Source organism: Haliotis rufescens, unplaced genomic scaffold (assembly GCF_023055435.1).
Source record: "Haliotis rufescens isolate VD_foot unplaced genomic scaffold, xgHalRufe1.0.p SCAF_4, whole genome shotgun sequence".
NCBI classification, from domain to species: Eukaryota; Metazoa; Mollusca; class Gastropoda; order Lepetellida; family Haliotidae; genus Haliotis; species Haliotis rufescens.
In genome coordinates, this window is record NW_025964112.1 from 50951578 (window position 1) to 51023666 (window position 72089).

The window sequence follows — 72089 nt, forward strand, 5'->3', positions numbered from 1 at the left end:
AAAATATCCTTTCACAAAGACATAATTTCCTAAATATGATAGGCTCTGCTTGCAAAGACATATACCACGGATTGAAACCGTTTAAAAAGAACAATTATATTAATACTAAAGACTAAGAAGTATCTCCTTTGAGAAAAGACTCTTATAACAAACAGTCATCTGTTCCTGTCTCATACTTTAAACTTTAGAATATTGATTGTCTTCAACAAATTGTTCAAAGAAAATCAGACCTTAAACAAAACCTTGAGATGAGCTGAGGCGGGGCAGGGTGAGGTGAGGTGAGATAATGGGATTTGATGTCACATTCAAGATTATTGCGCGCATCTATGTGTGTGTGACTGCCTGTACCAGTACGGTCAAATGCCGGTTTTATAGTGCTGGCATACTGAGATATCAAGCAGCAGGTGACTCCACTCAGACACAGTATACTGGCTCTGAGGCGACCAGTCCTTGTTTTAGCCCCTCAATACAAGCAAGAACAACACGTTCTTTGACCCGATGACCAAGAACAACCCACAGATGCCAAATGGTACTCAAGACCAGGGTAGCAGATGGATTTTTACAGCCCGCGGCATATCCATGGAGACGTGTGACGACCGGTCACGACTGCCCTCAAGATTTGTTCAAGGTAATGGATACCTGAGTCCCTACCATCAAGGCGGATGACGTCACCACTGTTAAACGTGACACACCATCACAGATACCCCACGATATATGCTATGCTGTTTGATGGTGCATGGCATTTAAACCCGCCGCCATACGAGACTGAATTGCCCTGAAGGAACCTTGACTTATTGCTGAACATGATATGACGACACTGACGTACATCTTGGACGCCATACACACTTATACACACGTTTATGCGCATTGGTCATTTTGATTCCTACCACTTGCGGACGACTTTTTTGAGGCCCGATTTTGAGGCGATTACGGACGTTGTACGCCAGGGTGTGTCCTTGCTTTGAACTGTAAAGCGTTCTAGTAAAGCAATGAGCCTTATGCCACAATCATTACAAGGGGTTGTTTTAGGCTTCAGTCCACGACCACGTCTCATCAAAACGTACCCTGTTTGCCTATAGAGGTTCTACAATCGTGACACCACACTGACCATTTCTGTGCTTAACTCAAGTATTGTCTTGCCGTGTTTCCGCAACGAAGACACGCGACGTTTGACGGTGCACATGTACATTGTCTCCATGTTCACGTGCACCACATCGTGGACACATGATTTCTACGTTCATGTTCATGTCATCGCCGCGATTGGTCGCACTAATCTCAGTGGTATGTTTGCAACCGGCCATTGAAGGTTGAGATGTTCCCATATTAATGGCTTCCTGAAAAATGCGTTCCCTTATTATTTTACATCCGCGTATGAGTATGAGTTCAAATTGGTTCTTATGTATCCACAGATAGATATCTGATTGATCAAAACTGTTTAACATGGCAATTTCCCCATAGTGAATATGGGCACTGTCGGATGTGGCAAAGTGAGTGAGTGAGTGAGTGAGTGAGTATGGTTTTACGCCGCTTTTAGCAATATTCCAGCAATATCACGGCGGGGGGACACCAGAAATGGGCTTCACACATTGTACCCATGTCGGGAATCGAACCCGGGTCTTCGGCGTGACGAGCGAACGCTTCAGCCACTAGGCTACCCGACCGCCCCTGTGGCAAAGAGTGAGTACATTTAGTTTAACGCCACACTGAATGGTATTGCTGTTACATCACGCCGTGTCAACTTGATGTGGCAGGGAAGCCCGAAATCTTAGGTGCTTACCACTTTGGTGAAATCCGCGAGTAAGGATATGGTGCTGACAAACCCTCATATATAATCAGGACGAACCTAGGATTCGAACCCACGATCACAGGGTTCATACACGCCTACGAACCACATCTCCCCACGGCGTGCTTCCATAGATAGACATCTGCATTGATTAACGCTGTTCACCAAACAAAAAGTGTAATTGATCATTTACTTTAATTTAGCATTTAGGACAATACTAAAAAAGAAAAATCAATCTGACAACAATCACAGGAAGGACTGACACGTGTACTTTGCGCAGTCAGAATCTGTAGCAAAAAAATGAATCAGCAGGAGTCCATTACAAGCAGCCAGAGTTACATGTACAATGCACCCAATATGCATCCAAACTTTCTTGTGATGGGATTCCTGCAAAATACGACAGTTCCCACCGGGAGTAATGATGGGAGTTTGCGTGTGTTACTGTAATTGTATATTGTAAGTTTCGTTTGTGTAATTCCTGGTTGACACACATTCAAGCACCCAGCAGCTTGTGGAGGTGGCATCCTTGTACTATGATTAACTGCCTTTGTATTGTTCTCGTTCCTTTGGGACTTCGCTAATGGCTCCGTCATTGTGTACCGGTAGAGATGATTTATCGTATAAACCATGAGAGATGATTATGAAAATATCTGGTATTAAATAATTCGCTGTAACTGCATTCAGGTCAGGTCTGTGACAATACTGGGATTTTTCCCTGGTCGATTCTGTATGAAGAGTCTTTACTGAGTCAAGATGCTCGACTCCTACGGTCAAATATTGTTAGGGATTGTGTGTATTCAGCTGATAGCAGTCGCATTGGACAAACGAGGCCGTGCGGCGGCTTTTGTTAGCCCTGCACTATAGTACGGAGCTTTCTTCGGGCTATAATTCTTCGTTATATACATATGCCTGCCACAACATTATGTGAAATACCGATTTAACATCGTTGAGTACTTTCGATCGGTGAAAAAACGAACGTGATCTTGCGCAATTACTACATGCAGCAATCTTGTTTTTTAATCCAAAATATACATTATGATTGTTTCAAAAGTAAAAGGGTACATATGATATGTTTATCTCCCCTAAGCCTGCCTCGCAGGATAAACATAGGAAGTTTACTCATTTTATTACATTTTCCCCTATGCAATTTTAATGTGAAGTGCTGTACACAAAACATATCTTAATCTGTGTTTCTTTCCACCGAATGAGTAAGAGTGAGTATGCTTAAACGCTGCTTTGAAAAGTTTTTCAGTCATATCATGGCATGACAGCTTTATGCGAAAGACCAAAATGTCTTTGAATTTATCACTTTGGTGCAACCATCTAGCACAGATATGGTGCAGACACACCAAGGATCGCAATACTAGAGAAACTGTCATTCTAATTCATGATATTTCAAGCAGTCACAATGTTTAGTTAAACCTCACTCGAGACGAATTTACTGTAGCTCAATGAAATTTGGTATGTGTATATTAAATATAATTATTATGAATCGGGAATTCAAACCGACTGTTTGTACCAATTTATGATTCAGGGACACAACTGTGCACAGAGAATAGTGACGTCTTACACAAACTTGGCCACAATGAATCAGTGACTGAGGGGCCCGTGAAGATTCCTGGATAGAACAGGTCTCCAGCAACCAATGCTTGCCGTAAAAGGCGACTATGCTTGTCGTAAGAGGGGACTAACGGGATCGGGTGGTCAGGCTCGCTGACTTGGTTGATGCATGTCATCGATCCCAATTGCGTGGGTCGATGCTCATGTTGTCAATCACTGGATTGTCAGGTCCAGACTCGATTACTTACAGACCGCCGTCATATAGCTGGAATATTGCTGAGTGCGGCGTAAAACCACAAACAAACAAACAGTGAATGAGGTTGCGTAAACGTCGCTTTGAACAGTGTTTCAGATGTCATGGCGTGTCAGTTTGATGTGGCAGCAAAGCCCGAAGTGAGTCTTATGCCCCCTTTCACTACGATCACGAATATCCCGAATCACCCCGAATCGGATACTTTCGAAATTCGCGATGATTCGGCCAATAATGCAAACTTTCGTGGCTAATCGGGTTGAAAAATATGAAGAATGCCAGGAATGGATTAAGAAACATGTACGAATTACAATATTCATGTACGGATTATGCACGAATTGTAAGAATCACCTACGACTAAGTTACGAATATGCCGAATGTTGTTCTTACTTAATTCTTACATGATTCGCAGTTGACTCGGGACATTCGTGGCTGTTTCTACTACTATTCCACACAGACCACGAATCACACGAATTGATAAATTTTAGGATTCGTAGTTGAATCGTAATCAGTTCGTGAAATTCTTAACTGATTCGCATATATTCGTAGTTAGTTCTTACAATTCTTGAGCTATCGGGAATTCGTGGCAAAAGTTTTGAGCTGTTCAAAGTTTTGGCCACGAAATCCCAATTCAAAAATATCGTAGTTAATTCGTAACGAATTCGTAATGCATTCTTAGGCATCGTAACTGAATCGTTATCGATTCGTAGGCATTCGTAGGTATTCTTAACTCGGTACTCTTAACTCGGGGATTCGTGAATTCGTGGCTTTACGATGAATCGGATACGAATCTAATCACGAAACCCACGAATACACGCCGAAGCAGGTACGAAGCTCACGATCCAATCATGAATCAGCTACGATTATATACGGGTATATAGGGAAATTAACATTGATTTAAGGTCATTAGCTGCTGACGATTGTGCCATTATAACACGAAATTCACGATTCAGCAAGATGCCATCCATTTTGAAGCTGATGTCCAAGCAAGGGTGGGGGCCTTTTTATAGCTATCTTGAGGGAAACCCCCCAAATCGTAAAGAAAAGTCACGAAAACATTTTTATTCGTACCTGATTCGTACATGCATTCGGCGTATTCTTAACTGATTTGTAACTGATTCGTAACTTTCGTGCAGTATTCGTAATAGCTTCTTGTAAATCGTAGTGATTTCTTGACAATATTCATGCGAATCCAGCCGAATACCACGAATATTCGTAACTCTATCGTACCTGTATCGTAACTAGATCGTAGAGCGTCATGAATTGAACCAGAATATTTGCTAAATTCCACGAATCCTCACGAATCCTAACATTTTCAAATCGTGGCGATTCGTGGGATTCGTGCTCTCGTGTGGAATAGTAGCATTCGCAATGTTTTCGGGTTGAGGACACGAAATTTTGGGAGCCACGAATCGCTAAGTATAGCCAGTAATGCAAAAGAATCGATTACTATACAGCCACGAAATTGCAATTCGGGGACCCTACCAAGAAAAAATTTGACAAACAAAATCTTTCTTGCCGATTCGACGAACTCCCGCGAACTGTGCGAATATTTGGGAATCAAAAAGGTTCATTTAAGAACTTCAAGAAATGATTGAGATTTATCTACGAACATGAAAAAATTCCTATTCGGGGTGATTCGGTATATTCGTTGTCGTAGTGAAATGGGGGCATTAGACCCATACCACTTGGTGGGGATCACGATCAAGAAACGTATGGTGCTAACAAACCTAGAAACATCTTGGCAGAGCGAAATATAGATAGAGATAGGTTACTGTCACACCTAAATGACGCACAGCGAATCCCTATGCTTTCTGTGCAATCCATGTACAATTTGGGGGTAGGACATTGAGGCAAGTAGGAGGCATCCCAATGGGCACCATTTGTGTTCCCCTTTTTGAGGATCTATTTTTATGCATTTGAATCGGAATTTCTGTTCGGATTGCCAAAGTCAAAAGAATGTAATTTGGCCAAGAAGTTTATCTTAAGCTTCAAGTATATCGATGATCATGATATCGTTAGATAACCATCAAATAACAAATTCCCTTCCACTGATTTACCCACCTGAACTACAAATAAAGGAGACCAGTGAGGCCGCCTCATCTGTTTCATATTTAGATCTATGCATAAAGATTCAGAGTGACAAAACACTCTCCACAAGACTGTATGACAATAGGGATGACTTCAACGTTCCAATAGTCAACTTTCCCTTCATGTAAAGCAACATTCCAGTAGCTCCAGCCTTTGCTGTTTACAACTTTTAAGGTACAATCGAGCAAGCTCTTTCTTCCAAGATTTACGACTCTTGCGTTGTTTAACCAAGGTTACAACATTCAAGGCCTCAATAAATCATGGTGGACATGTGGAGGAAATGTCCAAATTTGAGGCATCAGTGACAACAATGATGTCCGATACAATTCCTTCCGATGCAGATTTCCTTCACCTTCTCGCGAAAAACCTACTATCATCACTATTTGATAGCGATTCCTTAACACATGCTCATGATATATTCGGAATCGTCCGATGCAATTCCCTTTTTAACTTTGACCACATGTTTCCCCGTTTTCTCAGGTAGACAATTGACTTTCCTTTGCATGTAACGGGTACCACCAGCTGCTGAAAAAAGTCTAATGAAACAGTCAAGTATCGTATCAATGACACAAATGTACTTTTAAAATTTTATAAATGTAACAAGAATATCAAAGAGGAAGAAACGTTAAATAACAATCAGATATAAATCGTTAGAAACGTCCGACAGTGTTAAATGGTCACTGTTTGTCAAGAATGCTAAAGATGATAATTATATACATGTATATCAATACTAGTTTGGGCTACTGAAGAGTTCAATGCGGTGGACTTTAATCAAATTCAAATACTCTCTCACGCATGAAATGGACTTAAAGACCTTTGATTTACACGCATTCAAACAGAAGCATGTACTTTAACGTGCTATCCATGCAACGAAGCAATAGACATAGAGCACTGTGAGTGCTGAGCGTTGGGTTGGTCTTGACGTGAGCGAAGTAATCAAATCCCTAGGAGAAGAACGTGTTCTTAAAGGACACGCTGTGCAAGTCTGATGGCCCCAGCAGAGCTCCATATAATCAGTCTTCCGGGCTCAAGCACTCCTATGGCTCCTTTGAGTAGAAGTGGCTCGGAAGAGATGTGGCGTGAGAGATGCTGTTAATTAACACATAATCTTTAGTCAGATTTATGAGAAGCAGAGTTTCGGATATTCTTTGACCTCTTTGGACTAACAACTGTTAATAAGTAAAGGATACTAATCACATTTCGCTTTTGACGCCCCAAAACATCGCACTTCCTTCACTGATACCATTAGGTAATCTTAATTACTTGTAGTCATGAAAGGGATGATTATGATAATAACTGGCACAAAATATTAATCCAAGCTCATTTGCTGTCCATAAATGTTTCTTTCACAAAGCTACATCAAAGCTCAGCACTCTTTAAGAGAGCAACTTAACGAAATCAAATGAATAAAAACGTGGTATTGAATGAAAGTACAAACCATTAACTGGCAACTGTTGAAATACCTGTTTTGTCTGTCAACCATTATTTTGTTGTGGGTTTACCCGTGAAGGTCTTCAGCAACCCATGCTTGCTGTTAAACGCGACTATGCTTGTCGTAAGAGGCGACTAACGGGATCGGGTGGTCAGACTCGCTGACTTGGTTGATGCATGTCATCATATCCCGATTGCGTGGATCGATGCACATGGTGTCAATCACTTGATTGTCTGGTCCAGACTCGGTTATTTACAGATCGCTGTCATATAGCTGGGATATTGCTGAGTGCGGCGTCAAAACATTTGACACCTCCTTCCCTTGTTAGCATTATTGCAAGTGTCCTGCAGTCCTTGAGTTATAAACATTTTGTTTTAGTGAGTGAGAGAGTATGGTTTTACGCCGCTGTTAGCAATATTCCAGCAATATCACGGCGGGAGACACAAGAAATGGGCTTCACACATTGTACCCATGTCGGGAATCGAATCCGGGTCTTCGGCGTGACGAGCGAACGCTTTAACCACCAGGCTACCCGACCGCCCCCATTGTGTTTTAATTGAAAAAGAATTATCCGTGATCAAGCCACCATAGCAGCACATAAAGACGTCGGAGCGCTACTGTTGTCGTGTAACGTTGGTTGGTTGGTGTATATAGTAAACTACGTTTATAACGAACACTCTTATAACTAATTGACAGCTATCACGAACTTGTTTTTTGGTCCGGGCCATTTGCAACAAATATGATGTAGTTATGCTTATAAGGAACTACGGTTATAAAAAAAATAGCGGTCCCTATGCGTTCGTTATATCCGTAGTTTACTTTAATAACACATATTTTGACCACTGAATACGTCTCAGGTGATGTATAAGGAGTGTCTCCGTCCTGTTGGGCTGCAAAAGGTTAGCTGAAACGGCACCGTCGACCCAAGCAACCATGCATTGTACCTTACATATGGTAGTCGCTCACTCAAGGTAAATTCTTAACGGTCCTTGTGACCACCCCATACCCAGTTTAGTGGCGTCAAGGTGGTGAGGTGAGGTGAAATGGGGTTTAACGTCGCGTCCAAGATTATTGCACTTATATAGCGACGTGCATGCACGTGTATATGTGTGTGTGTGTGGCTGCTTGTACTAGTCCGGACTGATGCCGATTTATAATGATAGCACACTGAGATACCATGCCGCAGTTTAACATGAATATCCCACTCAGAATCAGTATACTGACTCCGAGCCGACCAGTCCTTGTTTTAGCCCCTTAATGCCGAGCGCCAGACAGGGTAACAAAAAGTACCATCTTTTAACGTCTTTTGGTATGACGCAGCTGAGGATCGAACCCCGGACCTTCCGCTCTCTGGGCGGATGCTCTACCATTAGACCACGGAGGCGGTCCAGTGGCGTCAAGAGAAAAAAAGAGGTGTGACACGTGGTCCTGTGCACAGCACACAGATCATAAAATCAGGTGAAGTTAAGCAACTTTGGTCGAGGAGAGTTGCGGATTGGTTCACCGCGTTCGGCAGTTTGACCCCTGAGGGCTTCTGTAGCTTTGGTACTGCCCCACACGGAAACACATGCAGCACATGTGGTGCCTCCTTGAATGCCTTCAATGAATGGGTACCCGGCAGGATGGTTATGGCAATGGCTATGTGACTGTTACCCTTCTAGCTCCTCACTGTGAGAGAGCTGATAACGAAAATCGGGTGCATCCTGATCCATTGACCGGGGCAGTAATATAGCGTTTTAGCATGCTTTATGGTTTGGTTTAAACCTATTTATTTTCACAAAAATGTGAAAATGGATCGGTAAACAAGCGAAGCGCTTAGGTTAATACCGCTCCATTACACATAGGACATGATACAATAAATACGCAAATGAAGGTTAGATGTAATAAATGAATTGTACATGCCAAACTAGATGTGTATATATAACAAATATATTTGCAGTTTATATTAAACAATTCATTTAATTGAAAATCTTTTAATGTGAAGTTTTAAATAGAATCTAATGTTTGGATTTTCTATACCTTACACAGATACGAATTTCCGCATAGCACTGTTTGTAAAGAATAACCATGATGGTTATAATACATTTCATTTCGAAGAACATAGCTTTATGGTTTTCATATGGCGCATGATTAATACACACTTTCATTAGAAAAACATAACTTGATCCGTACATTTCATTTACCTCTTAGATTCCACGCTGCTATCGTTCTTAGAATAGATATATGTCAGTAACCTTAAATTATGACACAGATGTGAGCAACCTCTTTGTTATACTTCTTGGTGACATTAATCTGTCAACGTTAGTATTATTAAGTAGGTCAGTAGGTCATTTACCCCCACGTCCAGACAGTTGACCATGGTAAGTATGGCACCATTGCCCCTGACATCTTCGTGTGTATGCCAACGTCCTAATTGTGAACACTTGGCCTGTGTCAATCCCCGATGCCAGTGTGTGGTCATTAGTTACAAGATGACGGTCTTGCCATTGTCATGTGTGTTCGACAACATAGAGTACATTATAATTTAGCAACGCCTGAATAGTGATGACCCTTTGTATCAGTAATGAATGTCAGGATATACATGTGCTGCTCTAAGCTGACAAAATTGTTAACATAACCCTACATTGGTCAGAAAAATCTAGGATCCATCAAAAGGATAAAACAATATCGTTCTATATTTCAACACACCAATATCATGTACATGTACATGTATATGGTGTATTACACAGCTGATATCTGACATAGTATATTTCCGTGTTTGACTGAAGACATCTCGCTAACGTCTTGAATCATCACTATTTGATTGTTTTTCAGTAACACATGCTTATGATATAAGTAGTCGGAATCGTATGATAGACCGCTTTTAGCAGAGACTTCTTATGATTGTGGAAATGGTTTTGTCGCTTTTATTGTAATCTGAAAATCGTTGTGACGTAGGATTTGAAATACGGAAAATATTCCACGCTTGTACATTTCTTGCGAAGTATTATTTTCGTAATCACAGATTTGAAAAAACGTTCTTGACGTAGCGGATACCACGTTGATTCTGTCTTAGGTCTCATCAATAATTATATTTGTATGTGAAGACCATTTCTCCGCATCCTCCTAAGTTGGGTCAGTTCCCTCTCCAGCATATTACGTCATCCATTGTAAGATTACGTCAAAGAAATACAGACTGGCGTCTTCGAGTCCACGTAGAAGAAAAATGATAAGATAATTTGGGATATTTTGTATCATACCTTTCGGTAAACATTACTTGTTTTCACATTTGAAATTGAGATCAAAACAGATATTATCTGATATCTTCTAAATTAAATCATAAGCGGTAGTAATAAAATATAACACCATATAAAGTGTGTTGCGTGTACATTTCAAAGCGCTATTTCGTGATTATTAAAATCAAATAATTGATAATCTCTAAATTTGATGTGTATCAGAAGCACAAATGACTAAGAGAGCGTGGAACCATTCTGTGAGAAGCCAAACTAACACTCGGAAATAGGTGGCAATACAGACTTAGCTCGGGACCACTCAGCTTATAGCGTTACTAACAAAATACCTCGGACAGCAATGGATTTGTGACACTGCATGAATTCACTAAACGCCGTGTAAAGCTAGATCCCGCTGCATATGCATAAAGTTCGAATGACATGACGTCCGTTTATGGAAATTAGATATACATGACTGTACACATTCTGATGTAATGATAAAGTAAGGGGATTGTTTTAAACAGTAATGTAAGGTTCGCGACTGCCGCCAGCTAGTATTATGTCATGTGACAGTGAGGTGCAAGAAACTGGTTCAAATGTGGATTACTGGCTGTACGAGCAGTACGAGCTGTTTGACGACTTGTCTGCAACTATGGGAAGCGTTCCGCAGAAAATGTCGAGCTGATCGCCAAGTGTAAAATGATAATCAATAATGCGATGTACACTGGAGAAACAATGTAGGTTTACATTAGAAACTTGATTTGAGTGTGCATAACGTGCAGGTATAGTAAGTACAATATTAATCAAGTTTAATTGCACATAGAAATTAATAACTACCTTTCAGGACGAGGGATAATGAAGATATAATTCAAATTAAAGCAACTTGTACTACCTACACATAGGATAGTTTCCAATTTTAAGTGTGTGAGCGAGTAAGTTACGTTTGACGCCTCTTTTAACAGTATTCCAATTGGACATATAATTATGTGTGTATATTTGTGTGTGTGTGTGTGTGTGTGTGTGTGTGTGTGTGTGTGTGTGTGTGTGTGTGTGTGTGTGTGTGTGTGTGTGTGTGTGTGTTGCTGATTGTAATAGTCCGGACTAATGCCGAGTTTATACCACACTGAGATACCATACCGCACTTTAACATGAATACCCCACTCAGACACAGTATACTGACTCCGAGCCGACCATGCAGGTCTTGTTTTAGCCCCTTAATGCCGAGCGCCAGGAAGGGTAACAACAAGTACCATAAAGTAGTTTGGAATGACGCAGCCGGGAATCGAACCCCAGACATACCACAGTTCATAATCATAAGATATCACTGGTGTAAGCAGAATCCATTGTTCGGCTCCGACCAAAACAAAGCATGTGTTTATGAATCACTATCAAATACTGTCACCAGGATCCGATGTTTTTTGGTTCAAGTCCCTGCTTGTAATGCCTGATCTGGCACCATCATACTCGTGCTTGTTGGTTTCCCCAATATGGTAACATGCCCGACTTGCGTCAATTCGTAAATTCCTCAGTTGATGATTAACTTTCAACAGTGCGCCAAAATTCAATGTTAAAATATTTTTGCCAATGTTTGTAAGTACATGTTTGTATTGAGATGAAGCATCTCAGGTAAATTGAGTAGTCGCGAGCCTGGTGAACACTGACATACGTTATATGTCGTGTTGTCTGCAGCATGTTTCTACCACAGGGGTTAATTAACCAAGCAGACTTTCTTTCCGGGGAATCAGTCTATAAAGATCACAACTGTCTGTCTGTTGGTTAATAATTCATGAAACAATTGCCCTTTCAGCACCAAGTTTACCACTGCGTGAATAGTGATAGTGCATTAACGTGATGCCAATCGTGTTAACTGATACATTATCAAAGAATAACTTTTTGTTATTTTTTTTGTTAATGTATGGCTCATATATGTGCTTAATATACACTTGTGTTTGCATCAGTTTGTTACCGGTGCCACCTGCTGTGGGGCAGGATACGCTGACCTTTTCGCGAACACCTGCTTGCGGTATCATCACTATTGATAGTGATTCATAAACACATGGTTATGATATAGTCGGAGAGTTTATTTTCTATTTACCTTAAAGTGGATATTGAAAGGGTTTTGTCGCTTTATTATTTATAATTTATTATTATTATTATTATTGTTATTGTTATTGTTATTTTCAGATTAAAATAAAAAATGCAGCAAAGAGGGATTGGGTGATCCTGGCACAGTCAGGCTGGTAAGGCTCATCATCAGCTCAGGGCCCTTGCCCCCCTCTACACGCAGCCCAGACAGCGAATGGGACTTCTCCCAGGAATCGCTGCCTAGTCAAACCCATCCAGAACTTTTCGGAGAATGTGAAGACTCCCCGACACTGCTGTATTCTGCATTGCCCAGATTGTCAGAAGGGCTGTATTCCTGATAGCAGACCCGGGTACTCTCCCAATGTCAGTCAACAGATTGGGAGGTACCAAACCTAAGGCACCGAGAACAATGGGGAGTCGGACAACTTGGTACTTCGGATGCAAGCGTGACATTATGATAGCGAGAACCCCATACTTGCCATGTTTTTCCTCAATCATGTCAATCACATTGGTGTCAAAGGGGACAGAAAATTCAATGATATAAATGATTTCATTGGATTTATCAAAAAGGACAAGATCAAGTTTGTTGGCCTGGATATGTCTGAGGCTGTAAACGGGCATATTCCAAAGGATTTTGTATTTATCATTTTCCATGACGCCCTCTACATATTCTGGGTCGTACCATGGATGGACCTCTGTGTCATAACCACAAGCATGGCGAAGACGGTTATAAAATGATCGAGCCACTCCATCATGTCGCTCAAGATACTGTGTTTGTGCAAAAGCAGGTTATCCACTGACAATGTGTTGGACAGTCTCATTAAATTCATTGCATAATCTACATTTCATATTACATTTTGATTCAAAATCACACATTGACGGTTTCGAGTGGGAAGTGACTGGTCCTGAGCAGCAAACAAAAAGCCTTCTGTTTCACTTTTCAGGCCAGCCGACTTCATCTAAGCGAAGGACTGCACATAAACTCGATACAGTGTTCGTTCAGATAGCCTCTCCTTGAAGAACTTAGTCTGGGCCGATTTTATATGGCACTTCGCTTGGTTGACACTCATTTCTGTACCGTCCAGCAGTACAGAACCATCAACAAAACCACACCATTGGCTAGTTTTAGAAAACTGTGGAATGCCTTGTTTTCATCATGAGTCTTGACATGCTTCACAAGAGGCTCATCAGACAAATAAATGTGTGCAAAAGTGCACAAAATTCTATCATGAAGAGCCCATACGTTAATCAAACCACGTCCCCCCATAATGATTGGTAAATATAAGCGATTGAGGGAAGAGCGAGGGTGGTGGGATCTATTGTATGACATGATTCTTCGTGTGAGGGTGTCAATACCCTGAGTTTCTTGTTTCGTCCATTCAACAACACTAAAAGAATACGAAAGGACGGGCACAGCATAAATATTTGTGGCTTTGATTTCATTGCGAGCGTTCAGCTCTGAACTCCAGACTTTCTTATTCTTCTTCTTCATCATCATCATCATCATCATCATCATCATCATCATCATCATCTTCTTCTTCTTCTTCTTCTTCTTCTTCTTATTATTATTATTATTATAGAGAAGAGTTTAGGTTAACATAATTATGCTCGCGTACGTTGTAATAGTAACGCCCCTGTTCTTCTTCTTCTTCCTCTTCTTCTTCTTATTATCATTATTATTATTATTATAGAGAAGAGTTTAGGTTAACATAATTATGCTCGCGTACGTTGTAATAGTAACGCCCCTGTACTGTCCGATTCACTCATTGGCCGGGGGTTTGAATACCCGATTCTCCCCGATTATAAACCATGGTTTGCTGTTACTACACGACACGCGGTACGTGACATAGCTCAAATGTTACGAGTTCAAAGCAGCGTTAATAGAATCACGGGGTTATAGACAAGTGGACCCTGCATGCCACATTTATATGCAAACGTGCAGACTGTTTTATCGAATACTCAGTGATGTCCTTCCCGTCGTGTCCAAATATATTGAAAGTTAAAATAATTTGACATTTCAATGTAATCCTAGTTGTAGTTTCAGGCGAGGCATTTGTTGTTAAAGTATGTTTCTTTTTGCTGTTCTATAATTAACAGAAATCTGCGACAGGATATTAAATGCTATTCAAATGTTATTGTTCGACATTGCTTCATCAAACTCTCGCTAAAAAAACCTCGTTATTCATTGAAATCTCTAACAAGAGCCACCTCCAATAGAACATGAACTCAAAAGTTGTTAAAATTTCAATTACTTCAATGACTGTGTTATGGATAAAGGCAGTGTTTCCCTTAATCAACAGATATGCTTCTCATATCCGTGTTGTTAGAGGGATGGAACTGACGATCGGCGACATCCTTTGTTCCCTCATTGTTCCGAGGCTGTGCTGCGTACATGTGGCTGTTAGGGAGATCGATTGATGATTAAAAACTGTGTTCATATCCTTCTTCGTACTGTAAAGTAGGAAAGGAGTATACGAAGGAGGTTGCTTGTGAGGACAAGAGACAAAAGGAAAGCTCTAACCGAGCAATGTAACAAAGTAAATACGCGCTCAAAATGTCACAGAACTGGGTAAACTGTAGTGAGTGAGTATGTTTTCACGCCGCTTTTAGCAATATTCCAGCAATATCACGGCGGGGGGCACAAGAAATGGGCTTCACACATTGTACCCATATCGGGAATCGAACCCGGGTCTTCGGCGTGACGAGCAAACGTTTTAACCACTAGGCTACCCAACCGCCCTGAGTAAACTGTAGAAACCGTTCATATTCTTGACTGTTGGATAATTGAAGTCGTGCCTTTAGTGACATAGTTTTGATGTCCTTATGTAATGTTCATTGTAATTGTTCACTATTTAAAGACATCAGTCTCATTCTAAATATAAAATTGAAGACGAATGGCGACATTAAAATACTCATTAGTCTTTATTTTTAAAATAATAATGCGTGTCCGTCAATATGTAAGTGAACACAATGGTATCCTGTTTTTATCGCCGTGACACAACATTAGAGAAAAGAGACAATACATTAGAGACCAAAGACAACACAGTCCTAATTTCATCCGGCCTGAACAACTTACAGTTACTTTTACACCAATGTGGTTGTTCATCGTGTTTATTGGTGTGAGTCTTCATCTTTCTGATCACCATGACAACTTGTTGCCTTTATGAATTTGTTATCCAGAGTGATTGGTCGGGACAAGTTCTAACCCGGAATCCTTAGGGGGTTTCACTTGAAGACATTTTGCACATTCAATGAAAGGAATACGTATATGCGTAAATGTTCAGCCCATTAATCAAACATAATCACATAAAAATCTATTTTCATAATGGTCGCATATAATTTAATCAGTAACGAAAGACCTTTGCCTCTATATATTCAGTATCTTCACAGGGCGTATTGCCAGGGGAGATAATAACAGAGATACATGGTGTCTATCACGATAGATGGCGTGACCGGACCTAGCACCGCTGATAGGAATTTCAGCAGGTAACATTTTTCATACTTGGTAACCAAGGGATGTGTCTTCCAAGTAAAAAGGTCCGAAAATACACTGAACCGCAAAAAAAAGGTCACCTCAAGTAACATTGCATGAAAAGTTGTCATTTAAATATCTTGGTAATGTTTGTCAAAGTTTCTAAAATTTAACGTTACCTTGTCCGGAAAAATGAAATTTGATGATAAAAAACCCAAAGCAAATGACAATAAAACCGATCGCCCAAACGCATCACGGCAACGGCCATGGTAACCCGATGCACGTGAGTTCCGTGCAAATTGAAATGCACATGCGTTCCCCCATTTCTTGCCCTATACAAATCCTTCCAGATCGGGTACCATTCATTCGTTATTGAATTGCTGCCACATGCCAAGATTGACATGCCAAGATTGACAGCGACATCAAGCCCTTGGACGATTGCAAGCTGGACAAACCGCCCGACAAGTAGCCAGTGCATTTCAAGTCCACGTAAGGGTCAAATACAGGCTCCAGAAACGGTACCAGACCACCAACTCTTCAGATGACCGACTACGTAGTGGAAGACTAAAGGTCACCACCCGACGTCAGCATCGTCAGATTGTGCGACAGCATCTTCAAGATCGCTTTGTAACTGCTGCGGAAACTGCTCGACAGACCATGGGGACACACAGGCGACACATTAGTGCGGACACCGTGCGTCGACGATTGAAGAGCAGACACCTCCACTGTCACGGGCCACAACGAGGACCCGTTCTGACACCAGCAGTGGAGAAGAGTCCTCCTCTCAGACGAGAGCCGTTATTGTATCTCAATAGCAGATGGCAGAGAGAGAGAGTCTGAGACTCGTGGGGTAGTCCGAGCATCATGGTGTGGGGTGGAATTGGTCTTGCACAGAGGGTTGGCCTTGTGGTCTTCTAGAACATCGGTCCAGGGAGAGGCAATGGTGTCACAGCAGCTCGGTACATTGATCAAGTCTTGAGACCACACGCCAAAACCTCATTTGGCACGTCGCCGCAACCACGAGTTTGAGCCTGATAACGCCCATGCCCACACTGCGAGAGCAACAAGAGATTTCCTCCAGCATAATAGCGGCAGAACCATGCAGTGGCCTGCCCTCAGACCCGATTTAAATCCCATTGAGCACCCGTGTGACGAGATTCAAAGACGGCTGAATGACGTCCGACCAAGGCCGACAACTGCAGCTGGCGTTCCTCAGAAAGTGGGCTCAAGTGCCTATGGCCTTCATCAACCGCCTCATCCATTCCATGTATCAACGTTGCACGGCAGTCATCAATGCACATGGCAGACACACGAGATACTGACTTGTGATGCCATTTTCTCAGAGACTAGTGTTGTAAGAACATTTGACACTTTAATTTCAACCTTGATGATCAGTTTTGCCAAGTTTCATATTTTTCAAATGTCTCAAAGTATGTTTACAGTGTTTGGACAAATAAGTTTCTCATATATCTATCCATGGTGACGTATCTTTTGCGGTTCAGTATAGTTACTGTCCTTTCCTAATATTTCAGATTATAAAATGCAATGATTAGCTTCTTGAAATAAACACAACTTTGTACTTAGTTTCTATTCGTGGTTTGTACTTTTTACATTTTTAATTAGTGTTTTGCAAATATTTGATTTCATATGATAGTTTTGCTACGGCTGTAGTTTATTAATTATTTACTTATCAAATGCCACAAACACCTCGCTCGAGATGTTAATTCTTATGATTATGAAAAATGTTTTGTCGCTTATACTTAATGGCTGGTATGTAAATGGAGCTTATGTAACGTGACGTAAGTATTTCTCGGAACAAGTCTATTTATATGTGAGTGCATCATGAGCATTGAAACTGACAATTAGAAAGATACTGGATTAAATTACAAAGACACAATTACATTTGTAACAATATTAGTACACGGTCTTATTAAGGCTCAATTTACATGAACCTAATATAATGACACGAGGTGGCAATGCATTAACTAGTGATGAAGACCGAGCCATGTTGCTAAATAACCTTGGTGACGAGGTGAGGTTAAATTGGATTTAACATGGTGGTCAAGATTATTGCACTTACATGTATAAAGCGCACACATACACGTTGGTGTGGTTACGGCTGCTTGAAGTAGTCCGGTCTAATGCCGGTGTGATAGTACCAGCTCACTCAGATACGATGCCGCAGTTTTGACATGGATGCCCCACTAAGACACAGTATACTTACTCCGAGCCGACCGGTCTTTGAGTCGTCCCTTTAATGCCGCGCGCCAGCCAGGGAAACAACAACTTCCACATCATAACGTCTTTCGGAATGACGCGGCCGGGGATCGAATGATGTATATCGATAATCTGATTGGTTGTTTGGTTGGTTTGATGTTTAACGCCGCACTCAGCAATAATCAAGCTATATGACGGCGGCCTGTAAATAATCGAGTCTGGACCAGACAATCCAGTAAATAATATCATGAGCATGGATCCACGCAATTAGGATCTATGACATGCATCAACCAAGTCAGCCAGCCTGACCACCCGATCCCGTTAGTCGCCTTTTACGACAAGCATAGTCACTTTTTACGGCAAGCATGGGTTGCTGAAGACCTATTCTAGCCCGGATCTTCACGGGTCTAAGATAATCTGATATCATTCAACAATGATCAAACAGCCAATTCCCTTCCACTGATTTACCGACCTTAACGGGAAACATTATAAGCGAAACCGCCTCATCTATTTCAGATTACAGCTATGTGTAAAGATTCAGAGTGAACTCAAACGAAACTATCCACAAGATGGATGATCCTTATTTACAATCAACCTTCCCTTACGTTGAGAAATATTCCGGCAGCTCAAGCCTTTGTTTTCTCGATTTCTCATCTTTTGAGGAACAATCGAGCATGCTCGATCTATGAAGATTTCCAATGTCGTCATACGACTCTTGTTCATTAGTTGTTTGATCAGGGCTACAACAATCAATCTGGACTTGCACCATATGTGTCCGTTTGTGTCAGGTGAACACTTGACCCGCCTTTGCATGTGTTTGTGACGGGTGCCAACTTTAGGACAGGATACGCTCCTTTTTGCGAACACCTGGCATCATCACTAGTGATTCATGAACACTTGCTTATGACATAGTCGGAATCATACAATGGACGACTTTCAGCAGCGATGTCTTATGCCTCATGAGTATGGGTTTTGTCGCTTATATTCATATAATGACAATTAACGGAAACTGTAATTCATTGCTGAAAGAATCCGATACCATTTTACACTGCGACATGACAATAAACGGAAATTGTAACTTACATAACAGGTTATGGAAGTAGTAAGCTACAGCTAGGCTACATGTAGACCACATTCATGACTCTTTGCGCCCAACTACAATGAATAAACCGTGAAGGAAAATGCTCTCTAAAACTTCCGCATGTCACATTTTCCTAATTTGGTAAACATGAAATGTTTTCAAAATTATATGAGGGGCGGTCGGGTAGCCTGGTGGTTAAAGCGTTCGCTCGTCACGCTGAAAACCCGGGTTCGATTCCCGACATGGGAACAATGTGTGAAGCCCATTTCTGGTGTCCCCCGCCGTGATATTGCTGGAATATTGCTAAAAGCGGCGTAAAATAAAACTCACTCACTCAAAATTATATGAAACATATATCCGGAAATTCGTTTTTCGCATTTCCACACAACGTATTTCATCATTACTGTCTTTCCCATCTTTTTTTCTTCTCTACATCAAATCTGCTCTCTCTGTTTTTTTATTATGAATTGATCTTTGAAAGGTTTACACGAGTTCGGGCAACGAGGCCCATGTACACCCTGCCCATAATACAGGTTTGCTAGTTCCTAGCAACGTGAGGAGGTGAGGTGAAATGGGGTTTAACGTCGCGTCCAAGATAATTGCACTTATATAGCGACGTGCATGTACGTGTGGCTGCTTGTAATGGTCCGGACTAATGCCGATTGATAGTGCTAGGTCACTGAGATACCATGCCGTAGTTTAACATGAATACCCCACTCAGACACATTATACTGACTCCGAGCCGACCATGGCGCCAGTCCTTGTTTTAGCCCCTTAATGCCGAGCGCCAGACAGGGTAACAACAAGTACAATCTTTTAACGTCTTTCGGTATGACGCGGCTGGGGAACGAACCCCGGACCTTCCGCTCTCCGGGCGGACGCTCTACCACTAGACCACGGAGGCGGTCTTATAAAGTAGAGAAACTGCCACAGACTTTAATATAAGCAAGAATACATTCTGAACGTCATGGCAAACGATATTCTTAAAACATAATTATCCAGCCAACGAGAGGTCAATACTGAGAACTTTAAGAGACTCCATCATTAGATTACATTGAGGTACATACTTTTGACAATGCAGTAAATAATGAGCCACATTGTCAAGCTGATAACAAACTGTACAATTGGCAGAAAAAAATGTTTATTAAGTAGACTAAGATACGCACCAAGACCACAATGCCCGAGACGAAGTCTGGTTAAGAGGACCTCTTCTCTCCGAATAGTTCACGAGATATGCAGTTTATATTCTGTTTATAGATCTCTGCACCCAACCACTTCCTTCTGTACATAGTCTCACAAAACATTTAATTAAATGTGACTAACTGCTATCAGCAGAAAAAGGGTTACCCAAGATGCCTTTCAACCGGCAAGGGAACAACCTGTATGGAGTTTATAGGGAACATTTACTTTTATATCAAATTACATCTTATCATATATTTCTCTCACTTTAAGCTGACTGAAATAAATTGTTTGGTCACAACTTACGCATTTTTATCTCATTATTTTCGCAACGAGACGATATGTATCTCACTTATACTGATAAATACATTCAGCTTCGCTTATAAATTTAAGAGTCTCTTGTTTGACTACACACATGATAATCAGTATAATATAGCTTATATTACTGTGGAGGTATTACTTTATAATAAAATAGATACAAAATATACATTATTTTGTCAATTGCCAATTACCAATCAGTGATAATTTAGTCCGGGCGTCCAATTGTCCCTACTATCAGCGCTAATTACTGTTAAGTGTTGGCTTCCATTGTCAATTGCTTATCACCTATCAGCGCCAATTATCTGTTGGCTTCCCCTGTTAAGTTTCCATCTTTTGTTATCTTATTACTGTTGTTGTTCTCACAAGTACATGTATATGCGCTCTGCCTCAAAGCATCCATTCACCTGATGAAGGAGTAAGCATATACTCCGAAGCGTTGTGTTCTTCATAATAAAGAAGTTGACATCCATAAATTCTCTTCCTTATGTGTATCACTTCTCAATGCCTTTCAAAGACTTTATATTCGTTCAGTTACAAGATTTCCTTTCAGTAATCTTATGAGAAAATACTCGAAAATTGAATCTTATTTAATGCAGTAAAAGACATAAGGATCGTATCATGCTTCAAGACTACAAGTGACTTACTTTACTTAGTTTCATAGAGTTCTACACATGCCGACAGTGATAACTTGGCCTCGCCGGTGACGACACGGCATCTGGTCGTGTTGGACAGGGGCAACTTGACCTGTCTTATTGGTTGACCAGCGGGCACTTAGTTGTCTAGCCTCCCCAGCAAGGCGCTCAGATCTGAGACCGCTAACAACCCGGGATGTGTCACGGAATCTGAGGACTTAGCTTAAATTCTCCTTTCTTTGATGTTGACTAAGAATACATTGATAATAAGGCATCAATAAATGAAGTATATGTTCGGATTTCTTTTGTCAAGATGAACATTTTCAGTATGTCAACAAACTGTTATGAGGAATAATGTTAATGTTCTTACTTCTTCCAAATATAAAATTTTGCCAGACACAGGGAGTCGGTTCTACTGACGAGCACTATATTTCATTTTTAGCCTTATGTTAAACGTGTTTCCCTTATTCGCCCTAAGATTTACATGCACTGAAAAGATCAGTGAAGATCAGGGGTAGAATAGGTCTTCAGCAAACCATCGTAGCCCAATTGCGTGGATCGAAGATCATGATGTCAATCACTGGATTGTCAGGTCCAGACTCGATTATTTACAGACCGCCGTGATCAAGCTGGAATATTGCTGATTGCGACGTTAACCTACAAACAAAGAAATATGCAATGAAAATAGTGACTATTATATCATGTTTCTCGATCAATAATTTGTTCGTTATGAATGTACTACTCACAAAAAACGAGGCACATAAATGTAAACAAATAAAAGAATATTAGTTAACAAGAAAAATATAGAAAATATACAGTGCCATATACATATAGAATAGATTATGTATGTCTTTAAATAAATGATTGTTTCCATGTATTCTGTTCGCTTTGTAACAACACAATTTCCAAACAATCTTTCTTACTCCTCGTATTAGAATGTTAAACCTATTTTATTACATCTAGCTAATTCAATAAATTGAAATCGGAATTGTGTTCTGGTATAAACATCTATTTTTTAAAAGAATAAAAAGAGTCACTGTGATACGTTTTACCTTTTTCAAACTTTATTCACACACTCTGGTAAAGGTCATCACCTCTCTTGCATCTCCCTTTGGAGCCAAACCGGATGACAAAGGCATATTGGCATTGGTTTACTTTTCTTTGTCTAATTCAGCTAAAAGCAATGTCAATTATGGATCAGTTTCAAAACACATGTACAGGTCCTATGAGAAGAACTGAAGGTAACAAACAGTGTATAAAAGAAAATAATCGCAAGGCAACAGGAGACAGACATGCCCTAAACAATTATTATCATTTACAGAATTTAATCCAGGGCCTTGATTGCTGACATGCACATTTTGCGAACACATTTTTACATAATCAAACGTCACTCAGGAAATAATACAAAAAAGTATCTGACAAAATTGTTTCTGCCGAAAACATGCAGATAATGCATTTATATTTATGTATACAACTGTGACAATAAAGTAAACTTAACAACTCTTATTAAACTTAATAACTCGTCATATTTACGTATTTATTTGGATATTTATCGAGCATTTACGATGGAGCCTGAAGGGTAGGATCTAGAACTCAATGTTGAATAAATCACTTGAGCAATTTGTTGCAGAAAATGATATATTGTCAGGTCTTTCTCTGAATCATCTCCAGCCCTAATTACCATGGCCGGTAAATGTGACTTACCACCTCCGCCCGGAAGGGACATGTCAACAGCAAATACTTAGTACCCGATTTGCCGGTTGTGTCTATTTGGTGTAAATATGTTCTGTGAAACTCTATAGATGCTTGTACAAAGTGTTCATATTTGTGACAGTGTACGAAAAAAACAATGTATATGACCAACCATTAGATAAGGGACCTTATGGATGAAAAATTACATATTGACTTTTCAATATTTCTTAAAACTAAAGTATCCTCTGAACACAAAACTACAATTCACAAGCTTCAATTAATATTTATTATAAACAAACATGACATGAAACATTTGGACTCATTTTCCGACTTATAACTTTGTATGTTATAATTGCAGTTTTTAGATACAATGTCTGATGACTTGAGACTCGTGAAGATTCCGGGGTAGAATAGGTCTTCAGCAACCCATGCATGCCGTAAAGGGCGACGATGCTTGTCGTAAAAGGCAACTAACGGGATCGGGTGGTCAGGCTCGCTGACTTGGTTGATGCATGTCATCGATCCCAAATGCGTGGATCGATGCTAATGATATTAATCACTGGATTGTCTGGTCCAGACTCGATTATTTACAGACCGCCGTCATAGTGCGGCGTTAAACAACAAACCAACCAACCAACTGATGACTTGAAAGGAGACATGTATACTGAAAGGTTTTGAAATATTATAATGTTTTTATTACATTACGAACTTAATTGAAAGTTAACAGTCCGCACACACGGCGGTCTTCACTGAATTAAGGTGACGTCAAAAGTCTTATGACGTCATAGCACAAATGTATTCCCACACCCATAAGGTCCCCTTTCTCCTGGTGGGTCACATATATAGTACGTAAATAAAGAATCGGAAAAAATAGAGAAACAGAAAAAAACAGAATGGAAGATATAAATGCGAACAATTGCAATTGATAAACTATACATACAAAAACGTATTAAAGTTACACAAATGGCTTTCAACTCTACATCCATCACAGTGGGCATATTTTCGAACTAGAGGATAGGCAAACAGTTTTTCACAACAGTAACGGACAGATAAGTGAAAAAAGTAGCGTGAAAAAAATTAAGTTGATTTTTAGTTAAACTAGTTCCAGAATGTCACACATCTAAAACTTAATTTAATGAAAAAAGATCAGCCAATCGTGTCACATTTCTGTGATATAGAGACACGTGTCAGTTTTTTTCGATACTTTTGCAGAAGAAAATAACTCCAAATAACATTACACTTGAAACTGAAGTAAACACCGACTGTGTGTTATAACTTAATAAGTGTTTGGTAGGCAAAAATTTGCATATGAATGTGTAGTTTAATGAACTAGTCACGGAGTCTTATAGGCATATGGATTAGAGAGACGTGAGACGAGTGTTGAATTAGCTTGCGGAAAATACAAGCAGCAAAACCATTTCCATTATCATAGTACTTGTACGATTCCGACCATATCATAAGTATGATTTTATGAATCACCATCAATTAGTGAAGACACCTGGTGTTCGCAAAATGGTGAGCATATCCTGCATCACCGGTGGCACCCGTCACAAACACATGCAGAGAAAAGTCAACTGTTGAAACCTGAAAAAAACACGGAAACATCTGGTACTAATCAAAGTAAGGAATTGCATCTTTTAACATTTTTCGCTGATGCGTCAAATTTGAGTGAGTGAGTGATTGAGAGTAATATTCCAGCATATCAGGGCGGAGGACAGAAATGGGCTTCACACATTGTACCCATGGCGGGAATCGAACCCGGGTCTTCGGCGTGACGAGCGAACGCTTTAACCACTAGGCTACTCGACCGCCCCCGTCAAATTTGAAAAGTTCTCACATATATACTATAAAACCTGTTAAAACTTTGCGGAGGCCATTAAGGTTATAGCCTTGATTTCACAACTTTTTGGGGGCTCGGTGGCCCAGACGTCTAAGGCGCTGTGCAGAGTTGCGTCCCTTGGGCACGCCAGAAACCTATGATTGTGGGTTCGATTCCCGGTTCACCCCGATTACGTTTCTAGGTTTGTCAGCACCATACCCGAGCTCGTGGGTTTCACCGAAGTGGTAAACGTCTGAGACCTGCATCACTTCGGGCTTTCCTCCCACATTAAGCTGACACGCCGCGATATAACTGGAATATTGTTAAAAGCGGCGTTAAACACAACACTCACTCACTACACAACTATTTAACAAGAGTTGTATGACGCTCTTGGAAATCTTCATTGAAAGGGCATGCTCGATTGCATCTAAAAAAATTGTGAGCTTCCGGAATATTGCTCGGCACAAAGGGAAATTTGACTCCTGGAAAGTTGAAGTCATTCTTCTTGTTATGCAGTCTTTTGGAGAGTGTTTAGTCACTCTAAATCTTGATGAGGCGGTTTCCCTGATCTCTTTTATTTCTAGTTCAGGTGGATAATTCGTCGCCACTCGCCCCTTTCCGTAACCTGCAAGAAAACTCGTCCCCTTATCGATGATTGTTATGTGCGAAAATACGACAAACCAATCAGAATGTGCGTATGATTTCAAGTTCTTCGTCAAAGATTCCCTCAGAAATATTTTTTTGATTTTACATATGTCTTGCATCTAAAAACAAACCAAAGACACAGTTAAATGTGTTCAATCATACTGTATAGTTCCGCACGTCCCGATGTGCTTTCAATTGCATCTGAAATATATAATATATGGGGGAAATGTGTGAACCAAACGAGTTGACAATTGTTTTAGGTATGCCCGTTTGCTCTAAGACGGAACCCGGTCGCAAAAAATGGCTACGAGAGGGGCACGAGCCGCTATTCGGCTTGTCCCGGAATAACACGAGTTGGTCACGAATGCGAATGGACTATTTGATCATTATTGAACGACATTAGATCATCGATATACCCGAAGCTTTAGTTAAAGTTCTTGTCCAAATTCCCTTTTGTCAATCAAAACAGAAATTCCGCTCATATCCGTAAAAGAAGGAGATCGGCAAGAAGGGAGTTGTTTGAGTGATGGTGTACTTCTAAGGAAGTTAGGGAAAAGACAGTTTGATACCTTCGTGTTGACTATTTCAGGAAGCCATTTTGGCGGACGATGTTTCACTAATTCGCAAGGGGTGTTTTAATTAAGCAGGTCTCACATTCTAGAATAGACAGAGCAGTTTCCGGAAGTCAGGTCAGAGCCTGTGTACCGCCATTGTCCACCTGGTGATTCGGGTTATAATTAGGGCCATGTTGGCCACAGACATGTCAGACAGTGAGTTGAGTACACATGTACTCAGGAGTATGAGATTATACTTTGAAACATAAGAAGTTGTAATTCATATTTTCTCTATTATGCACACTAGATGAAGGAAAAATCATGTTTTGAAACAGAAGTATAACTGTGTATCCATAAAGTCACTGTCAGGTTATATATAAATTATATAGATGAATCATAGACACAATGTGTTATAACAAATGAACATACTGTTAAATAAGGTATCTGTTGTGCCGTGTATTAGTCACGTGGTACTCTTCAGCAACCCATGCTTGCCGTAAAAGGCGACTGTGCTTGTCGTAAGTGGCGACTAACGGGATCGGGTGGTCAGGCTCGCTGACTTGGTTGATGCATGTGATTGGTCCCAATTGCGTGTACGATGCTCATATCAATCACTGGATTGTCTGGTCCAGACTCGATTATTTACAGACCGCCGTCATATCGCTGGAATATTGCTGAGTGCGGCGTTAAACAACAACCAACAACCAACTCTGAAACTTTGTATAATAACAAATGAAGTTGTATTCCACAAAGATACTGTCGTTCAAGCTTCGTAGATGAAGTTATAGGTATTGCACTTTGAAACGATGAGTCGTTACAACATAAGAATAGGCTATCCATAAACTCACAGTCAAAGATGTCAAGTCATGTCCGCAATATTCGGGTTATTTGACGGCGGTCTGTATAAAAAGGTCGAGTCTGAACTCGACAATCCAGTGATTGGCATCGTAAGCATCGATCAACGCATATGGATTCCGATGACATGCCTCAAACAAGTCAGCGAGCCTGACCACCCGATCCCGTTAGTCACCTCTTACGACAAGCATGGGTTGCTGAAAATTAATTCTAACCCGGATTTTCACGGGTACGATGTCTTACATTCAATCGTCAGTGAAGTGTCACATGTGTTCTGGCAATACTCTGGTAACTACCGTTTGTGTCCCGTAACGAGGTACTCAACAAATTCGATCCAATAGCCAACAGAGAATTACTGTTATATTTTCCTTCACAGTAATAACATTCAGCAACAGTCGGGTAACAGGCTACAGAGAGTCTTAGACGTGTCTGACTTTGGATTAGACATTGGTTCATAACAGTTTACTTCTCTCATAAGAACATTATCGATCATAATTTTTTTCTGAATTGGAAAGATTTGATGTTGAAGTCGTTTTTGGAGGACTGAGCAACATCCTCGGTGATCAGAAGAGTTGAGGTCCAGTTTTAAGAAATATTTTTAATCAAACATGTCGGAACATTACAAAGTGTCCATAACACATTCATTCTAATAACTTAGGCGTTTTCTGTTCAATTAGCGGTTTACGGACCCGACAATATAAATGTCACAGTGAAATAAATGTACACCTTCCTTAATGTACTGGGGCGGTCGGGTAGCCTAGTGGTTAAAGCGTTCGCTCGTCACGCCGAAGACCCGGGTTCGATTCCCGACATAGGGACAATGTGTGAAGCCCATTTCTGGTGTCCCCCGCCGTGATATTGCTGGAATATTGCTAAAAGCGGCGTAAAACCATACTCACTCACTCACTCCTTGATGTACTCATACAGAAAGATAATAATGACCATCCTTGATGTACTCATACAGAAAGATAATAATGACCATCCTTGATGTACTCGTACAGAAAGATAATAATGACAAACTCCAGACCACTGTGTATCGGAAACCTACCCACACAGATCAATACATACACTATGCCTCCAACCATCCTCCTCAAGTCAAGAAAGGAATTGTTTCAACCCCAGCAAGACGAGCTCACAAAATCTGTTCCACGAAGCAACATCTAACTACTGAACTAAACCACCTCAAACAAGTATTTACACCGTATAACCTCTATCCTGAGCTACTAGTACAACAGACGATACAGAACATCACCAAGAAATCTCAGAAATCCCCGCGTCAACAGTCAGCACCCTTTGTGATCAGCCTCCCCTACTTTGGAACCGTTAGCCACAAAATCCAGAGATTCTTTAAGAAACAGGCCAACATTGATGTAGTTTTCAAGAGAAGTCATACCATTCAGAACACTATTAAAGCCACAGGGAAACCACCATCCAGCCACAAGCTAGAACCATAGGAGCAGTGTACCACATTCCATGCAATTGTGGACACGCATACATAGGAGAAACATCTAGGCCCCTCAAAACCCGAATAAAAGAACATCAAAGCTCAGTCTCCAAATATGACTCTAAATCAGCACTACCAGACCACATCCGTGACAACCCAAGCCACAGCATCCAGTGGGAGAGAGTCACAACCCTCGCCACCAACCTCAAAGACTTCAAAATCAGGAAACTACAAGAAGCCATCAACATCAAAAGACTCCAGCCCTCAATAAACCGTGACCAAGGCTATTACATACCCCCGGCATACCATCAACTCATCAAAGACCCCGATCAGCAATAATCCTGTTGTTTATATTACCGGCTTCATCCTTTGTTTGTCACTGACTTCACCGATGATTGTCATCACTACCCCTGTGTGTACATAACAGGCTTCTCTACCACAGTATAACAATATCTACGTACTCTACTGTATAAACATTGCCTCCTATTTGTATATATACTTGCCAACCACACTCTGTATTTCACTTGCTTGATAACGGTGTTAGAACCTACACCGAAACGTCGATCTTAATTGAAATAAAGAAGTTGTTTATCCATAAATTCTTATCCTTACTTAATAGAAATATACTGAGTCAAATTAAAAACTTCACATTTTTAAAAGTAATCCCATATATGATATACAACGGACAAATGTATCAGAGAAGGTAATTTTTAATCACTAATGTCCAAAGAAGGATTTTAATTAACGGTGGTAACCATAATTTGTTCCAAGCACCTAAGGTATTCGGTAATAACATCAACAGTTTAAATCATACGTCCCAAGCACGAGAATCTGATGGCACACAAGTTCAGTAGCGTGTATGGCCACCATGTGCGTTGACAACTGCCACACAACGCCTGCGCATGGACCTTGTGATGCTTGTGAACACATGATTGGGAAGACGACGCCATTGTTGCTGCAAAATGGTGCCAAGATCTTGCAAATTCTGTGGTTGGTTCTGGAGAGTGCGCAGATTTCTGCCAAGAGCATCCCAGACGTGTTCGATGGGATTGAGGTCGGGAGACCTTGACGGCCAGTTCATAACGTTGACTCCCGCATTCTGAAGGAAATTCCTTGTCAAAATTGCTGTGTGGGGTCTGGCATTGTCGTGTTGGAAGATCAAACCGGGTCCATGTGCTGCCATAAAAGGCAGAAATTCGGGTGCCAGTACCTGGTCGCGGTAAGCAGCAGCGTTGAGGTTGCCAAGGATGACAAGAAGCCTGGAACGTGCATTGCCACAGAAAGCACCCCAAACCATGACACTTCCGCCTCGAAATCTGTCAACTTCCTGTACACAACACTGGGCGTGACGTTCATGACGGCGCCTCCACACCCTCGCCCTACCATCAGCAAATCGAAGATTAAATCGGGATTCATCACTGAAGACGACTTGATTCTAATTCCTCTGAGTCCATCGTAAGTGTCGCTGTGCCCACAATTGACGTTGACGTCTGTGTAATTGAGTCAGAATCGGCCCACAGTATGGCCGTCGTGCTTGAAGGTGGTCAGTTCTCAGACGGTTTCGAACAGTTTGCGCACTCAGTCTACCCCTAAAAAGTTCATTTCTGGTTGATGTAGCCGTCAAAAATCGGTTACGGAGGTGACGTTAGACAATCTGACAATCCTCTGCATGTGACGTCACACGTGGTCGACCTGGCCGGGGGCGATCAGCGGTGGTCCCCGTTTGCTGTAGACGCGTCTGTAAATCATAAACAGTCCGTCGACTACAACCCATCGTCCTTGCGACTTCAGCTACGGACGTTCCCGTCTGCAACATGCCGATGGCACGTTCACGTTGCACATTTGAAAGGCTTTTGTTTTCTTGTGCTTTTCTTTTTTTGTTAATGACTGCTAACAAGGATGGCTGAAAACACGAGCGGTATTATGGCCAAGTGACCAGTTGCATGTGAAAAACCACTTTTGCCACTATAGTGCTGTGCACATGATTTTGATCGATTCACCTGCACAAAAAACGGGTGTTATCTGAAGACAATACGTGGCCATTACTGTTTAAATACACAATAAGGGCCCACAATGATAACTGGTCAAAATGTTAAAATTGAAGGATTGTGAAGTTTTTAATTTGGTTCAGTATTTGCCGAGCGGAGATTCCTACTCAACAACTACAAGGCAAGTCCAGCAAGCAGGCGTATCCTACTTGCGGCTGAACATAAAGGTGCTGTCGGAATACCACACTAACAGTAAAGATGTAAACATACATATATATATATAATATATATATATATATATATATATATATATATATATATATATATATATATATATATATATATATATATATACTATTGGACAACAACGGACAGAGGAAGAGACAATGGCGTTACTCTGGATACGACCCAGGGGAGAATGGATTCAGGCTATAAATGTCGTAACGTAAAATGCTGTGTTCGACAATGGTACCACAGACAGCTGTTACGCATGGATTACATCATGTTAAATAGTCCAGATTTCTTAAACGATACTCAACACTGTACAAAAGGGAAGTAGTTCAGAAGCTATAATTCTTTAAACTTTACATCCTCGTTTCCACTTAACCTCGTTTTGACATTAAGCATCTCATTTTATATTACTGATGATGATATGTGCGTTGTCTACCCGACGCATGTTCCCACAGGGAAAGTTCCCAATACTTTTGCAGTGTCAGTTATATCATTGGACACAAGTGTGTGTATTCGTAGTGGGAAGATGATCCCTACATTGCATGGACAACGTCATGCTGATTGAATAACTGAACTAAAAGTGTTATTAAGTGACAGTCCCTTTCTGTAACTGAATATTATACTACCTCTACCGTTACTCATGTGCTTTGGCATTGACATACGATGGTCGTATTGCGGAGGTTACCTTACTGAACGAGGACTTGAACATGAAAACAATCACAAGTGATTTTTCCTTGTTTTTACTTTGATAATGCAAGCATCCTCAACTTTCTCTCACGATGAGTAGCACGCAATCTGTGTTAGAAACTTTCACAGAAGCCACGAATTTCATTGGATTTTCAGTCAAATACAATTACAAACATTTCCCAAGGCATTAGCTTCCTATAGCTTCTCCGACAAACTGTTTATGAAATCGAATGAGGCAGCATGTCGTGCTATATTTTCAATATTTCCGTATTTCAAAGAAACAAAAATTAAAATTCTACAGGCAAGAACATGGAGGAGTGAAAGCAGCTTGTCGGAAGTTCAAGATAACAAAAAGTCCAAAACTTTTGTTGACCGGGTATAAATAGCCAATAAATGAATCTTTAAATCAATTAGACTTTTTAACACTCGGTTCCAGATACCTCATATGCTAAATGCCCCTTTCGCTTAAAGATTTAACAAGTGAACATGGTCTTCACAGTGTAATAGCACTTCATCGTTTACACCGCACTGGAACCTGATACAAAAGATTGGTATTGACTCAGATTTGTATTCAACAGAATTCAAAGCCAAGTTGTTCGAGGCTTCCATTTCTGGTGTAAGCTAAAGATCACATTTGCCGAACTAGGAAGTCTCTCGGAAATGAGCGATCGGGTTTCAATAGATCCTGACAACACAGTGTCACTTAAAAGCCAAGAGTTTTTCGATAAAAGTGAGAATTTGAATCTTAATTGACGCCTACGGCAATCAGTAGTCAGAATACGACCCCTGCGTGCGCCACTATTAGTTTTCCCGAGTCAAAAATAACTTCCACTTTTTATACGTTTCCGCTCCAACTGCAATGTGCTGAGTATGAATGGGCATTGTTGCCTTCTGTCACTGCTTGGATGTCGCAACATGTTACATGCTGAATAAATGTGGAATTTGTCCTCAATACACTTACTATTGCATATTTATATGAAACTGTATGATAATTGTTTGCATTTAGATTTAACCTGTCCGGGTCAGAAGAGGTCTTCAGCAACCAATGCTTGTCGTAAGAGGCGACTAACGGGATGGGGTGGTCAGACTCGCTTACTTGGTTGATGCATGTCAGCGTATCCCAATTGCGTGGATCGATTCTCATGACATCAATCACTGGATTGTCTGGTCAATACTCGATTATTTACAGACCGCCGTAATATAGCGTCAAACAACAAATAACAAAAATCAACAAAACATTTTTCCTATATGTATACATTAAAACAGCAGACAAGGTTTGGGTCTTTACGACGGATTTTGGGGTCTTCATATCGATTTAATATTTTAGAATTCGACAAGAACTAATAAAATCCTTCTGAATTCAATCCGTTTTGTTGCTTCAGCAACCGTTTGTATTGAATGAGGAGGATGCTTGCCGTCACACATCTAATGTAACAGGGGGCACGGGTTGCCCAGTCGTCTAAGGCGCCGCAATTCGCTGTGCAGAGTTGCGTCCCTTGGGTACGCCAGAAACCTATGATTGTGGGTTCGGATCCCGGTTCGCCCCGATTATGTTTCTAGGTTTGTCAGCACCATACCCGTGCTCGTGGGTTTCACCGAAGTGGTAAACGTCTAAGACCTGCATCACTTCGGGCTTTCCTCCCACATTAAGCTGACACGCCGTGATATATCTGGAATACTGTTAAAAGCGGCGTTAAACCAAACTCACTCACTCACTCTAATGTAACAATTCTTATTAGGGGGATGGGAACATCCGAATAATGTCTTGGTCAACTAAACAACCACCATCAACTGCATTGAACCCTGTACCATTTCACAACTCTTGGCAGAGGAGATCCGGAACGCTAGTGCTGCCATCAGGACTTTGATTCAGACGGTGGCAGTTATCTGTATCCAAGGGGTCACATGGATTATAAACATGCATGCGTGTCACATGGGTTTACGTGCAGCTGCTAAACAAACAAGTCATCACCACTGACTCTCCCTTCAAACCGGGGTGGTAGGATTGTCTAGTGGTTAAAGCGCTGAAGGTCATTCCCCACAAAGATACAATTTATGAAGCCCTTTTCTGGTGTCACCCGCCGTGATATAGCTGGAATATTGCTAAAAGTGGCGTAAAACCATACTCACCGTGGTGTCATTTCGTTTAGCAAAATTTGTCATCCATTCTAATGTATCGACCCCCTCGACACCTTCGAGGAAAGGACATGGGGCCAAAAATTGAGAAAAAGATAGTCTAAGTACAATCTCAATAAAATCTTATTTTAGTTCTCGCTTCCGCTGAAGATCTGAGGACATCCCATTAGGGGTCATGTCAGAACGACCTATATATAGCTGGAATATTGCTGAGTGCGGCGTTAAACAACCAACCAACCAACCAACCAACCAACCAACCAACCAACCAATGATGCTTGTCATAGTATCCTAATTGCGTGGATCGATGCTCATGGTGTCAATCACTGGGTTGACTGGTCCAGACTCGATTATTTACAGACCGCCGTCATATAGCTGGAATATTGCTGAGTGCGGCGTTAAACAACAAACAAACTAACAAATCTTTCGTCCACACACTTTGTGACGACCATGAGTGCTCATTCACTATCTCACTCACGCACGCACGCACGCACGCACGCACGCACGCACGCATGCACACAGACAGACACACTGAACGCATTTTATTATTTACGTTTTATTCTTTATCGTTAAAAGTAGAACTACATTTCATTTTTAATATGTATTCTCATTCAAGTCACATAGAAGAATAGTGCGCAGAGTTTCAGATTACTTAAATTATTACTTCTTCAAGAAATATTCTGAAACTGCATTCGTGGATATGTTCGAATATTAAGGTCGGTCGGAATTATCTATTCTCAAACGAAACTGAATTAATATCAGGGATATATAGTATTTAATTTCACGTCAGTATCAGTTTCAGAAGTAAAGAGCCCTAACATATAACCTGATTGACGGCTTGACATTTACTGTACGAAATGCCAGAGCCAACCGGATATTCCCAGGTGTCGATTTCTGTCTATTTGAGGCCACTTAATGCCTTACACCGTCGATTTACGTTCTTGAATAGACACCAATTACACCCAAAACACCAAACTGAAATTCGAACTGGATTACTGACTGTAATACACATCTGATTTGTATCAAAACAAAATGCGAAAATATCATAAACGCGATTTTCATCATGAGCAAATTAAACGTGAGAAATAATTAGATTTTTTTGAATGATTGAATGTTAGAAAATAGATTTCGAGATACTTGATTAACCCGATCAATGGTAGAGTTAATATTGTAAAATTCTGAAGAACAATTTGAATGAAGGAAAACCTCTCCAATTAAGTGTAATGTGTACATGTACATGAGATTAATTGATGCCTTGAGGAATTCAGGGAACAGGCCAACGTTAGATAGAACGACTCATTAATATTTCATTGGTCTTGGAAGTTTGACTGGAACGTGCATTTATTGATTGTATCCCAATATTTATAGAAATGATAGACTAGGCTCATCAGTGTTATCTACTACAACTATCAATAACGCCCTTTTCAGTGTACACCTGTCGATATGACCACCACTGTAACTACCTTTCCCGTCTCCGTACACTGTCACACCCACACCGTCACTCCCACAATGTAACTCCCACACTGTCACTCCAACACTGTCACACCCACACTGTCACACCCATTGTTACACACACACTGTCACGCCCACACTCTCACACCCACAGTCATACCCGCAGTCACTCCCACACTGTCGCTCCCACACTGTCACACCCACACTCTCACATCCACAGTCATACCCGCAGTCACTCCCACCCTGTCACTCCAACACTGTCACACCCACACTGTCACACCCACACTGTCACACCCACACTGTCATACCCGCAGTCATTCACACACTGTCACTCAAACACTGTCACACCCACACTATCACACTCACATTGTTACACCAACACTGTCACTCCCATTGTTAAACCCATACCGTCACACCCACACTGTCACATCCTTTGGTACACCCACACTGTCACTCTCACACTTTCACTCCTATTGTTACACCCATACCGTCACACCCACATTGTCACTCCTATTGTTACACCCATACCGTCACACCCACATTGTCACTCCCATTGTTACACCCACACAGTCACTGTCACACCAACACTGTCAAATCACTCACACAGTATCACTCACACACTTTCACAACCACACTGTCACACCCACACTGTCACACCGACACTGTCAAACCAACACAGTCACACCCACACTGTCACAACCACAATGTCACACCCGCACTGTCACTCCAACACTGTCACTCCCACACTGTCACCCTGCATTGTCACACCCACACTGTCACATCCTTTGGTACACCCAGACTGTCACTCTCACACTTTCACTCCCATTGTTACACCCATACCGTCACACCCACATTGCCACTCCCATTGTTACACCCATACCGTCACACCCAGACTGTTACATCCATTGTTACACCCACACAGTCACTGTCACACCAACACTGTCAAATCCCATGCTGTCACACCCATACTGTCACACCCACAGTCACTCACACACTATAAGTCACACACTTTCACAACCACACTGTCACACCCACACTGTCAAACCAACACAGTCACACCCACACTGTCACACCCACACTGTCAAATCCCACGCTGTCACAACCACACTGTCACAACCACACTGTCACACCCGCACTGTCACCCCTGCACTGTCACACCCACACTGTCACTCCTATTGATACACCCACGCTGCACTCCCACACTGTCACACCCACACTGTCAAATCCCACGCTGTCACAACCACACTGTCACAACCACACTGTCACAACGGCACTGTCACAACGGCACTGTCACTCCAACACTGTCACTCCAACACTGTCACCCCTGCACTGTCAAACCCACACTGTCACATCCTTTGGTACACCCACACTGTCACTCTCACACTTTCACTCCCATTGTTACACCCATACCGTCACACCCACACTGTCACATCCATTGTTACACCCACACATTCACTGTCACACCAATACTGTCAAATCCCACGCTGTCACACCCATACTGTCACACCCACAGTCACTCACACACTTTCACAACCACACTGTCACACCCACACTGTCAAACCAACACAGTCACACCCACACTGTCACACCCACACTGTCAAATCCCACGCTGTCACAACCACACTGTCACAACCACACTGTCACACCCGCACTATCACCCCTGCACTGTCACACCCACACTGTCACTCCTATTGTTACACCCACGCTGTCACTCCCACACTGTCACACCCACACTGTCACACCAACACTGTCACACCCATTGTTACACCAACGCTGTCACTCCCACACTGTCACACCCATTGTTACACCCACACAGTCACTCCCACACTGTCACACCCACACAATCACACCCACAGTCACACCCGCAGTCATTCCCACACCGTCACTCCCACAATGTAACTCCAACACTGTCGCTCCCACACTGTCACTCCCACACAGTCATACCCGCAGTCATTCCCACACTGTCACTTAAACACTGTCACACCCACACTCTCACGACCACAGACATACCCGAAGTCACTTCCACCCTGTCACTCCACAATGTAACCCCAACACTGTCAGTCTTACACTCCCACACTGTCACTCCACAATGTAACCCCAACACTGTCACTCCCACTCACACTCACACTCACATTGTTACATCCACATTGTCATACCCGCAGTCATTCCCACACTGTCACTCCAACACTGTCACACACACACTGTCACACCCATTGTCACACACACACTGTCACACCCACACTTTCACACCCACAGTCATACCCGCAGTCACTCCCACCCTGTCACTCCAACACTGTCACACCCACACTGTCACACCAACACTGTCATACCCGCACTGTCACACCCACACTCTCACACCAACACTGTCATACCCACACTGTCACACCCACACTGTCACACCCACACTGTCACACCCGCAGTCATTCACACACTGTAACTCAAACACTGTCACCCCCACACTATCACACTCACATTGTTACACCCACACTGTCACTCCAATTGTTACACCCATACCGTCACACTCACATTGTCACTCCAATTGTTACACCCATACCGTCACATCCACACTGTCACATCCATTGTTACACCCACACAGTCATTGTCACACCAACACTGTCAAATCCCACGCTGTCACAGCCACACTGTCACACCCACAGTCACTCACACAGTATCACTCACACACTTTCACAACCACACTGTCACACCCACACTGTCACACCCACACTGTCAAACCAACACAGTCACACCCACACTGTCATACCCACACTGTCAAATCCCATGCTGTCACAACCACACTGTCACAACCACACTGTCACAACCACACTGTCACAACGGCACTGTCCCTCCAACACTGTCACTCCCACACTGTCACCCCTGCACTGTCACACCCACACTGTCAAATCCCACGCTGTCACAACCACACTGCCACAACCACACTGTCACACCCGCACTGTCACTCCAACACTGTCACTCCCACACTATCAACCCTGCACTGCCACACCCACACTGTCACTCCTATTGTTACACCCACACTGTCAATCCAATTGTTACACCCACAATGTCACACCCAAACTGTCACACCCATTGTTACACCCACGCTGTCACTCCCAAACTGTCACACCTATTGTTACACCCACGCTGTCACTCCCAAACTGTCACACCCACACTGTCACACCAACACTGTCACACCCATTGTTACACCCACGCTGTCACTCCCACACTGTCACACCCATTGTTACACCCACACAGTCACTCCCACACTGTCACACCCACACAATCACACCCACAGTCATACCCGCAGTCATTCCCACACTGTCGCTCCCACACTGTTACACCCACACTGCCATACCCGCAGTCACTCCCACACTATCACACTCACATTGTTACACCCACATTGTCATACCCGCAGTCATTCCCACGCTGTCACTTAAACACTGTCACACCCACACTGTCACACCCACATTGTCATACCCGCAGTCACTCCCACACTGTCACTTAAACACTATCACACCCACACTGTCACACCCACACTGTCACTCCACAATGTAACCCCAACACTGTCACTCCAACACTGTCACACCCATTGTTACACCCACATTGTCATACCCGCAGTCATTCCCACACTGTCACTCAAACACTGTCACACCCACACTGTCTCTCCCACACTTTCACACCCACACTGTCACTCCTGCACTGTCACACCCACACTGACACTCCCGTTGTTACACCCACACTGTCACTCCCACACCCACACAATCACACCCACAGTCATACCCGCAGTCATTCCCACACTGTCGCTCCCACACTGTTACATCCACACTGCCATACCCGCAGTCACTCCCACACTATCACACTCACATTGTTACACCCACATTGTCATACCCGCAGTCATTCCCACGCTGTCACTTAAACACTGTCACACCCACACTGTCACACCCACATTGTCATACCCGCAGTCACTCCCACACTGTCACTTAAACACTATCACACCCACACTGTCACACCCACACTGTCACTCCACAATGTAACCCCAACACTGTCACTCCAACACTGTCACACCCATTGTTACACCCACATTGTCATACCCGCAGTCATTCCCACACTGTCACTCAAACACTGTCACACCCGCACTGTCACTCCCACACTGTCACACCCATTGTCATAACCACATTGCCACACCCACAATGTCAATCCCGTTGTTACACCCACACTGTGACACCCACACTGTCTCTCCCACACTTTCACACCCACACTGTCACTCCTGCACTGTCACACCAACACTGTCACTCCCGTTGTTACACCCACACTGTCACTCCCACACTGTCACACCCATTGTTACACCCACACTGTCACACCCATACTGTCACACGCACACTGCCACACGCACTATCACACCGTCACGCATAAAGCCTTCTCACTCTTGAGCCAACGATCCCACTGACCCTCCTATCTAACCAACACCCTCCCGGTAACTACGCATAACAACCCTCAACACCAGCTAGCATTATAAGGAAACCCCATACTTCTCACCACCCGTCACAAAACAACCCCCCTCAACACCGCCTCCCATCACAAGAAACCCCCAGACACCTCACCATCCGTCACAAAACAACCCCCCTTAACAACGCCTACCATCGCAAGAAAACACCATACCCCTTACCACCCATCACCCGTCACAAAACAACCCCCGTCAAGTGACTCCACACCCACCTCTCATCACAAGAAAACCCCTGACCCCTCATCACCCACCACTCGTCACAAAACAACCCCCGTCAAGTGACTCCACACCCACCTCCAATCACAAGAAAACCCCAGACCCCTCAACACCCACCACCCGTCACAAAACAACCCCCGTCAAGTAACTCCACGACCACCTCCAATCACAAGAAAACCACAGACCCCTCACCTGAGAACACAAAACAACCCCCGTCAAGTGACTCTATACCCACCTCCAATCACAAGAAAACCACAGACCCCTCACCTGAGAACACAAAACAACCCCCGTCAAGTGACTCTATACCCACCTCCAATCACAAGAAAACCCAAGACCCCTCACCTGAGAACACAAAACAACCCCCGTCAAGTGACTCTATACCCACCTCCAATCACAAGAAAACCACAGACCCCTCACCTGAGAACACAAAACAACCCCCGTCAAGTGACTCTATACCCACCTCCAATCACAAGAAAACCACAGACCCTCACCTGAGAACACAAAACAACCCCCGTCAAGTGACTCTATACCCACCTCCAATCACAAGAAAACCACATACCCCCCACCAGCCACCACTCGTCACAAAACAATCCCCGTCAAGTGACTCAACACCCAAATCCCATCACAAGAAAACGCCAGACCCCTCACCACAGAACACAAAACAACCCCCGTCAAGTGACTCAACACCATCCTCTCATCACTAGAAAAACCCATACCCCTCACCACCCACCACTCGTCACAAAACAACCCCCGTCAAGTAACTCCACACCCACCTCCCATCACAAGAAAACCCCAGACCCCTCACCTGAGAACACAAAACAACCCCCGTCAAGTGACTCTATACCCACCTCCAATCACAAGAAAACCACAGACCCCTCACCTGAGAACACAAAACAACCCCCGTCAAGTGACTCTATACCCACCTCCCATCACAAGAAAACCACATACCCCTCACCACCCACCACCCGTCACAAAACAACCCCCGTCAAGTGACTCAACACCCAAATCCCATCACAAGAAAACGCCAGACCCCTCACCACTGAACACAAAACAACCCCCGTCAAGTGACTCTATACCCACCTCCAATCACAAGAAAACCACAGACCCCTCACCTGAGAACACAAAACAACCCCCGTCAAGTGACTCTATACCCACCTCCCATCACAAGAAAACCACATACCCCTCACCACCAACCACTCGTCACAAAACAACCCCCGTCAAGTGACTCAACACCCACCTCCCATCACAAGAAAACCACAGACCCCTCACCTGAGAACACAAAACAACCCCCGTCAAGTGACTCTATACCCACCTCCAATCACAAGAAAACCACATACCCCTCACCTGAGAACACAAAACAACCCCCGTCAAGTGACTCTATACCCACCTCCAATCACAAGGAAACCCCAGACCTCTCACCTGAGAACACAAAACAACCCCCGTCAAGTGACTCTATACCCACCTCCAATCACAAGAAAACCACAGACCCCTCAACTGAGAACACTAAACAACCCCCGTCAAGTGACTCTATACCCACCTCCAATCACAAGAAAACCACAGACCCCTCACCTGAGAACACAAAACAACCCCCGTCAAGTGACTCTATACCCACCTCCCATCACAAGAAAACCACATACCCCTCACAACCCACCACTCGTCACAAAACAACCCCCGTCAAGTGACTCAACACCCACCTCCAATCACAAGAAAACCCCAGACCCCTCACCTGAGAACACAAAACAACCCCCGTCAAGTGACTCTATACCCACCTCCAATCACAAGAAAACCACAGACCCCTCACCTGAGAACACAAAACAACCCCCGTCAAGTGACTCTATACCCACCTCCAATCACAAGAAAACCCCAGACCCCTCACCTGAGAACACAAAACAACCCCCGTCAAGTGACTCTATACCCACCTCCAATCACAAGAAAACCACATACCCCTCACCTGAGAACACAAAACAACCCCCGTCAAGTGACTCTATACCCACCTCCAATCACAAGAAAACCACAGACCCCTCACCTGAGAACACAAAACAACCCCCGTCAAGTGACTCTATACCCACCTCCAATCACAAGAAAACCCCAGACCCCTCACCACAGAACACAAAACAACCCCCGTCAAGTGACTCAACACCATCCTCTCATAACAAGAAAAACCCATACCCCTCACCACCCACCACTCGTCACAAAACAACCCCCGTCAAGTAACTCCACACCCACCTCCCACCACAAGAAAACCCTATACCCCTCACCACCTACCACCCGTCACAAAAAAACCAGACAGCTCCCATCTCCCACCGCTTGCAATCCGAGTTCCTTCACCTGTAAAAGTTTGGTATTGTAACAACGTGTTGAGCCGTGTAACAAAACCACGATAACCGCTATCTGCTATTCAATTGTGCTATATATGCGTCATGTGTGTATTTTCACCTGTGCTAACATCAAACCAGGTAACCCTACTGTGTGACAATGTTCAGTATTTATGAGAAAAGTGTTTTTGTATGGCATTACACGACCAAAAAGGATCCGTAAAAAAATCACCCAAACCAAAATGGGCTGGTCATACGTTAATAATGATCTTTGATTTTATCTAAATAAGTTTTGATATGATACATTACCACCCTGATACTCTATCCGATCGGGGTAATCAAGTACGCCCTTTGTGATGGATTACAGCATTGTATCATTAAATGTGCGCGCAATGAATTAATAATTCCATTTAATCTAAAAATATAGAGACAGGTTATCATTGTTGTAAAAGTGCCATGGAGCGTTTATACTCTTAAATACATGCTTCTTGTAAAGTTGGGTCATATTCGCGGGGGAGTTATTAGAATTTAGTTAAAACAGAGTCAATATTAGCTTACTCTCGCCCCAGCATCCCCTCATATGTTCAAAATCATCGTTTAATGCGTACATGTACTTTGTACTTGAGACAGCCTATTGATGGCGGCGGTATTTCACTACAATAATCGGGAAGATTACTTAGTGGTCGATATCTGGACAAACAAATCACACGCGTTAATTGACTCGGAGTTTTGGAAACTGTTGTGAAATTTTACTAAGTACTGAACACATTAACAGCGTTGGTGAACTTGATCAAAGTTTGATTAACAACTTTTCTAACGGTTCTTACGTATACATACTGAACATAAGCCGTTTATTTTGTATTCTTCTTCATGTAAGGTACTGCTAAATGCTGCTAATACTTATTTGAATACACTTTTCAGTAAGCTTCCTCTCTGTCACATATATGACTTTAACATTAAGAAATATGGGACACCATGCACAGACAAAACCAGTGTTAGAAATCGACGCTCTTTTGCTAGCTCCGTTTCCCTGCTCCGTTTCCAGCAGACAGACACACATATGTAGGACAGACAGACACATACATATCTTATCTCACCTCACACATATGTACAATACATACCAAAGTACAAATTCATGTACCTACAACATAAAATATGAGCTACCAATATAACTGTCAAATGAAACGAGCCCAAACAAAACTGAAGAACGGAAGCGAAAAATTGATATAAAATATACATTTATGAATCATTTTCAAGATTGACACCGGGTGTTTGCGAAACCAGTGAAGGTCGAGGCTACTATCAATTTGCACCGGGATTAAAATTTGATATACAAGTCCAAAACTGTATCTTCAGTAAAATAACTTGAGGACCTTTTCTTGTGTTCATGTGCATGAAAATAATAATTTTATTATATGTAGGCACTTAACAACACTCACATGTTTTGAACACATCTGAACAATCTTCTACCAAATAGTTCTGAGTTTTTCGTTGCAATAATGATTTAACTGGGTTCCTGAGACAAGTATTATTTTAAATGGTGTCAAGTCATTTTTTCATATTACAAAACTGTAAAAGTGTTGAATTTGACCCTTCATTTTCAAAAATATTTTAAATCTGACATCTTAAGTTATTTCTTCTTCTGAATGACTGAAATGTCAGTTCTTGCTGTTTTGTATTTAGAAAGTTCATACATTTGTTTCATATTCACATCCACATCCAAATATGTATACTTGCGCGCGACTAACAGACACACGCACACAAACACGCACGCACGCACGCACGCACGCACGCTCGCACACACCAGGATCCAGGCCCACACATCTACGCAAAAGCATACACTCACGCATATGAAGAATCACGCTTTCAAACCAACATCGATACACATACACCGTTTTATCCATCTGTACATATATATCACTATACATATAGTATTACACATCTACTCCGAACGTACGTTGGCTTCTTCCATACATCAGGAATCTAAATGAATTAAGGGTCACTTTAGCAAACGGGTAAGAACAGGAAAATAGACAATTCCCACATGATTCTGCTTGGCAAATGTATTGCACACAGTCTCAATTGGACAGTTTCACGCAATACCATCATCATTTGGGGATGCTGAGGGAACGATCTTCACCTCAATTCAAATGTATTTGACGTGAACGGTAAAAGGAGGAACGGTAAAAGATAACAATTCAACAATTAACTTCAATCATGGGATGACAATTTGTAACGATAAGTAATTTGATTATAAATCTCAATTGAAAGTTGAGGATAAGGGGCCCACTTGAACTAGAATCTTGTCTTCAACAGAACGCGTTATATCCACGCGATATCCGTTTTCGCACGCGTAAGACTTGCCATTTGAATGGCTATTCCAAACTTTTCATTTCATATTTACATTGCAAGTGTAAATATGAAAGTCCTACGTATGCGAATGTGTTGTGGGTACCTAGAATCAACGCTCATCGCTTCTCTAGCAGGTGAATGAGTGAGTATGGTTTTAGGCCGCTTTTAGCAATATTCCAGCAATATCACGGCGGGGGACACCAGAAATGGGCTTCACACATTGTACCCATGTCGGGAATCGAATTGTCTTCGGAGTGACGAGCGAACGCTTTAACCGCAAGGCTACCCGGCCGCCCCTCTAGCAGATGAAACAAAAATTGCGGTTTGTGACATACGTCATCATTTTTCGTGCACCTAACTGCTGTGGAATGTATGGGAGTTGAAGCATGAACAAAGCTTGAAGTATGATTATTTTATTGTTTATGTTTATTATGCGGGAACCGTGAAACAATGAACAGTTCTACAATTTGGCACTTAAGCAAAGACTGCCCGACAGTCGCTCAAAACCAGTTTATGTGACGTCATCACTCAATGTGAATACGTACACTAATCGGTGATTGGACACTGCGCGAATATTGGACCATCGTGATAAAACTAATTAATTATTTTATTGATTACTAATCCCAAATTTCGTAGAAATGTACTCCTTGGGAACAAACGAGAAAGCGTATCCAAGGCAATAACATTAAGTGTGTCCACCTCACTTCATTTTGTGACCCGTGAAGATCCGGGGTAGAATAGGTCTTCAGCAACCCATACTTGCCGTAAAAGGCGACTATGCTTGTCGTAAAAGGCGACTAACGGGATCGGGTGGTCAGGCTCGCTGACTTGGTTGATGTATGTCATCTTATCCCAGTTGCGTGGGTCGATGCTCATGATATCATTCACTGTATTGTCTGGTCCAGATTCGATTATTTACAGACCGCCGTCATATAGCTGGAGTATTGTTGAGTGCGGCATTAAACAACAAACAAACAAACAAAACAAACACTTCATTTTGCCCCACAAAATATGTAACTTTCCCTTTCGACTTTCGCCTTACTTTACACAATGTTTTCTTATTGTCCCTCTCGGCAGTGCTTCTTTTAACCTCCCTCTCCTTCACCCTCCACCTTGTCATCTTGTTTACCTTCATCATCGTTTGCATCTCCTCTAAATAAAGCGACAAAACCTTTTCTATATCCAATAGAAATCTCCACATAAAGCAGAGTCGATTGTACAATTCCGACTTAATTATGAGCATGCGTAATTTCTAAATCACTCCCTGGTTGTAGGATCGTGTGCCAGATTCATCCCAATCACAAACGTCCTTCACATTTTCCACCTCTACCCAATCCTTGAAATTCAATTCCACCTATTCTTCATCTTCAACAGCATATTGCCCTCACTACAACTTCACCTATCTAATAGTTGTACCATTTCTTATCAGAGGTGCGATAGCCAAGTTGTCTAGGCCGTTACATTTCATCCCTTAGGCGTTAAAGGATCATGTGGATGATGTTCAGATTGCCTATACTAAAATCTAAAATCTAACCTCTAACAAGCATAGCTTGGGTGTCCTTTAGCATAAAACGGAGAAGCGGTGATAAAATTGTAATACTTTTCAAAGCGGTGTTACCAAAAGCAAAATAACAACAGAGAGAGAGAGAGAGAGAGAGAGAGAGAGAGAGAGAGAGAGAGTGAGGGGTTGGTGGGAGGGGGTGGGGGAGAAACACACACACACACACACACACACTCTTTCACTCCCTCACATGTCATCAAACTCAACATCCCCCACGCTCACTTCAATAAATATATATAACCAAATGCAATCGCTTCCTCACACGCTCTCTGCTATAGACGTATCAAACGTGATAGTCCCCCCTCCATCCCACTTCCACACACTCAATACAAACACATTCGCACCTCCCTTCAATAGACGTCTTATCAAATGATATAACATATCCACGGTCGTGAAGATTTGGTTAGCATTAGGCACTCTCTCAGTCTGATCCACATAACCTTTGCTAAATAATTATGGTGGGTCAGTTATATGCCCTTTTGAAGTCTCGAGTGACAAGAATTGAAGCAACTATCAGACAAGCTATCAGACATGTTGAAGGGTCCTCCCACAAATGAATTTGAGGAAAGACGAGCATTGTGAAATGTATGGATGTCCTATGTGATGGCCAACGGTCAATGCCCTGACAAGCTGAAGGGTCCTCCCACAAATGAATTTGTGGAAAGACGAGCATTGTGAAATGTATGGATGTCCTATGTGATGGCCAACGGTCAATGCCCTGACAAGCTGAAGGGTCCTCCTACAAATAAATCTGAGGAAAGACGAGCATTGTGAAATGTATGGATGTCCTATGTGATGGCCAACGGTCAATGCCCTGACAAGCTGAAGGGTCCTCCTACAAATAAATCTGAGGAAAGACGAGCATTGTGAAATGTATGGATGTCCTATGTGATGGCCAACGGTCAATGCCCTGTCGCGTCATATCAAATGACTAAACAAGAGATCCCCATTGTCTAAACATGTTTAGAAGTTATACATGTTTACGATAACGTGCATATCTAATATCATTGGGCTTTAAGTCAAATATCGATAGAATTTATACTTTATATTAAAATTAGATTCAATAATTCACATTACAGTATATTTTACATTCCCAAGTTATCAAATATAATATTCGTAATTAAGTTGTCCATTATGAACAATGCTTCAAATGTCATTGTAATAAGAAGATATATTCTGATGTTAATGTCGCATTAGCTGTTTTAAATAAATACAGAAGTTATCAATTGATATAATAGCAAAATATAGAAGTTATCAAATGATATAATAGCAAAATATTTGTCAACAACCAAATCTTGATGCATACATATATTTACATTACAGAAGAGAAAAGTGCATGAACACGGTCAACTTCACAACTTTATAATTGCCAGTTACTTTGGAGAAATCGAGATAAAAGGATATTTTTGATCTGTATAAATTCTTACTAAGACTTGATATCTGAAGATTCGATCTTGATTCGATCAATTACCTCCCCTTCCGGAAGTGACATCATACCTTTACAATTTAATTTCGAAACAAAGGCGGTCAACGTACAAGCTAAATGTGAACTAGGAGAGTACAGTGTGAAGAGGTTGTTCTGTTTTAGAACAGAATAGTGTTGCTGACAGCATTGCCCAGAACAATGAAGGTGAATTTTAACCGTAAATTGAATGTCGATTTTCCGTCAGGTGTGACGTGCTCTCTTTGATCGCGGCTACTGCAACATTTCTATCAATCTCGATTACCCAGGGTATAATTCTTACATACATGTACACACGCTTCTATTATATACCCTACACATAACCCGAAAAAAAAGCTTCAGGTGATCGAATGTTGTTTTCCCTCCATTTCATTTCCTGGTGGTATTCGAGAGAATGTAGTGTATATAATATATCCTGGATATTGCTGGGACACAGGACTGAGTCTAAACACGTCTACCGGTTAAACACTGTTACACCCGAAACACGGTTCGCCCTGGTTATCCTTCTAGGTTTGCCAGTACCATATCCATTGCTCGTTGGTTTCACGTCTTGACGTAAAGGTATAAAACCTTCTTTACTTTCCTCCTACGTCAAGTTAACACGCCGTTATATAACTGTTCAAAGGGGCGTTAAATATCAACCCACACACATAACACCACCACCCTTAAAGTTCAAACATTCTCCAAATGCCTAAAGAACACAGCCATTTTACAAAGTTAACAGTCACTATTAACTCAAATCCAAATCAATTTTTAAACCGGGATCGGATTTTGCTTTTTGCAAATGAAAAAAACATAGTTGAATAAGTTATACATTACCTCTACGTCGTCTTCCCCCACAAAGCGAAAGACTGTGTTGAGTAACTGCGTGAATTGAGCTTGATGCCGCCTGTTTAATGTGGGAGGGAAGCCCGAAGTGAAGAGCCCCTCAATCACTCACTGGGGGAACGATCGATAAAACATAAAATTTTTTGGCATTACACAGTGCTTAGAATGAGAGCTCTACGACGTTAATGCAAGATGCAAAGAAGTTTTTGTCTACTTTCCTCGGTGGACCAGTTTTCCAAGACGCCGCAATTCGCTGTGCGGAGTTGCGTCTCTTAAGCACACATGAAACCTATGAACGTGGGTTCGAATCCCGCCTCGCCCCGATTATGTTTCTAGGTTGATCAGTACAAGACCGTGCTCGTGGGATCCATCAAAGTTGTAAACGTCTGAGACCTACATCACTGCGGTCTTTCCTCACACATTAAGCTGACATGCCGTGATATAACTGGAATACCGTTCACTCAAACTCACTCACTCACTTATAGGGGACGAAGTCCCGAAGTAATACAGAACATTTACATATACCACTTTGATGAAATCAAGATACACGGGTATGTTGCTGACAAACTGAGTCTCATAATCAAATCGTATCTGTGATTCGAACCCACAATCAGAACATTTTGGCAGGTCTTAAAGTCGAATTCTGTATAACGAATTGCGTTGCATGACAAGGATTCTCGTGTGCCACTTCTTTCATAGATCGCCCTAAAATAGCATAAAAACATGTGTGCATATTGTAGCCTTTTAAAATCCTTTAAGAATATTCCAGAAATAACAATCTTGACATTACGTTCAAAAGACAACACAGTTTGAACTTTAGATAAAATTAACTCTGTTTTTATTTTATTCTTTTTTGAGAAAGAGTTTAGTTTTATGGGCTGGTGTTCTTATTCAACGTTTATTTTTATAATGAAAACTATTTGCTTGCCGAAAATACACACACAGGTTCTTGATTCATAGATAAAAAATGAAATTATGTTGTTCATCACCGTGTGATTTGAAATGAAATCTACGCATAATGAATCTTCACGTCATACCGATTTCACATATTTAAATAAGACAATTTTAAGTAAACTTTTAAATTCCATCATGGGAAATTTTATTGATTACAAACATACTGCATATTACGTATTATCTATGAATATATGCTTAGAGGTGCACTACTTCCACAGCACCTATCACAAAATATATAATCCACATTTCACAAATGACGAATATATACTTTGACATCCGAACAAATGAGCAACAGCTACCATAACATCCAAGAACATGACGAATATATATACCTACCATGACATTCAAGCATTCAATGCATATATTCGCTTAGAATTGTACGCTTCCGACGATATCTTAAGCATGTATCTATGAATCACTATGAAATAGTGATGATACCAGGTGTTGGCTAAAATGGGAGCGGATCCTGCTCCACCAGTGGCACCCGTCACAAACACATGCAAATTCAAGTCAACTGTTCAGCTGATAAAACAAAATATGGGAATATGTAATTCAAATCAAAATAGGGAATTGCACCGAACATCATTTTTGTCACTGATGTGTCAAATTGGAAATGTCCTCCACATGTCTACCATAAGAACTTTACGAAGGCTTTAAATGTTGACCCTGATCAGTGATTGTGACAGTTAGACACGTACAGTTATGCAGTTGAATTCCTGTTTAGAGAGCACAGAGCAATATGATGAACTAATTAACTGTGAAAGGGTCAGAGTGGTAGACAGCAAAGAAATAATTCAATCTGATGATTTATTATTACAACTTAATCACTTTTTCGGATATATGTTTCATCTCACTTACATTTATTGGACCGTTCTGAGACAAGACGTGACTCTGTATTTGTGTGGGACTGTGTGTGTGTGTGTGTGTGTGTGTGTGTGTGTGTGTGTGTGTGTCTGTGTGCGTGCGTGCGTGCGTGCGTGCGTGCGATTCTTCCTGGCCAGCCGGACCAGACAATCCTGTGATTGATATTACGAGCAAGTATCCAGTTGACGCCCCTTCAACCAAGTCGCCGAGTCTGGCCACCCGATCCATTAATCGCTTCTTTCGACCAGCACACATGTCGGTTGCTAGGGACCAATTCTAATCCCAACTCCCAATTTCCTTGCCACTAAGACTAATCATGGGGTGCTGGCTAAACATTCTTACCCGGGTTCCCACGGTGTCATTTAAAAGGAATAAATATGGTTGGTTCTTTCATTAGAATGTTTCAATCTAAGTACGGATTATTTTGAAAGTCCGGATTTTAAGCATCTACAGTTTCTGAAGATACAGAATAGGTTGTATTACTGCTCTGTATTTGTTGCCCTGAAGCTTGTGACGCCAATGCCAGACACAACGAATACCCTCCACATGCAATCCAATGCGAACTATAGTGATCTTTATATGGCGTATAATATGACGGTATAAACCAACAATAAAATTACAATTTGATGCAAAGTATTCATATTAGCAATTCAATACATGCACTCGCAATGTATTTTGGTAGTCTGTACAGCAATGCTGTGTAGTTTACTCCTGTCGATATTTGCATAACAACTTCTGAAATCAGAACAGATTTTGTTGCACTGATGGTGTCTCATGTACATGAAAGATGGCATATTCTGGCATCTTCAGCAACGACGATCCGAGTTATTGCCTTTCAATATAAATTATATAAAAGAGAAGAGCAACGGCGGAGCACGATATGATTAAACCAACTCTAGATAGAGCGATACAAGAATATATCTAGAAATGAACATTACACTACGTCTGCAGATTAAATCTATTAGTGCCCCAGCAAGTCAGATCGTGATTCATTGTAACGTGATATCTGATCGTTACTTCGTGCTACAAGCGCTTCCAATCCTTATCATAAGGCTTGGTATTTCTCGTAGGTATATTAATGCGACGTAAGGCACTATATTGAATTTCTAATAACATTTTACTGAATGGATGTGAAGCGAAAACGATGTACGGGTTGTCTTAGATCCGGAGTACCATTTTGAGGAAATTATTAAAAGCTTCACAATAAACGTGTTCTTGCCACTTCGTCATAACATCTAATTAAGCTGCTTGTAGTCGGTATCTAAACTTGCCAACTCAGAAAAGCATCAATTGCTTGTCGCGGATTATAATTTAATATCCTTTTCCAAGCAATATTCTCATAACAGTAAGTTTGTTTGGTGACTGTTCTGAAGCGACTTTCAGATCTGTTAAAGTTACCTTAAAGTTTCATTAAGTATCAATGTAAGCCTTTGGTTTCCGTATTATTAAGCATACTTTATTATATACACAACGAAAAAAGTTAAGCATACCCCTATTTCTGAACCATGACAAATGACAAACATCATGGCATGAGATGACTGACCACAGGAGCTGGGCGATACCAATGTCATCGGATAGAACAAACATTTGACAACAAATGAAGAAGATATTGGTGAGTTGTGATTGAAATTTACTGACAAAAACATCATGGTAACACAGGTACTGTTTTTGACCTTAGGCAATACCGCAAAAAAGTATGGAGCAGCAGGATTAAGTAAACGAGTTACGTTTGATGTTTCATGTGAAAATGTTCCTTAAAGTGTCTACTTGACATGACACGTGAAACAGGTCAGTAGCGGGTATAACCAACACGTGCCCGGATGACGCATTCCACCCTACGTCTCATGCCTCCAGTCAGAGGTTGGATCTGTTGATGGGTCAACAACAACCACACCTGCTGCTTCCAATTGACGTAAATCTTGTACATGAGGATCTCGTGCCTGTATGCGCCTCCCCAGAATATCCCAAACATGTTCAAGGGGGTTCAAATCTGGGCTCATTGCTGGCCAGGGTAGAGTGGTTATTGCATTGGCCCTCATGTAATCCACGACTGCATGCAAACGATAAGGCCTGGCATTGTCATCCATGTTCTGAGGTCGAGTAGCAAGAGGTTGGTTGTCAAAATGAGGAACGACGACTGGCCTCAACACGTCCCGGGTGTACTAAGTCCCTGGTAAGTTGCCCCTTATGGTGACCAAATCCAACCTGCAATCATAAGAGATACACCCCCAAACCATTACCGAGTCCCCGTCGTATGCAACAGTCGATTTAATGTTCCTGGGGGTGTAGGCCGTGTTTCGGTGACTCCAAACTCTCGTTCTTCCATCAGTGACGTGGAGCAGACAGCGACTTTCGTCTGGCAAATGGATCCGTCTCCTCAGATTCCAGTTCTGTCGTGCAATACACCATGCTAAATGAGTAGCTTTGTGGTGATCTCTCAACAAGGGATGACTCGTCTAGCCCTCAGTCCTGCTGCTTTCAGCCGGTTCCTGACGGTTCTGGTGCTGAAACGACGATTGGGCAACCACAGATGTTTCAGACGAGTACTTGTTAAAAAGGCTTCTCGGCGTACTAGACAAAGAAGGTCCCTGTCTTCGCGATGTGTCGTCACAGGAGGTCTTCCTGATCCGGACCTGAACATCACCGGTCTGAGCATGTTTCTCGACTAAGCTGCTTACGACAGTGTGATGATACCCCAAATTCCGACCAATGGCATTACAAGACATTCCTGCGTTATGCATGCCGATTATTTGCAATCTTGTGGCGTTTGATAATCGCCTTCGCGCCATGGTCACACAATGTCATGGAATGAACTGTTTAAAACCGAGCTTAATAAAGCAATTTTAACGTTTGGATATACTGTTTTTAGAGATGCTCGAGCGTAGCATGCTGCACGGACATGCCATGCATGGCACGTGAGCTTTTTTCTTTGTGTATATATATCCAGCTCAGGAAATGTAGTCGGCGATCATACTGTATGCAGTGTTACTTCGCCCAGTCGCTAAAAAGCGATTTATTAACACCGAACTGCCTCTGTAAAGGCTATTATTCTTTTGTGTGTGTGCGGGTCTGTGAATTTATGATGAAGCAAGAAAGCCATTCCATTGCGAAATGTTCCTCATAAAACGATTTGTTCAAACATAATTACATATGTTTATTTATATTTTCAATCCTTCAATCATTTGTTCTGGTACGCTCACTGCTGGAACACGAGCATATTCAAAAACATTCAAGAAGATGAAATTCAGTTTCTTCACATAGTTAGTCTTTTTAGCGAGATTGAAAATATAAATTATATTGTGAAATGTGAAACTTCATTTAAGTTACTTACTGAGTTGTAAAGAATATAGTACTTTTGAAAAGATTGCATATTCGTTGCTCTCTACAGAAAAGTCAATAATAATTGTTCTTGGAGATACGTACGCATATACAAACCCGTAAAGCATTGGCAATGGAACGGAATCTATTTCCAGTGTTTCTTTTATTCAATGCAAATGTACTCATTTGGTATGTACTTGGTGATCTGTAGTGATTTTGTAAGAATGGTCGCGATAGATTACAGTTCGAGTAAATCAGTATTCATTTCGCATAAGTTGTAACTATTAACGTTGATGATTGCACAGTTGTCATCTTACTTAATAACACAACACGGCATCACCTTTCAGATGAGAGGAAGATTTGCGAGTTGATGGTTTGACAGGTCACATGCCAATCGCTTAAATAATCATTAGTGTACGAAATGGAGAATGAATATATTAAAGCGCCCTAACGTAAGGCAGCGACCATGCTGTTGTATTAGTGTCTGGAGGGGCACGAGTGGCCTAGTCGTCTAGGGCGCCGCGATTCGCTGTGCAGAGTTGCGTCCCTTGGGCACGCCAGAAACCTATGATTGTGGGTTCTAATCTCGGTTCGCCCCGATTATGTGTCTAGGTTTGTCAGCACCATAACCGTGCTCGTGGGTTTCACCGAAGTGGTTAACGTCTGAGACCTGCATCACTTTGGCTTTCCTTCAACATCAAGCTGACACGCCATGATATAACTGGAATACCGTTAAAAGCGGCGTTAAACCCAACGCACTCACTCACTCTTAGTGTCTAGGATTATCCGAAAATATCACCCAGCTCCTAAGAACAGGAAAAAAACTAATATTCATATTAATCAAATAAATAATATGGCAGTTTTAAACAGGCCTCTACCTTTAGGGTAGGATATGTTCATGTGTTTCGCCTATACTTCGTGTCATCATTGTTAATTTATGTACGAAAACACATTTCTGCCACGATAAAAAGAAAATATATATACCGTACCCTAGTTGTTCTACAAGAGGTGATTGAAAAGTTCTGATCCTCAAATAGAAAGACTTGACCAAAAGAATTTAAATGATACATTTTTCAACATATGCCCCTTCAAAATTGATATAAATACTTTTGCAAACGATGTTGGAGGGATTTTATCCCGGTTTCGTAGAAGTCCTTTTCTTGGCTGTCCAAAAGTTATCCTCGTGGATTTGTAGCTATGGCAATGACCGATATTGTTCTTTGTTTGTTGTTTAACGCCGCACTCGTCAATATTCCAGCTATATGACGGCGGTCTGTAAATAATCGAGTATGGTCCAGACAATCCAGTGGTTGACATCATGAGCATCGATCCACGCACTTGGGATACGATGACATGCATTAACCAGCGACAAGCTAAGTCGCCTTTTAAGGCAAGCATGGGTTGCTGAAGACCTATTCTACCCCGGATCTTCACGACTGATATGTACACTGGTGCATTGTCCTGATGTCCTTTTCTGAGTTTCCCACATCTCTTTGTCTTAATTTCATTCCGCAAATACATCAAACGTGTAGAATAATATTCTCCGTTTATTATGTGGCCCTTTTGAAGACAGTCCTCATGATGACCCCATCGGCGTCCCATAACACGGAGGCCATTTCCTTTCAAGCTGATGGGACAGTCTTGGTCTTTGTCGGTGGTGGTGATGCCAAATGCTTCCACCACTCAAGCTGGAAGTGGTGAGTTCAGGTTTCATCCACAGTCGCAAATCGTTCCAAGAACTTTTCTGGATGACCTTCAAACAGAGCTGTAAGTTGTGTGTCCAGGTTCCATCCACAGTCGCAGATCGTTCCAAGAACCTTTCTGGATGAACTTCAAACAGAGCCGTAAGTGGTGTGTCAAGGTTTCATCCACAGTCGCAGATCGTTCCAAGAACCTTTCTGGATGACCTTCAAACAGAGCTGTAAGTGGTGTGTCCAGGTTCCATCCACAGTCGCAGATCGTTCCAAGAACCTTTCTGGATGAACTTCAAACAGAGCTGTAAGTGGTGTGTCCAGGTTCCATCCACAGTCGCAGATCGTTCCAAGAACCTTTCTGGATGAACTTCAAACAGAGCCGTAAGTGGTGTGTCCAGGTTTCATCCACAGTCGCAGATCGTTCCAAGAACCTTTCTGGATGAACTTCAAACAGAGCTGTAAGTGGTGTGTCCAGGTTTCATCCACAGTCGCAGATCGTTCCAAGAACTTTTCTGAACTATCACGAGTCATGTTGTACCTGGTGCGTTTTGTATCGGATGTCAGAAGCTTTGGATAACAACCAGCAGGTACTTTCTTTATTGCCAAGGTGTTTGTGACAAGGGAATTGAATAAATGTACTCTATCTTGGAAAATGCCTCCTGAACTAGCAATGTGAGGCTCAATCATTCGCCGGTCGGCCATCCCCATACTCTGGATCATTTCTGGTGTTGCTAACATCACATGCCTTCCAGGACTCGAATCGTAGTCAAGGCTCTCCCTGCCATGTTTAAACTCTGTGACAGAAGCGTACAGTAATGAGTGCGTACGCGGTAGAAAAGCGTGAGACGCTATGTTATTATTTTTCGACATTGCAGATAGGAGCTTCCGGAATTTTTAAACGTTAGTAAATTTTATCAGAATTTGTCGACGATGAACATCCCTCTGGCTTTGAAGTCTCAATTCTCCGTTTATAATTGCATGAAGTCCAGAACACAATCATGTGGTTTGAAATGCCAATGTTACACATGAAGTACCCATGTATGATGACCCAATGAAGTACTTGATGCTGTAAAAAATTATAGTGGAAACACAAAGCTTAGGGAAATATTAAGAAAGTCAAATTACGACACAACAAAGAAAATGACCGTTTACCTTAAAAATCCTTAAATCATTTAATGAACCCCGAATACGTTTCTAATAAGCAGCATGTGATGTTTGTCAGTGTAATAAAAACGTGCCCTTAAGTTTCTTAATAATTGTGAAGTATGAAAGCATATATTGGTAGTGAAAGGCATTATATAATATTGCTTGACATGGACGATTATTCCGAGAAACGATGGCACTGCAGACCTTATCAGCCCCTGCATCCAGTGAGGTCATTTAAGTTATCAACGATGTTCACGAACACACTTTCGATGGAGACATTTATCGTTGCCATTATGGAGTAATGATCAGAACGAAAATATCAGTCAAGACATATATCAGATCTGTATCTGTGGAAAAGCACTTGTAGAGTTTACAGATATTGCTATTAGTAGTGTGCTTGTATTAGATGTCGCCAGCGACGAAAGTGGTAAGTATGACCATTGTAATTGCCCTTGTAAATACTTTAGGGGTTGTATGCTTTACGTTTCTCCATCATCCGTAAATAAATACTGCAACTTCGCGATGTAGTCTATAATTTTTTAACCAACCAATCAAGAAATAAACTGGTTCCAGCGAGAGGGAAACCAGCGAGTGCTCATCTGACAAATGACTACTCAGATTACATTAGGACCGCCTCCGTGGTCTAGTTGTAGAGCGTCCGCCCGGAGAGCGGAAGGTCCGGGGTTCGATCCCCAGCCGCGTCATACCGAAAGACGTTAAAAGATGGTACTTGTTGTTACTCTGTCTGGCGCTCGGCATTAAGGGGCTAAAACAAGGACTGGTCGGCTCGGAGTCAGTATACTGTGTCTGAGTGGGGTATTCATGTAAAACTGTGGCATGGTATCTTAGTGGGTCAGGGCCCCGTTCCTCAAAGCGATCTTAGCGCTAAGGTGATCGTAAGTCCCATACTTGAACATGGGCTTACGATCGTCGTAGCGCTAAGATCGCTTTGAGGAACGGGGCCCAGCACTATAAATCGGCATAAGTCCGGACTAGTACAAGCAGCCACACACACACGTGCATGCAAGTCGCTATATAAGTGCAATAATCTTGGACGCGACGTTAAACCCCATTTCACCTCACCACACCTCAGATTACATTGCCAATATGTCTCGTTCAATCTGTGCTGGGACTGCTCCACACATTCCATTAGGGTTCGCAAAACATCATGCACGGTTGGTTGGTTGGTTTGTTGTTCAACGCCGCACTCAACAGTATTCCAGCTCTATGACGGCGGTCTGTAAATAATCGAGTCTGGACCAGTCAACCCAGTGATTGACATCATGAGAATCGATCCACGCAATTGGGATCGATGACATGCATCAACCAAGTCAGCGAACCTGACCACCCGATCCCGTTAGTCGCCTTTTACGACAATCATATGCATCGTCGCAAGCATGGGTTGCTGAAGACTTATTCTACCCCGGATCTTCACGAGTGCTACCACTGGGGCAGGATACGCTCACCTCTTCGCGAACACCAGGTGTCGTTACTATTTGTTGGTGATTCATAAACAAATGCTCATGATATAGTCGGAATCGAGCATTGGACTCTTTCTCTGTAGAGACGGGAGCCGGATCTCGGATCTTCACGGGTCGACAATATTCTGAAAGTTCGTGATTGCTACTAACATTATTTCTAAGTAATGTTTTAATATTTATTACAATTTAATTGTTTAAACTATGTATAACACTTATTGATATTTATAAATTTCGGTAAAACCTTTGTTTATTTTGTTTTTTGTTACTGGGATAGAGGGATGAGGTGGAGGGGTTGTTTCCGTGATATTTAATTACGTAACCATACCATATTGTATTCGTGAGTGGGCGAGTTTTCCACCGCATTGGGCATTATGTCCGCAAGGGGAAAACCAAGAATTGAACAATCATACATGTAGTTGGCTCATATGGGACCTCGAAACTGAGGGGCTGAGACAAGAACTGCAAACTGCGGCCTGGCTCTTCTGTGGGCTTATCCGGCATTGGTCCGGGCAAGTGGACAATCACACACACACACACACACACACACACACACACACACACACACACACACACACACACACGCACACACGCACACATACACACACACACAAACACACGCACGCACACACACAGACAGACAGACACACACACGAACACACACACACGCACGCACACACACACGAACACACACAGACAGACACACACACACGAGCACGCACGCACACACACACAGACACACATACATACACACACAAACACACGCACGCACGCACACACACAGACAGACAGACACACACACGAACACACACACACGCACGCACACACACACACGAACACACACAGACAGACAGACACACACACGCACGCACGCACACACACACCCGCACTCACACACACACACGCACACACACACAGACACAGACACACACATACATACACACACACACATACGCAGACACACACACACATACATACACACACACGAAAACACACACACACACGCAAACACACACACATACACACACACATACGCACATCCACACACATACGCACACACACACACACACACACACACACACACGCACACACACGTGCATGTACGTCGCTATAAAAGTGTAATAATATTAACCCCCATTTCAACTCACCTTTCCCCACCGTCCCCATATTGTACTGACCCGTTGAGGGTCAAAGGCTTCGGCACTGGTTTCCTATATATAATTCCATCCTGGTCAGCAATCTAAAACCTAGTGATTTTTTTGACGCCTCTCAAATGAAGGCAATTACACTTTAAACCACTATGGATGATATTGGGTCTGCAAAATGTGCCAATGCGATTTCTGTGATTAGTTTAGTTTCTGAAGGAAAGACTAATTATAATCCGGAAACATTAACAAATTGACGCGTCGTTCTCGTACTATTCGCGTTATATTTGACGTTCGCCGAGTCATCCCAGTGTGAAAATAAACCTTCTGCGTTTCGAACTCAAGTGGGTAACGTTACGTTGCAGATGTTTGTTGACGTTCATGCCATGATGGAATCACAGTAAGTTCTGACATCCAACTGCAGTTTTAATTCCGAAAAAAACACCTGCACACCAATGGATTCAACGGAAGGGAGAGAGTGCGTTTGATTCGCCGATTTGAACAGTATTTCAGTAAAATCAGTTTGTGGGATGAAAGTTAGTGAGTGAGTTGCGTTTAACGCCGCTTTTAACAGTATTCCAGTTATATCACGGCGTGTCAGATTGATGTGGGAGGAAAGCCCGTTGTGGGATGAAAGCCCGAGGTGATCCCAAAGATCAAGGTACGGTGCTGACAAACTCAGAACCATAATCAGGGAGAATAGGGTTCGAACCCATGATCAGAGGTTTTTCGGTACAGAAATGTGCTCCGCTTAAGTCGACTTGGCCGACCGATTTGGGGAAAATTCAAGAGAGGGAGACGAAGAGTGCTGTATCCCCTGGAGCCCCTGATGCCTCCAAGTCAGATGGGAATATGTCTGATGAAGAATCAGATCAGACTCAGAAGGCCAAAAAAAAAGACGTAACCAACATCAAACAACATCAGCTACAGGTCCAGCTACAGCTACAGGTCCAGTGGAAACATTTGGGTCCTCATCTGGTTGGCTGCCAGCTCCTCACATGTGGTCATCCAATGTCCATAACCCAGTGAGTGTGTGGGGGTCCTCGGAGCTTGCCTGGATGCAACAACAGTTCCCGCAGCAACAGCATCGGCAGCAGCCACAGGAGTTCTTCCAGTCACAGTTGATCTCCAAGCCACAACAGCAACTATCATTCTCGAGGCAGCAGTCACAAGCTGACAAACAGCAGGAGACAGATGTACTCAACATCTCACATCTGACCTCAACACCTACCCAAGGCCAGGGTTCAGAGACTAGCTTCCCCTCCAGCCTCAGATCGTTTCTAGAGGCAGGGAATCAGCAGTGTCAGCAGCAGTAGGAGGCTGAACAGGAGGAACCCCAGAATGTTTAAGACAATGATTGTGTGTGATTGACTTTTTGTTTTGTGCAGTTTTAGGACTTGTATTGTGCAAATGATGACATGCCAGATGATTGTTTGATAGTTTGATGTTGTAAATACGTTTTTATGTATATGTTTTGAGGTGCTACAATAAATAAATGAAACAACGTTTTTTAAATACATTGTTACATGTTTTATTCTTTTCAAGTAGAATGTTGCAATCAATCGTCAAATACATTCTTGGTCATGATCCATATTATCAATTTCCAATTTCCGTGGCCCCTCTCTTATATAATGTCAACGAAACAGAATGCGTGCCTCTCTCGAACATTGCAAAATGAACATTTGCCCATTTTCGTGACACATTGACATGTGTAATGATCTTTATTGGCCCTCTACATAAAGTAATAAAATGACCAGTTTCTTGGACAATTTACTTCAAAGATACAATGCCATGTTTATTGTAGAAAACGCAATTGAAACAACTTAAACAACATCGTTTCATATAGAAAACTCCACAGCTTGACATGTACATTTTGAAATGATGGTGACTTAACATTTTTTACCAATAAACATAAGAATGTTAAAAAGTCATTAGCTAGAATTCACATCAAACAGTGTTTCAATCATGGCACTCATTGTTCAACCATCCTGTCCTGCCATGCCAGTGTCCCTGTTTCCTCCCTGTGGGACGTGCCAGTCTGGCAGGTTGGCATCTTGTATCCAGGCACCAGGGATGATGTTGTGTGCAGCATCTTCAGCATCCACTTGAATGTTTTGAATGGCTGGGTTTCGGATACGGATGAGGTTGTGAAGGCACACACAAGCTTCAGCAGTGGTCTAGACAGTCACTGGCAACTGCTGCATTGTTGAAAAGAGGACTCTTCATCTCAGGGCCAGAATGCCAAATGCATTTTCAACCAAACGTCTGGCTCTAGAAATCCTGTACTTTGTAATCAATTGTTCTCTAGCCAGGTGACCGCCTGAATATGTCTTCATGAGGTATGTGCCAAGGCCAAAATCATCAGCTCCCAGCAGGAAATAGGGAAAGTCCTCGACATCATTTGGTGAAGGTCCAACGGAGTCACTTTCTAAACATTCCTTCAGTTCTGACTAGTTGTATATCTGGGCATCAGACTGGCTTCCAAACCCACCAACATCTTTCCACATAAATTTGTAATCAGCATCTACCAGGGTCATTATTACGACTGACATGAAGCCTTTGTAGTTTGTGGTACATGTTTCCAGTCTTGGGATGCTTTCTCATGGCAACATGTTTCCCATCAAAGGCACTACACCGCATGCGGAAATCCTCAGCAACTTCTTCCCAAGTGCCTCTGTCAACAAGGGCATGTGGTGACTTCATTTTTAAGCACAATCACCAAGGTTTCACCAAAAAAGCATATTGTTTTTCTGGCTACCCTAAATTCATATTGCAGGGTGGCATAGGAATATTCTGTTGCCAGATGACGAAGTGTGATGGCAAGCTTCATACCGGGTTCTAGAGCCTTCCTGTAGCTGGTGTCTTGATTTTTTATGAAAGGGGTGATGCGTTCAAGAAGTTCGTCAAACATGGGTGGGGTCATTCTCAAGAAGTTGTAGAAGGACTCTTGATCATCAAGACGGAGCTCCTCCATCAGCTGGCCGATGTGACGTTAAATTTTAACTCACTCACTCCATCAACTGATGATAATGTCCCACAACTATTCTAATCTCCCAACAGCTTCTTACCTGTCTCCTTCTTTCTTCCTCTACCATCTCATTGTACTCTTCTTCTGCTTCCAGCATTAATTGGATAAAACCAACATTCAACATGTTAATGTATGCAAAGTTATCCATGGTTCTGGGCACAAATCTTGAAAATCTTCACGTCAGGAAACGATGTGCACTGCCCGAAATCTCCAGAACCTGAAACCCTAGCCGTATTTATACCCTAGCTTGTCCTTATCGTACTTCAGACGGGGTGGTTGAAGTAAGAACTGCGTGAGAACTACATAAACGTCCCTAAAACTAGGAGAACCTAATGATAACCTACTGAGAACTTTTAGAACCGTGTAGAAACGTGTTGCCAAACTGCTTCAGAACTTTATATTTGGTTTGAAAAGTATTTGCACGGAATAAGGATTGACTAAGAACGTAATGCGGTCAAATTGGGCCTGTCACCGAACGGGATGAACGAGCAACAAACGGACCAAGTCGGTGTCCACACGTACTGGAATTTAAGTCCGACTGCACCACGTCGTAATACGTACCTAATGGGTTCAAAGTATGGCAATTCCGTTCGTAATACGTCTTTCTCGTTTTTAGTACGTTGTCAATCCGACTAATTGCAGAACGGGATAAAATTTTGAGCAGACTTATAGTTCTGGAGCACCCTCCCCGTCCGAGCCCGTCCATGAAGTTCGTAAAAAGACTGTCAATAGTTGCTACTACGTCCACTACGTTCATACACAGTTGGAGCCCGTTCGACAGCATTTTCACGAACGTATTGAGAACTAGTTTGGTGTGATGGGGGTATAAGCCATCGTTAAATGCTACGTTCGTGTGCTGATCTTTAATCCAGATACTATGTGTTCTTAGTGCAATAAATGTCCCCACTGAAAAGAATAGTGCTTAAGGATGGTACATGTAATTAGACTGACGAACTCGCTGTGCGATTCGCTGTGCAGAGTTGAGTCCCTTTGGCACGCCAGAAACCTATGACTGTGGGTTCGAATCCTGGTTCGCCCCGATTATGTTTCTAGGTTTGTCAGCACCATACCCGTGCTCGTGGGTTTCACCGAAGTGGTAAACCTCTGAGACCTGCATCACTTCGGGCTTTCCTCCATCATTAAGCTGACACGCCGTGATATAACTGGAATACTGTTAAAAGCGGCGTTAAACCCAACTCACTCACTCAAAAAAGGGGATACACCATATGTTTGATGATGGCTAAAAGTGAAACAAACATGAAATGGTTAATATTCATTGGTTATATATTTGATACGGGTATCACAGTTGTGTTTTGGACCTTAAGTTAACACTGTTTTCAGTCCAATACTTTGAGATAATCTTTGTCAAATCCTATTATTAAGTGCACAATTTTGCACGGCCGTTCATTATTAATTTGGAAAGACCTGAAATGAATCTTTTGTTGAATCATTGCAAAAACTTTCAAAGTTATATTTACCTTTAACGATAGCTAATTATGGTAATTTGAACACGTTGACATTTTGAGTATTGTGTCTATGTTTATAAATTTGATATAGGAAGTAACATAGAATCATTTTGATATGAGATCGTGCTTAATCTGTAGAATGCTAGACGTGTAGTTAGTGTAGGTTTCAATTTAGAAGAACGTATTTGGAAGGGATTTTTTCTAGTAGAGTGGTTGTCATATATCAGAATAAAAGGTCGTAGTTTAGACAAATGCAGAGAAATCAGAATCGGAATACCTTTCTTTGACCTTTCTGAAGATTGGATTTCTCACGAAAAAAAGGAAACTCAAGACTAAATAACAATTTATGCAAAAATAGGCAATACAACATAACCATACACATAAGACCCGTGAACATCGGAGGTAGAATAGGTCTTCAGCAACCCATTCTTGCCGTAAAAGGGGACTTCGCTTGTCGTAAGAGGCGACTAATGGGATCGGGTGGTCAGGCTCACTTACTTGGTTGATGCATGTCATCGTATCCCAATTGCGTGGATCGATGCTCATGATGTCAACCACTGGATTGTCTGGTCCAGACTCGATTATGTACAGGCCGCCGTCATATAGCTGGAATATTGTTGAGTGCGGCGTAAAACAACAAACCAACTAACCAACCAACATTTCATATTGATGCGACCATGGTAGATCTCTTGTGCGGCGTTAAACAACAAACAAACAAACATATCAGTCATTGCCATGGCTACAAATCCATGAGTGTGGCTTTGAACTATTCAGCATACACCTAATTGTCCTGATCTGGATGCCCCAGAATACCATCTGTTCCCCAAAATAAAGAAAACGCTAACCAGAACCCATTTCGACTCGTACGATGACGTCACAGCTGCTGTGGATAACGTTTGGACAGCCAAAAGAAGGACTTCTTCGAAACCGGGATAAAATCCCTCCAACATCGTTGGCAAAAGTATTTATATCAATGTGGAAGAGTCGTAAGAGGCTTGTCGTAAAAGGCGACTAACGGGATCGGGTGGTCAGGCTCGCTAAGTTGGTTGATGCAGTCATCGATTCCAATTGCGTGGATCGATGCTCATGATATCAATCACTGGACTCGATTATTTACACACCGCTGTCATATAGCTGGAATATTGCTGCGTGCGGCGTAAAACAACAAACCAAACCAAACCATCCATATAAATATTGGAAAGAGTTAAATGTGATTCACGTGTACAGTTGTCCAGACTTTAGGTTACTTTACCTAGGTCACTGAATCAGTGTAAATTTCATTCTCAGCTCCGTTTTACGCCGCTTTTACCAATATTTTACGATTTTACCTACGTATAGGTACATGTCTTGCCTCTCCAATATCACAGGAACCAACCGCTCCAAATCGTGGCAAGACGTGTGATACGAGTACGTCAATATCTTTCTTACGACTGTGACCTGCGTTTCAACATGATGTCACTTTGAAATACGTCAATGGCATGACACCACGCCTGCATCACCTGATGACGCAGCTCGCCTTCTCATGGTGTCTTTTGTTCGTCGCACTGTCACCACATCCTTTTCATGGTTTCATGTGCAATAGGTGTCAACGTTTCAAACAAAAGTCTAACTACTAGTATCCAGACTCGATTATTAACAGCCTTCAGTCAAATAGCCGGAAAAACAGTTTGGTTTGGTTTTGGTCACATATGAATCTTTATACGTAGATCTACATAAGAAACGGGCGGTTTCACTGTTCACTTTTGTTACTAGCGCATGTGGTTAATTTAAGTTATTGGAAGGGAATTGTCTATTTGACCATTATTGAACGATATCATATTATCTGTATACCTGAAGCTTAAGTTATACTTCTTCAATAACATCCCTTTTTACAAATAGTTTGCATAAAGAAACGGATCAGCAAGAAGGGGTGCACATTGGGTTGCCTATTTCTTGCTAAAATGTCCTTCCCCAAATTTTACACAGAGTTCACGTGGGTAAATCAGTGAAAGGGAATTGGCAGTTATACCGTTATTAAACGACATCAGATCATCGACCTGAATACCTGAATGTTAAAGTTTCTTAAAAAGGTTACTACACATGCTTGATATTCGCAATTAATGGATACTCTGGTATATATGCTATGCACTCCAGACTGTTTGAAACAGTAACACTTCATCATACAGCTTGAATTAGCTATCTAGAACGGACGTCCCATTAAAGCATTTGTGACCCACCAGGGGAAAGGGACCTTATGGGTGCAAGCATAGAATCGTGATATGACGTCATAAAGACGTCTGACGTCAACTTACTTCAGTGAAGATAGCCATGTGTGATGTCACGTATCTCTGTAATAAATATGACTAGTATTTTTGTGTTTCGAAAACGCTGTACTGATTGATTTTTAAAAAGTTTTATATGTGTTCGGGCACCTAGGCCCGTTTACACCTTGCCCATAATAAAGGTTTGCTAAGCACCTAGATGGTTCATAGAGTAGTGAAATTGCCACACGCTTTAATATAATAAGAATGACATTCTGAACGTCATGGCGAACGATATTTCCAGAACATAAAAGTCCAGCCAATGAGAGGTCATTATTGAGAACAGTGAGAGACTCCACCAATGCCTTGCGCTGGTTTACATATTTTTGGCAATGCAGTAAATTATGAGCCACGTTGTCAATCTGATTAAACACTGTACACTTTGCAGAAATGTCTTTATTAATAACATTGAGATAAGCATTGAGACAAGACCACAATGGCCTAAGACGAAGTCTGGTTAATAGAACCTCCTCTCTCCGATCGTTTCGAAACAATTGGAATGTGTTTAAAAAAGGCTCGATGCCATAGAGATGATGTCCTTTTAAGGATGATGTCCATCTCTGTTGTCATTTAGTTTTAACATGGATCTCACTGATTGTGCCTGACTCTGCAGGGGAAGGTTATATTGTATCATCGTGTTCTGACTCATCAGTCTAGTGCAGCTTTAGCCAATTTTTCAGCCTTCTCATTACCAAGTAGTTCAACATGAGAGGTATCCATGAGAAGTCAACATCTAAATAATTAATAAAGGTCGAGAATAATGTTAATTAAGCCCTGTCTCGCTGGGGAAGAACTTCCTCGTATTGCTTGTAAAGCACTGACAGAGTCACAAAAAATGACTGCAGACACAGGACTAAAAAAATAAATCCTACGCAACGCTTCAATGATTGCTCTAAGTTCAGCAGAAAATACTGACAAGTAATCAGACAATCTTATAGAAATTTCTCGTTTTTCATAAACAATGAAGACACCAGCACCAACACGACCGGAAACTGGACACTAAGATCCATCAGTGTAGATTTGCATGGCATTTATCCACTGTAAACTACGGATATGTTCTTCAGCTATGGCTTTAATACGAGGTGCTGGCTCAGTTTTACTTCCTTGTGCTAGACGTTGTACTTTTCGATTATAATGAAGAGCCAAACTGTGACTTTTCACCAATAAGGTCCCTTATCTCATGGTTGGTCAGGGGGGACGGGTGGCCCAGTCGTCTAAGGCGCCGCGATTCGGTGTGCAGAGTTGCGTCCCTTGGGCACGCCAGAAACCTATGATTGTGGGTTCGAATCCCGATTCGCCCCGATTATGTTTCTAGGTTTGTCAGCACCATACCCGTGCTCTTGGGTTTCACCGAAGTGGTAGACGTCTGAGACCTGCATCACTTCGGGCTTTCCTCCCACATTAAGCTGACACGCCGCGATATGATTGGAATACTGTTAAAAGTGGCGTTAAACCCAACTCACTCACTCACTCATGGTTGGTCACATTTGTCGATAACGTAAGATCGTGATCGTGTGACGTCATACCGGACGCATCAAAACACACAAATTAGCAACTGTGCCGTGCCGAATCGCTTACGTAAATCTGCTTTTATATATTGACTAATAACTCAATCCACAAGGTCAAAAATGGATTTGGATGATCTACCAGAGACAGATAGTGACACAGAAATAAAACCTTTTCATTTCGAACCAACATCTGGCAGCAAGACCGACAGGAATACTGATGACGTTTCCAGCAGTTCACAAGAAAACAGTGACTATCCCGATCCAGACCGATGTTTTGAATGGGCCTCACACAGACTGGCATGCTAGTCATTTGCGCACGATATTTTCAGGAATACAGAGTAGATATGAAAATAATGTTTCAGATGTCACGGTAAAGTTTGCAGTCATAATTGCCGTAACCTTTATGCTAAGTCACGTCTATGTGGGACAGTAAATGCTCAAATCGCACGTTACAAATAAATGATTTTAAGATAATATTAAAGACATTTCACCTTCATAGTTAGATGTTAAAACACTTCTTATGACGATATGTACCCAAGAGAAGGAATATGGGGATAAACTGTTGTATGAAATACCGTTATGTCAGTCAATGCACGCACACGAGCACAGTACCCGAAATACGTTAGTGTAACATATCAATGTTGCCAGAGTAGAAGCAATGTTACAGTCCACTGAAGTTCAATTTATTACATTTTATATTTCCATGTACGCCTAAAGGATTGGTAAGCTGTAGTGCTACTTATTGTGGAATATACATTACAACAAATTATACAGGGATACATAAAAGATAAATTAATTATGAACTTTTAGTGTGAATGTCAAAAATGTGTCATAAATAAGAATTATGTGAAATAAAATAAAATTATGCTGTTATTTTTATGTAACTGTACCATGAAGAACTTTGATAGGTTTGCATATTATAAGCTTTATCAGAATTTTGGTGAATATGTTTGACTGTATGTTCATGTCAACCCGAACTGAATCCAAATGTTGCCGCTTTGTTATCCTGTAGCGAGAGAGGAAATGAAAGAAGGGGCTGGATCTTTGGGTTATATGACTCAACATGAAGGATTTTCAGTCAATTTCATCAACATTACAGGTCCTACAGTTGTCGCTCGTTAGGCTGTCAGCTTGGTAACCCCAACAGACGATAACGAACCAATTCATAAGTATGTTCCTTCTGAACTGATAATAACTATAACCATAGTAAATATAGCTGCTTAGATTAAAATTGACATATCCTTATCATTGTGATGCATCAAATATTCTCCTGTGCTGTCAGAGAGTGAAAAATAAATCTTTTTCATTGCCTTATAGTTATATATAACAACAATAAAGTGTGTGTGTGTGTGTGTGTGTGTGTGTGTGTGTGTGTGTGTGTGTGTGTGTGTGTGTGTGTGTGTGTGTGTGTGTGTGTGTGTGATTTTAAAGCGCGAGCCCATTGAGATACATAGCCGCAGTTTAACATGAATAGCCCACTCAGATACAGTATACTGACTCCGACCCAACCAGTGCTTGTTTTGGTCCCTTAAAGCCGAGCGCCAGGCAGGGTAAGAACATGTACCATCTTTCAACGTCAACGGGGATGGAGCTCCCGACCTTATTATTATACAACTTGTCAATCAATCTCACATACACTTCACTCACTTCTTCTTTCTCAGGCGGATCCAGTGTGTGTGTGTGTGTGTGTGTGGGGGGGGGGGGGTGATATCAAATGTAGTATCCGCCCTTGTATGTATTCTAACCGCCGTCGCTGCTGACACGCCCCCTCTCGGCGAAGCTGGATGTTCGTGAAGGTGATCCTGCTCGTGCCGTCGATAGCCAAGGGAATGTCCGGTGCAGCATTCTTAGAAAAGCTTTAGCTTTCGTGTAGTCATACTGTGCCATGAACTCGGGATCCCTTTCATAATTATTCTTTAAAAAATATAATGAGCATAACATGCTGTATTTAGCTTATGTCTTTGAGTTTTACATCAGCACGTCGACAATACGTGCAATCCATGAAGGCCAGAGGTATTCGTAACACTTGTAGTGCACCCGAAAGCGAAACAATACAGCATATTGTCACTGCAACTCCATTCAAAATATAGCGCTTTGCGTCACTTTCTCTTGTCGACAGTGTAAACACGAACGATCAACACAAAGCGGACTGCCTGGTATGACGTCGCAGCCACAGAAGGCTGAAAACGCTAAAAAGAAAATTATGCATACGAGTGGGCGGGGCCAAAGTGTTTTTGTTTGGGAGCATAATTATAATTATTACTAATTATTTTTAAAGTTCGAGCATGCAAATTTGGTATAAATTGATATTTGAAAGGCGTTATGGAAGAAAAGTGCTCAATTCGTCGCCTTTTCAAAGATCCTTTAATTTAAATATTTACTTATGCTGGTGACAATAGACATTTGCATATAGACATGTAGGTGATAAAATTTACGAAGCATACAAAGTTTGAATTTTGGGATAAATGTATGTATATCACCTATCTCTTAATTCACAGCACCAATATCTGACTGTGGGCTCTTAGGGGCTCGCGAAGTTACCTTGCGAGTTGATGATGATGATGATGAAAATAAGCTAGAAATACGTGTTGTCTCGACCTACGAATAAACTGGAAGAATTCCGGTTTCAAATATTTGAAAATTAATATAAAAAGTTACGATATATATTTCTGTAATCTTCCCTGTCGTGTTACGAATGCTACGAACCTCTGGAACTATTTTGCAACAATGTTTCAACCAATTATTTTTTTCATTTTGTTTCTAAGAGGTGATTTGAGACATTACTTACATGTTAGAATAAAATTGAAACTGCTCCAGTCTACCTACATACATGGACATGTGTTTTGCTATATAGGGAATCGAATCAAGCTTGAAGGTCTTCGGTTGGTTGGTTTGTTTGTTGTTTAACGCCTCACTCAGCAATATTACAGCTATATGACGGCGGTCTGTAAATAATCGAGTTTGGACCAGACATTCCAATAATTGATATCATGAACATCAATCCACGATATTGGGATCGATGACATACATCAACCAAGTCAGCGAGCGTGACCACCCGATCCCGTTAGTCGCCTTTTACGACAAGCATAGTCACCTTTTACGGTAAGCATGGGTTGCTGAAGACCTATTCTACCCCGGAATCTTCACGGGTGAAGGTCTTCGGAGTGACCAGGAAAGGTCTTACCCACGAGGCTGCCACTCCTCCCTACAAAGGGCAGAACAAACTCAGACTGTTTCAAGAACTCACTTGGTTTTATCATTATCAAGCGATTCTCTTTCCACTATGTTTGTTTGTTGTTTAACGCAATGTATTTAGGATATATCACGGTGGTATGTTAATGATCTAATTTGGATCAGACAATTCAGTGATAGACGTCATAAACATCAATCCATGCCATAGGGATACGTTGCCACGCAATCAACCAAGTCACCGTGCTTGACCACCCGATCCTCTTGGATGCCTCCTAAGGGCCTGTCATCCTAGCCGATTTGGGTCGTCGGAGCTATACCGGAGCACAAATTTGGCGATTTTCGGGGATCGGTACTAGTACTAGTACGGCAGCGCAACGGTATCACATCGCTAAGAACGGTAGTACATCGTCAGGACATAGTCAGAACATCGGCGAAACATTTAGCAACGGCAGGCGACAGTAGAATTTTTTGAACATGCTTAAACATTTCCGCCGTTGCGCTCCCGGAGCGAGCAACGGGACTAAAACCATTCGTCACCACTCGCCCCTTTCCGTAACCTGATAGAAGACTCGTCCCCTTATCGATGAATGTTATGTGCAAAAATACGACAAACCAATCAGAATGCGCGTATGATTTCAAGTTCTTCGTCAAAGAATCCCTCAGAAATTAGTTTTGATTTTACATATGTCTTGCATCTCAAAATATACCAAAGACACAGTTAAATGTGTTCAATCATACTGTATAATTCCGCACGTCCCGATGTGCTTTAAATTGCATCTGAAATATATATGATATATGGGGTAAATGTGTGAACCATTGCGCAACGAGTTGACAATTGTTTTAGGTATGCCCGTTTGCGCTAAGACGGAACCCGGTCGCAAACATGGCCACGAGAGGGGCACGAGTCGCTATTCAGCTTGTCCCGGAATAACACGAGTTGGTTACGAATGGTCTAAAACGGCAGTACAACGGCAGTACAACGGCAGTACAACGGCAGTACGTATACTCCGGTATGGCTTCGTTAATGTCGGTAGAGAATCGTTAGCGCCCCGTAATGGATCGGCGGCTCTCCGGTGGCCTCAATGTGTACCGTACTCGTACAGATATGATACTGTAGTAGTACCGAATACCACCAAACTAGTACCGATGCGCCTCCGAATCGGTAGTGCATCGGCAGCGCAAAGGTATCACTCCGCTATAGCTCCAGTCAACGATGGTACATCGGTATAACATCGGCGGCGCATCGGTAACACTAAGATGACAGAAAAGTGGTATTCGGTAGCAGTATCACAACGGGAACGCCTGCACTACATCGGTATTGCTGGGGTCAATTTTGATTTTTCAAGTGCTTTCTGGCCGAGCTCCGCCTATGTTCTCGCAGTTGTTAATTTTTTGCTCCGGTTTCGTCCCGGCGAGATACATCGGTAGTGTGTGACATGCCCTTTACGAGAAGCACAGGTTTCGGCGAACCAATGTTCTTGCCCGGAATCCCTATTGGAACAGTTACGAGTGCCTCAGAAACTATTATACATCTGTATAGAACTGTTTGTTTGTTGTTTAACGCCGCACTCAGCAATATTCCAGCTATATCACGTCGGTCTGTAAATAATCAAGTCTGAACCAGACAGTCCAGTGATTTACATCATAAACATCGATCCACGCAATTGGGATCGATGACATGCATCAACTAAATCAGCGAGCCTGACCACCCGATCCCGTTAGTCGCCTTTTACGACAAGCATAGGCGCCTTTTACGGCAAGCATGGGCTGCTGAAGACCTATTCTACCCCGGAATCTTCACGGGCATCAAGTTAAGGAGCCAGACCACACTATCCCTTTAGTCGCTCTTCCAAACAGAAAAGGTCGCTGGAGACCTATTCTTACTCGGAACCCCAAAGGGATATCAGTACAAGACAAAAACTAAAGTAAAGGAATCACAATGTCAAAAAGAA

General features: G+C 42.0%; 1 protein-coding gene across 1 annotated transcript; it reads left to right on the forward strand.

The window, feature by feature from the left end:
• The first annotated feature begins 498 nt into the window (after positions 1 to 498).
• Positions 499 to 41740, forward strand: LOC125372276 (extensin-like). Its single transcript, XM_048381589.1, has 3 exons — positions 499 to 628; positions 39590 to 40201; positions 40695 to 41740. The coding sequence occupies exons 1-3, from the start codon at positions 499 to 501 to the stop codon at positions 41738 to 41740; spliced, it is 1788 nt and encodes a 595-aa protein (XP_048237546.1).
• The last annotated feature ends 30349 nt before the right edge of the window (positions 41741 to 72089 follow it).

Bases quoted from the DNA above. Each gene is read 5' to 3' on its own strand.
- LOC125372276 (XM_048381589.1), top strand. From the start codon at position 499: ATGACCAAGAACAACCCACAGATGCCAAATGGTACTCAAGACCAGGGT. The intron at 629-39,589 runs GTAATGGATACC...ACCCCCGTCAAG, and splicing joins GCCCTCAAGATTTGTTCAAG to TGACTCCACACCCACCTCCA. The intron at 40,202-40,694 runs GTGACTCAACAC...TCCCATCACAAG, and splicing joins CACAAAACAACCCCCGTCAA to AAAACCACATACCCCTCACC.